At 37.9% G+C, this 63,154-nt stretch overlaps 1 protein-coding gene across 2 annotated transcripts; it reads right to left on the minus strand.

The window, feature by feature from the left end:
- Positions 1-334: 334 nt before the first annotated feature.
- On the minus strand, positions 335-42,237 carry GABRA1 (gamma-aminobutyric acid type A receptor subunit alpha1). 2 transcript variants are annotated; one of them, XM_063348654.1, is made up of 10 exons: positions 41,835-42,237; positions 39,526-39,613; positions 35,626-35,738; positions 26,163-26,230; positions 21,283-21,503; positions 19,586-19,668; positions 14,900-15,043; positions 9,066-9,218; positions 6,179-6,381; positions 335-2,599 (listed from the first exon to the last, which is right to left on the minus strand). In XM_063348654.1, exons 2-10 carry the CDS (start codon positions 39,597-39,599, stop codon positions 2,291-2,293), a joined length of 1,368 nt encoding a protein of 455 aa, XP_063204724.1. In that variant the 5' UTR covers positions 39,600-39,613; positions 41,835-42,237; the 3' UTR covers positions 335-2,290. The 2 variants fall into 2 exon arrangements, with proteins under 2 accessions (XP_063204724.1, XP_063204725.1); XM_063348655.1 differs by having other exon boundaries at positions 41,701-41,837.
- Between the last annotated feature and the right edge of the window lie 20,917 nt (positions 42,238-63,154).

Consider the following 63,154-nt stretch of genomic DNA (forward strand, 5'->3'; position numbering starts at 1 on the left):
AAACTGTCCTCTATAAGAGTGTATCATTATTTTCAAGGAAGACTTACTATTATTACATGGTTTAGCAAAGCATTGTAAAAAAGCTACATAGAGAATACTTTGTCTTTGATAAACTGTGCAATCAAGTTTATACAGTATAATACTATTGGCATAGACTAACTAAGAGGTGATATAATGCAATCATTGCATAGCAAAAAGCAGACTAGTTAAGTAATACTCACATCTAATGTGCAAAATGCAGACCAAAAGGTAGCTATGAATTGCTAGGAAGATAAAATGCCCTAAATGAACACACTAGTTTAACGCCAAAAATAACAAGATAAACAAGTACACAGAAGTTAAAGAGCCATAGTTTATTTTTTTCTATACATATATCTACACATGATGCCAGAAGATGAAACATCCCCTTTTAATAACCTTCAATCAGATAACTTATCAAGTTTAGACAGGACTAAATGTTAGACAATGAAGCATTGTTTAAAAAAAAAAAATATTCTCTAAATAAAACATTGACTATTTCCTTTTGTAGATAGAGAATATCAACTTCTTCATTTATTGAGAAAGAGTTTAGAAAACATTGCCTATGAAATTTGACTCTCAGTAGCTGTTTCTCTGTAGGCTCATGTAACATTGTTTTAAAATTCATTCAATACCATATATTAAGGTTGTTTAATTGATGCTTGCTAATATTCACCAGTCTTCCCATCTCTTTGAAAAATCTTTATCTGAAATTTTATTCTAAGAATCAGCAGTAATGACACTGACTAGAATTTTTTTAAAGGGAGCACGATACCTGCAAAATGGACATCTTGTATTTAAAGCCCTTACGTATTGTTCCTACAAATATATTGCTACAGTAAAAATGAAATGTAGTAAGTTTACTCAATAAAATCTATTTTCCTGTACATTCTTTTATTATGACTTTTTTGTATTTAATGCTACATATATTACATCACTTATTGTAACAGTTATGTATCAGCAAATATAGCAGTAATATACAGATGAACTTCTGTCTTAACAAATATTTCACCATTTTTACCTACCAAATATAATCCCATACTTTAGTATTTATGCATGACCTGAGCAGACCAGTCATTAATCTAATAGTATACATTGGATGGCATTGTCAAATTGCAAGCTACTGTACACTTGACCACTTTACAAATGGAATTAATTCCAAGCACTTCCTGTGTATTTTTTTTTAGGCTTTCCAGTACCACTGATTGTTCTTTTATTATTCAGGCTCTAAATATGTTTTATTGAGCATTTAACAACATATTAAGAGCTAAGAGGTGAATCCTACACAATGTTTTAAGAACACAACTTTAAAAAAGTAAAAAAATGTACAATCTCATGCTGCATATTTACATATATTATTTAAATACTATATTTTGTCTTTCTGCTACCCATAAATCTCAATCTAAAGCTTCTTTTTAATGTATCATTTTATAAAAGAATACATTCAACATATCTAGAGCTTGCAAAAATTGTTGGTTTGTTGTTTAACTCTCTAAAACATAGTGATGAGTAAAAGCTATCTGTAAAAGCATCCAGGGATTGTTTGGATTACACAGGTGATAGAGGGAACTTGGGGTCTGCACTTGATCGTGCAGCTGGTTTTAAGTCTAGTCTAGTGACAACTTAATGCTTAGAACAAGACTGCAGTAAAATGGCAGATTAAAGCATTTCTTACCATTGGATCTTATGTGCTATACAGTGACAAACTGTACCTAGAGTGAGTAGATTTCCTTTTTCTTTAAAGACCATTTAATATTATAAGTCAGGTGGTTTGGAATATAGAAGAGAAAAGGGATTAGGAAAATAACACATCTTATGGGATTCAGCAAATGGAAAGCTTTACATCCTTGAAAATCTTATAAACAGTGGTTGAATAAATGATACGGTATGTGCATCAGGAACGTCATAAAGAATATTTTTCCCATTCCCCACAATCCTTTGAATAAAAATATCTTTTTCACGTACATATACAATACCTTTTGGCAACATTCAGTACTAAGTTATCTACAAATGGTATCCTTTTTTCTTTATTACCCTACAACTCTTTCTTTCCTGTTTCCAGAACCACTTTTCCAAAGTATATAGCTTATATTGTTCTCTCCCTCACACACAGTTTTTTTAAATATACAGATATATATTACCTTTTGTTAAATAAAGAAACCTTTCTTTTCTTTAAGACAGAGGCAATGAAGCAAATGGGAATTACTGTATGTGAAAACGGGAAGCAATTCCCAGAGCAAAAGACAAAACAGAACTATACGAATAAATGAGGTTATTGATGTGGAGTTGGAGCTTTTAACTGGGGCTCCCGGTTTAAATAGGTAGCCCAATAGACTAAGTTAAAGATTCCAAAAAGCAATGGGAAGGCTATTCTTGATAGTCGATCAATTTTACTGACGCTGTTAAAAGTTTTCTTGGGTTCTGCAGGTTTTGTTTCTGGCTTAACTTCTTTGGGCTCGATTGTTGCGCTTTTAGCAATGGTTGCCAGCCCAGGGTCCCTTGCAATATTAGGGGTGTAGCTTGTAGCTGCAGCTGTGTACGTGTTATTTTTCTTAATGAGAGGATCCTTCACTTTCTTTGGCTGAAGAAAGAAGAAAATGTTTATCTTCTCAACAGATAAGATTATGAAAAAGCATCATAAAAATTTTTGCAATTTACTGGATTTATACCACAAATTGTAGTAAGCTGTAAGAAAGAAGTTAGTGTCTGGATACATGACTCATGCAAAATATTTAGGTGAAGACAGAGACAGAATCATCCACCTGCATTACTTGTATTAGTTAAAGCAAATTAGATGATGGATAAACTATAACGAGGACTTATAGCTAGGCTCACTGATTGACAAAATCACCTTTAATGATACTCAATAGTGACAAACTACTAATAAATCCAATATTCGCTTAATCAACTATGCTTCTTGACCAGGACAAAAACTTTAAGACACTGAATTTCTTAATGTAGCTTTCAAATACTAAGACAATGTTATATGATGCATTTTAACACAGTTCATACATAAAAATAAACAATAAAAATATCATGTGACCATGCACTAAATAAGCGGATTATTTAATAAACTGCAAAGCTGCCACTTCCTATTCTATTCACTAATGGTTTATGCCAAAAGCATATGCAATATGGAATAGAAACTTAATGCTCTTCTTTGAATGTTACAATTGGATGATAATGGCTGAAACGTCATTCCACATACAGGGACTTAAATAGCTGTATGATTTTTTACATCTACCTACCTTTATTGCTAAAGCAAGAATGTATTGAAAATCTTTTTGTGGAAAAGAACTTCCTGATTTGAAAGAATATCTAAATTTTTGCCCTGGGTCCTTATGTTTTCTAGTATTCTACTTCTGGGATCTACTTGTAGGAAAAAAAAAATGTGAATTTTGACATCTGGGGTTACCAGTTAGAGTTCAACTGTCCCTGTTGCGGACAGTCCAAACCCTTCCTCCAGCCACAGCCCAAGGATAAACATAGAAAAGAGATGTAGTGGGTCATTAAGGAGGTGTAAAGAAAAGCATCGCTTTGCTCCAAGTTCCTGTGATTATGAGAAAACAACAGATAACAAGGAATTCCCCAGAGCTTAGAAAATCTTTAGGCAGTGTTTGCCACAAAAAAGAATAGGCAAATGTTATCTGTTTTGTCCTTGTAGAAGGAAAAAAAAAAATATGGCTAAAGAGGAAATATCAGCAGAGTGTGATCTATTATGTTATTTCACAAGATATCGAATATAATTCTCTGTTTTCAAAAAGCAACTGTCCCATGGAGGCAATTCTTTTTAAAGCAGTCACAGTACTTTTTAAATCTGTATTTTTAATCTGTATTAATCTACACATGAACTGTAGATTAATAGCTAAATAGACCACCCCATAGAGGGGCTTTGGTAAAAGTTCTTGTTCAAGAGGTGAACATCTCAGGGAGCAGACTGGCTCCTGCAGGATGCTTGGGAATGTGAAGGGAAGCTGCAAATGCATCAGGGCAGAGAGGTTTGTCGACACATAACTTGGAGCCCCATGCGGGAAGGAAATGAAGGCTGAAATGTTAAGTTTCTGCTACTTTAATAAGAAAAGGGATTCACGTAATGACTCTGATGTGGATGCTCTGTATTTCACGACAACAATATTCAGCTTAGCTTGAGGCTAAGAAAGAGCTTCAAATTGTCTTAGAATATTTCTGCTGAATAGGAGGAACAAACAGGCTAAAAAAAATACTCAGAGCAGGAAAAAGATGATGTCAGGAAGATGTTATTTTTTTTTAGTTGTCTGTCCGTTCTTTTCCCCCTGAGCAGGAAGGCTGCTAACACGCTTGCTGGGTACGAAGCCAGACCTATTTCCTTCTCAGCCAGAGACTCCAGTGAGCATCAGTAAATCCAGCAGGCAAAAAACCGCTCCAGAGGAGTCTCAGAGGACACCCTTTCTATAGATTCAAATGTTATGAAGAATCTGATCCACAGAAAGCCCTGACACGAATCAGGGTCTTAGCATTTCAAGTCAAATTCAACTTTGTGAAAAAGTAATATTGTAGCTAATTAGAGCTATAAATTTTATTACCCTGCGATGTTCTCTTCGCCATGAATTTGCCTTGCTTGCCTTTCCTTACGTCTGCAGATAATGCACTCTACCGGGTACCAGTTTGTCTTTGCTGACTTATTCAAAATGACACATAAAGACCCTTACCTGTTGAGGAATGCAAAGCCAGAGGTCTTCCAATATTTTAAACACTTTTTGAATATTGTGTTTACGTTGGTGTGTTTTTTTCTGAAAATGTGACTTTCTTTGAAACAAATGAAATGGCTGAGTATAATAACTATGTTAGAAGGTAGGTTATTATAACAAGGCAATATTTAACGCTTAAGGATTTTGTTTCATTAATACAGCCCATTTTTTACAGTAGATATTGTGAAGATAGGAGCACAACAACGAATCAAAGAAATTATTTTCAGTGAAAGTATCGTCAGTAACTGAAAATTAAATATTCACCAGCAGTATTGCAGTTTGTTACTGAAAGTTTGTTTTGTTAGTTCACTCATTTGTTCTACGGTACTTTTGTATTAGTTGTCGTGGTGTAAATGTCCTAATTTTATTTCTGTTTTCTCACTGACTTACAGCAAAAAAAAATAAATTATTTGTAGGCATACACTCCTGAGTTAAACACATGTATTCGCATACCAATGAGTAATATCTGCTCCTTCAAATATTTATTCTGCTGAATCTCTAGTCTGTGGATGTTCATAATAACCAATTAGGCAAGTTAAAACTCTCTTTCAAGATCTCTCTCAAATAAAAACAACAAACCCCCAACCAAATGAGCTTCCTCACAGAAGTGGCTAATGTGGTAACTCACAGGAAATGGGAAACTTTCTCTTTCATCCCCTAAATGTCCTCAACAAGTTCTTGATGTATCTGTATTTTACAGGTCGGGTCTGATCCCAGACCAAAGGGAGTCAGTGTGATGTGTCTCTACTGCGGTCAGGTACGCATCAGGATTGCACGCTCCCAACACAACTGTCAGTGCTTCCCCAAACCAAATCAATTTATCCTATAGACTAAGAAGTAAAAATAATATTTCTATTTTTTAAAAGATAGAGAAATGATAGGAGGCAAAAGGAAGGAAAGAAAAATTCCTGCGGTGACTTATTTGGTCATGATGACAGAGCAGTCCTCCTGAAGTTCCTGTTGGGGAGCAACATGCTTTGGAAACTGCCAAATACAGCAGCCATAAGATTTTTTTTCTACATTTATACTGAGGCATCCATATTTTCTGTTGCTCAAATGCTAGAAAATTAATTGCTTTTCCTTAAAAATATTACATTTTTATATTCTTTCTACTCAATCTTACAAGTCAAAATCTCAGTCAAATTTTAAATTATTAATAGCATTAAATATCATCCAGTATGTCAGAATTACTCTTTAGGTGCTCAGTGCTAAGTAATTATTATTTATGTTGTTATTATTATTATTTATTATCTGTTGTTATTTATTTATCTGTTCTCATTTATTTATGGTGTGTGCGAGCACATGAGGAAACTCTTTTGGAATAATTGCTTACTATTCTAAATAATAAGAATTTCTAATGGGTTAAAAAAACCCCGTATAGTAACCAAGCATGACACAGTATCACCTGTGGGACAGAAATTAAGGGGTGTTACCTTTTCAGGAACGACACTTTTGCCATCCCATGCATAGCCTCTCTTTGTGAAGTAATTCACTGTTGCAAATTCGATGAGTGCAGAGAACACAAAGGCGTAGCACACCGCTATGAACCAATCCATAGCAGTGGCGTAGGCCACCTTGGGGAGCGAATTCCGTGCACTGATGCTCAGAGTAGTCATTGTCAGGACAGTTGTCACTCCTGCAAAGCAAACAGTTTTAGTATCTTTAGATCAGCGGCCGTATTTTGTGCTTCATTTCTCAACTGTTACAGTAGATAGATGGGAAAGCCGTGTCTTCACCCCTAATTCTTATAAACTTCCCCATTTAAGTTCAGTTGCTAATTAAGGATCTTGGATTTCAAGTTCTGTGGAAGTTGCAGGATCTTCAAAACATCTTTTATACTGTTATTCTTTGGTATTATTATAGTGGAATAATATTTTTAAAGTTGGAATGGAAATATTATTTTGAGTTGTTGATTGGGTACTACTTTATGCTTCCTGTTATTTGGAGAATCATTGTTGCTGTTCCTTATTCATGCCCTGGGAATTGTACTACAGATGTAACAGTTTAACATTTTTAGTCCTTTCTTGCAACAGTTCTAAAATATTTAGATAGAAAACTAGAAAACTTGTTGTTTCCATTCAGCTTATTTGGTATATGTGCCTTCAAATGTATGCTTGAATGCGCTAAGCTTTACGTGATATTAGATTTGTCTGAATGGAGGATTTTACAGATTTCTGTCCCTTTATTCACTGATGCCCTGAAAGTAGCGAAGAATTTGTGTAAGAACAGTGATAATGTAATTTGTGTTTCTGATACCAGAGCTTCTCGCTGCTGAAGAACCTTTTCCCTTAACCGGCCGCAGAGAGCAGGCAGGACTGTATTGAACTCCCTCTGCCTGCAGCTGCTCGAAAAAAATAACTCTGCGAGCGCAGGCCAGACATTTACATCAAATCACATGTCCATAAGTTACCTTGACAACTGCAATGTCATCTACTGAATGTGTCTTGTGAGTTCATCTTCGCTGTTAGTGTTAGTGAAAATGTGCAGTGGTCTAAAATAGGGCAAATAACAAACAGTGTATTTATGTGCTGGTGTAAAGAGCTTGAATTATTAGTGCCTAATGAGGAAGCAGTTTCTCTTCCCTGAGAGACAACCTAATTCTGTCTTTGACTGATTAATAGCAAGTTAAGTTTCTCTTACATAGTAGCAAAACAAGATTTATAGTTTTTATTCTCTGTGGTACTAAGTGAGCTAAAAGATGTAAGTTGTGCTTCTGTGTGTATATACATTCATGCAGGATTTTCTGAAACCTTGTTTCACTGCCATTAAGAAATGAAAAAGCTACATAATGATACATAATGATGGAGTAAACATAATACTGTTTACTAAATAATTGTTTTCTAAAAGGAAAACTTTCAGAATGTGTGTGTTCTTGAGCTGGTGAAGATAGAAGCTTGAACATCATGCAGTATTATATATTATTCGTTGTAAGACTAGGAAATTTTGGTCTCCATCTAGAGACAATGAAGTATAGCATTTCAAACTGATCATCTGACATTTCTTTTTAAATGGCATGTGCAAAAAGAGGTAGAATAGGCACAATTTCAGTAGCTTTGACTACAGAAGCCCATAAAAATCACAGGTTAATTCTCAGTTAAGTTGATGATAAAAATTCAGAACTGATTTTTGATGTTAATCTAAACAGTATTATGTAAATCAAATTTAATTATACTGCAGTCTAAACCATTCTGCTGTAAATGCACATCTGCATATCAACAGAAAGCCTATGCTCGGTTCATGAGGTCTAAAGCTATGCAAGATGTGATTGATTTCTAGAGTCATTGGGAAACTAAAGCACAGCTGTGAAGAGTGCCAGAAAAGGTCAATGTAAATAGCTCTTGTTCAACAAGAGTTTCAGAGTCTGCGTTTCTCAACATCAGGCCTCCTGACTCTCTGGCTTCACGATGTCCAGCGTAAATGGGTAGATTCCCTTTGGCAAAGCAGAAAGGTCCAGGCGTCCTGCCCCTGCACTGCCCTGAGGCAGGAAAACTACTGTAAAAGCCAACTCTGTCGTGTGCTCTTCACCTCCTGCTGCCAAAGGTGTTCAGGTGTCCCATCTGAACGTCAAAAAAAAACTAGGACATGTGGCAGAAACCTCAGGTTCTATTTTCCTTAACTGAAGAGTTGTTACATCTTCTTATTGTTTGTTGTTTGGGGCTTTTTTGTTTGGTGGTGGTGGTGTTTTCGTTTGTTTTTGGTTTTGTTTTTTTCTTTTTAAATTAGGTACTTGACTTAATATCTCCAAAGAAAATGCTACTTTTTGCTTCTAATTTTAAGATAAGCATTTGCAAGCAGTAGTTAAAACACCAGGGACCAACTGAGTAAACTCAGAGTCCTTTAGATTGCCTTCCTACTGCATTCATTGAGTGCATCTATTCACTGCTGTAAGCACAGTGAATTGTCACTAATTTCAACAGGACAGCTTTAGCAGCAGCCAGCAAAAGGGATCAATGAAAAAGATTTTTTTTTTTTTAGGTAAGAATTTTCGAAGGGCCTGCGGATGTCAAGTGACCAACACCCATTGCTTAAAGCCTTTTTGACAATCCCCACTATGAATGTCGTTGCTACTGTCAGAAATGTTTTATTCATATACTTACTGTTTTGGAAAAGTGGACCTGTAATAGATTGCTTAAGATCTCTTCAGGTCTCTTTTTACAATCAGCTACATCTTCGCAATGCAGCATGTTAACTGTTGTGTACTGCGCTGTATCCAGGCTCGTGCTGTTCTCCAATATTGTGTTACACATGACTAATTTTATCATAAAATTTCTTAAACGTATTTGGCCTATGATTGCCAAGCAGTTTGTAGGTCTTGCTTACCAAATACAGTTCTTGCTGGAACGGATTCTCTATTAAGCCAGAAGGACACCTGTGACAGTATCACTGTCATGATGCATGGCAGATAAGTCTGGATGACAAAGTAACCAATCTTTCTCTTCAAATGAAAATGTGTAGTCATAACAACATATTCCCCTAAAAACAAGAAAAACAGGAACATTGAAGATTTTATAATATGCAAATTAGAGGGCTTTATAGAAAGTATTTTTTTCATTATGTTCATCCCCATTGCAAAATAAAAAAATAATAAAAAAAATTGTCCTCAGATCAAATTGGATTAGCTCTGAATAAAACATTTAATAAAGCAGGTTCTGAAGTTCCACTAATAATAAAAACTAGACAGTTCTGGGAAATGCTAATTAAATTTACATCTTTTCATCTCTGCTGAGTAGTAAAAGAAAGTCTGCATTAACTGGTGTCTGTTGTGAAAGGTCTTATTCCATTGAAAGACGGAAATCCACCGTAATATACACGTGTAAACATCGTATAAAGACTAAATCAAGACAGGCATTCAAAAGTGTTTCAGTTGGACCAGGCTTAAGGTGTAATTGTTGATGTTGGTCATGTAAATGTTGATGTAATTTGTTGATGTCAATCAGACTGTTGATTGACAGATTGTGTCTGCATTACCACTGCCTGTGCTTTATGTACTCCAAGGATTAAGTAAGTGCCCCTGTTCTGCAAATTCAGTACTTTACTAAATGATTATTCTCTCCTGAATTAAATGGACAATGCAAGAATAACACAGAATATTTTCATTAGCACTAACTTTTTGGGTGCTACAAAAACATATGAGCTGAGTATTCTAATTGCAATTGAAATGAATCTTAAGTATTTTTATAACTCTACAAAACTTTCCTGCCAGAGCACAGCAAATAATGCCTGGTTTTCAGATCATTATTTTACATCATTGAAAATGGATTTTGAAAAACATTATATTCTCAAAAGATTGGAAAACCTGTTGTTGTGACCTTTTTTGGAGCAGATTGATTCTTTCCATTATGCAATAAACATTGTCTTAGGAAAGAAAGAGGTGGATGTGGAACTGAATGGAAACCTCTGTCTAGATTGGAGATGACACGTGAAATTACTGTTATTCTATTTTAAAATGTAGGCAGTTGGAAAGAGAAATTTGCTCTTGTACAGGAAGAGCTTAAATTGGATTGAAAAACTATGTCTAGACATTGACTGCTTATGCACCGAGCATGTCAAATGCCCTTTTCTTTAATGCAGAGTCTAGGAGAACATTCATGTGAACAATCTTGCTCAATGTGTAACCCTGAGGAAAGCTTATAAATAAGATGTGACAATACTCTTGGTATGTTTCAATATAAAAGACAGTAACAAAGGGGGAAAAGAGAATCAATTATGAATTGAGAGGTAAAGCAAAGGATATACAAGAAAATTTTCTCCAAAAATAGGACTGGAAGAAATAGTATAGTGGGCATTATTACTTGAATTTTGCCCACCTTTCTTTAACTTTTGCTGAAACAACCTTCTTCTCCTCTGTACCAGAGATTATGGTCTTATGAAGGGTGCCAGCCTTGGCTAGAAGAGCCAATAATTTAATTTTATCTACTAAAATATGACGTGGGAAGCTATTTTAATGCAATCAGATATAGAATGCTCACAACTGTGTCTCAGAATTAATTCAGTGATTGTAGATGGCAAGCTAAGAATATAGAGTGAACACACCGCTGTACTCTGAAGCTTTATTTAGCTGCTTAAATTATCAAAGTATTTTTAACCTCTGGAAAATGAGAACAAGATTCAAAGCATAAAGGCAATTAAAAAGACAGGGATTGCTCACAGCTGTTAAGCATTGCAGCAGGTCTGAGCTAGAAGTCAGCTAAAGGTAATGCCATGAGGAGTGAAACAGGCAAAGCATAGGCCTAGAATAACGCCGACAGTTCAGTTACAAGGCAAAACCGTGGTTTTAAGTCTCCAGAGTACCAATGGACTGCAGTCATTTCTTAGAAGATAGATCATCTTTGATGAGATTTATTTAAATACTGGAGGACATGAAAGTACTCCAGTTATTTACTGAATCTTCAGCTTCCCACGTTTTATGGCTTGCTTTAATTGAAAAGCACAGACACATTCACGGCAGCTGCTGACCATTGTCTAACTTCCCAGCAATTCCTCTGTAATTCTGTTTTTAAAGGTTTGTAATTTGGCCATAAAATTCCGTACAAGCTAAAATTTCAAATAGCTCTTGAGAAAAATATTTCCTATATTCATTGTGTCTGATCACTAGGCTTTCACAAATTTGTAACTTATGCATCTTACTTGCTCTTATCTCTTATTCTCTTTTCCAAAGAAGTTAGAAAGAAAGGTATTTGTTTTTAGCTTCCTTAGAATTCCTAGTCTTCTATAAATAACTGTGTTGAGCAGATAAATTTGTTTTTCATTTTATTTATTCCACACAGTATAAATTAGTTTATATGTATTACACAATATGAAGCATTTAAAAGTGGTCACACAACTTCTTCATCTTGTATTAACTTAGTGTTTCAATTGATTGTCCCCATTTGAATACTTCCAGTGCTCTGGAAGAGTTTGTGCCTGTGTTCAGCACTTCCATAGCTGCAATTTTTAACCAGCTTTTAATTATACAGCGTATCACAGTCATTGAGTCGAATGCTGAGGTGCTGTAAGCAATCCTGTGTCCTTAGAAGACAATAGCTGGTAATTCAGTAGAGTTCCACCAAACCTATTACTCAATGTTCTGCAAACTATTTGTAATAAACCCAGTTTATCAGGTCAGCACCTAAAATTTATGTGCATCACATCAGATGTAAGGTTTGAGGTGGGGAATGAGTTTTAGCTATAATAATACTTCTTCTATCACTGTAGGTAGGAAGTAAGGCTTTCCTTGCCATTGATTTTAAACAAAGTATTTCTCATTTACTATTTATGCCATATAGCCCAATAGAAAAACTCTTAGGAACAGCATCCTCTCAGCAGATTTACAGAACATGAGAAAAAAATACACCATTGTGAGTACAAATCTTGATGATCCTCAGTGCAAAGCAGTGTTTTCAAGGTGGCAAAATAATTCTATGTAAATAGAAACTTGCACAAGCCCTTTAAGTATCTGTTAAGGTGCTTACGAGAAAAGGCGATTTTAAACTCTTTCTGAGTCAATATGAGTCAGTGGTTGGAGAGTGAAAGGATGACTCTGCTTAAGCAAAACAGCATCAACAGTAATTATTATTTCATTTACTGAATACTATTTTTAAGCCTGTAGTACCTGCACATTGCCTTCCTAGCATAGATGAATAACTGTGCTATAAAAAAGTTCTAGTCTTTCAAGATTCTCTTGTCACAAAAAAAAAAAAATCGGTATTTTTAGTTATCTTACTCTAGATCCCAGATATAAGGATAGCAGATGGTCTACTAGCAAAGGAAGAAATTAAAGAAAAAAATAAAAGGACTTTATGGATTCACCAGATCATTTGACTGTTTTGAGAATGCTTAGAACAACCCAGTTACACACAAATTCTCGCAGAATACGTGCCTGAAATTCCAGACAATTATAAATATAATCTTAAAATTGCCCAAGATGATGTAGATTCCTCTAGTGATCCACAGAATCAGCTGCACGAGGGCTTCATTTTCTTGCCTAATAGAGGTGCTGAGAACTCTTAAGTGAAGATTATCTTCTTTTGTCTTTTTGTCAGATGAGTCATCATCCACAACCCTGAACACAGGGAGGGATTTCATCCTTCTCAATACATATGACATATCTTAAAACAGAGATGATCAGAGGACAAAGATGTGCTCTGGAGGATTCTGTTGAGACTAGCTGCCCACCTACCTGAATGCGGAGAACAGTGATTAGTAACCACTTCTGATCCCCACCGTTATTTGGGGAAGGCAAAGCATTTGTCTTTCCAAAGCAAATAAAGAAGAATTTTTCCTTAAGACATTGAATTTACAAGCGATAAATGTATTTCTTCCACAACTGTATGTTCTTATTAGGTAGTAACTAAAGAGGATTGCAAGTTTGGTATTAAAGATATTCTTTAATAGGCTTCTCTTTAGTTTTGATAACCATTGTGTTTAGTTCTTTGTAGTGTTTTTCTGCATTTAGACTATAGCATCTTTGTTTCAGCAAATATTAATTACACTATATTTAACTTTATAGATAGGCATGGTAGAGAGTTTCTTAAGGTAGAAAAAGGAGTCAGAATTCAAACCCATGAACTATCATGGGCAAAACAACTTTTTTGTTGTTGTTGTTGTTTGTTCATGGAAATGTATGAAGAATTTTTACACTTCTTGTATTTGCCTTCAGTTCCGTTTAAAAATTTATTATCTGCCTTTCTTAAGAATTTATAGGGTGCTTCTCACATTACTATTTAATTACCCTGAACTATATCTGGTGTTATCTATTTGGTTTAGATATGGTCCCAAGCTTATGAGTCTCTTCTGATTATCCTGCTGCCCTTATGATGCATCCAGCAAGCAGAGAATTGGCGATGGGTGCAAAAGGGCAGGCACAGGCATTGCTGAGGTCTCTCTTGAGTGAGCAGCTTTAGAACAGAAAGAGCAAAGAGCTTGGGATCCTTGCAGTTCCTCACAAATCTTACTGACTTTTCAGCAAAGGGCAGCTGGGCTGAACTACTGTCTCCAAAAGCCAGTGGCAACATTTCTAGCTGTGGCCAAGCCAAGAGTTCTCCCCTTTTCTTTTCACTTGTCTAATGCATGACTCTGTGCTCAATAATGGAAGCAGTGAATCTATGGGACAGCTGCATTGATAGTGTTCTTATGCAAAATCCTTATTACTGACATCATTTATGATTATGTCAACTGAACAAAAACTTTCAAGCAGTAACTTGAATATTGGTCCACCAGAAACTTTCATCTTTGAGAAATTTTCTTGGCTTAGTAGAGCATATGAATATATTTTGGCAAGCTAAATAAAAAATTCAGACATGAATTAGGCTTCACCTTAGATCAACTCACTTTTCCTTAAGTGTTCATTGACTTTATGAATGAGACGTTAGAAAGTCCAGTTTATGCAGGTGTAAGTGTACTTCTCAGTTCAGTCACAACATCGGGTGCGTTCAAAGTAATACAGCTACTACTAAAGCAGTTCTTTTGGTCGTTGGAACAGTCAGTTTGGTCAACATTTTGAGCTCTTGTTCATGCCCAATGCTCAGTTTATTACTGTATTTAGGTGTTTGTGCCCCTTCCAAATTATTTAAAACAAAAAAAAAAAAGAAAAAGGTTTTTAGCCAGTTTCAAGGTTGCAGGTATATAATACTATAAATGTTGGTTATATTTCTGTATATCATTAATAGTTTTGGAGTTAAAGCTGGTGCTAGCATTAAGACACCTAAATTCTGCTTGGATGTTCCAGACAATTTTTAATTTGATGGCATATTTTTTTCACTCTCTAAATTCCTCCTTGAGAAACTATATGCTTGCTTTTAGCAACTTACTTCACTGCCTCCAGGAATATGATCTTTGAGGATTCATATTCTTATACAGTTTTTTTTAAGCTTATATAGTAAACAGATAATACGATAAGGATACCAGGGGTGCTTCTTTATAATGCAAATTTATTTTTTTTCTGGCTACATCTGTCACTATAGGAAGCTTTTTAATTGTTCAAGTATTTTAACCGCCTGTTGAAGTAGGAAAATAATCTCAGGATATGTTGTCTTTTCAGAGTCATGTTTTCCTAATCTGAAGCACATGTATTGCAATTTACCTCTCTCACTCTTTCATCTTTGTATTTTTTCTCCTGCTTTAAGTTATGTTTTGGCAGTTAAATATGACCATTCCCAAAACACTTTTTCACAGACCTGTACTGGACTGAACAATTCCAGAGTCCACAGTTTGTCCGAGCAGATCGTATTGGTTCAATCGAGAGCCGTCTTCAGCCACAACCACTGACCTTGCTGGTTCCCGTGTCCATTCATACACAACCTCTGCTCTGGTATAAGCATCTAATTTAAAAGAAATACATTGCATTTCAGCTTTGCACCTCTATTGCATATGGTTTTATCAGAACAATGTTTTGAGCAGTAATTTGAATATTAAATTCTCTTTAATTATCTGTAGTAACCCACAACTAGCTTACTGGAACTTTTTATCTATGGGAAATATAACTGATTTTATAGGTCTGTCCATACAATGACTAGCTAAAGATTTGCGGTAGGGCTGCATTAAGGTTGGTCCTTAATGGCACGAAAATCTTTTTCTCCCTTACGTCGTTCCTACCTATGTAAAATCCGAGTAACCAGAAGCAATAGTGAGATGTGGAATTTCACAGGCATGCCAGGACTCCAGCTCTTTTTCTAACTTTTAACTACTGTCAAGAAAGAGGAACCTGAGTCTTTTCAATTTGTCGTAGTGTGGTGTTGTCTGGGCCCCTGTAAGAAAGTAAGTCCTTCCAGGGTGGCTTCAGCGATCTCATCATCGGCCTGGCTAGAGCTCTCCATTTGGTGTCCACTGTCCTTGCTGTGTAAGAGGCATAGCAGACATTTCTGAGGCTGCCTAGGTTCGAGTGAGTTTAAATCACAATTAATCTGTTTTTTTTGCTTTGGTTATTTCTGGGAAATGCTCACACTCAAGTTCATATTTATCTGAGTCTTGAACAAAGTGAAAGAAAAACACTCTGGGTTCTTCAAACCCAAACAGTCTAGTATGTTGCAGAAAGAATTCATTAGCATACTACATATGCCATCCAGGTGTTTTGTGCTGTTATTAGTATGTTGTTTATGATATTTCAGGAAGCAAACTATATATAAATATTTTTAATCTTAGTCCCATTGTAAAATTCTTCTGTGATTTTGCGTAGTCTGGAGTCTGACAGCTCTCGCTCTGAGCAGTCAGGGTGGGAGTTAGTTGTCTACGTAGAGGCATCTAGTGTCATTCTTCACACGTAAGAGTGTCCAAGATGTGTATGGGACTCAATGTGTGATCAGAACCTACATAACGCTTGCACCCACCAAAGGCAGCTGGAAGCCAGATGGGACATCTTAGGGCATCTAAAATGACACTAGGCATCTACCTACAGGGTGAGATTTCCTGCTTTTTTTCAGGACTGGCAGGCAGGAAAGGAAAAGGAGGAATCTGATTCACTTGACCTCATTTGGGAGTTAGTAATTTAATCTTATCAATGTAAGAGATAACAGTTAGTAATTGAAGAGGTGGTGTTGGATGGAGTGCTCTGGTAAATTAATTGCATGGCATTTGATCCTGCATTATTGATGCAGAATGGTGCTTTTGTCCTCAGACTTCATATTCCCCAAACACTGTAACATGTAGCTTTCTGGAATCAGTGGTAAATGCAAATTTATGTCTTAATAATTCTGACCTTAAAAATAATGGCCACAGTAAGTTCAAGAATTGCCTTGTTAATCTAGTCATATAAAGAAAGAGTGGCAATAATAATAGTTTTTAAGCATTTTACTTGTTCTAGAGCATGAGAGTAGTTTGGAAGGGAGAGGACTGATTTCCTGAGCTGCTGAGAAGCACTGGATTGGGTTAGAGGGAAGGGAGGACGCTCATCAGTGCTGGAAATGAGCTTGCCCTGCCCTGTAACTGCCAGATTGGGTGCTCTGTTTAGCTTCTGTCCTCAGCTTCCAATTCAGATATTGCATAAGTAGCCACACAGCCTTTTGCTCCTATCACTGCGGCTTTCCAGAGTGTCCTTAGTTTTAAACTGACAATCAGATTTTTGTGGTAAGGGTTAAGGAGAGCATCTGCCTTTCTGATTTTGTTTTGCCAACATATGGCTTTTTGTTGTTCCAGAATCTCCTCAGCATTTGTCACGTTGAATTTACATTGGAATAACCTCTAGCTTAAGCTGCTGTTTTGGCAAATCACTTTAGCTTGGAGCTGGGTCACACATTTATCGGCCCCTACAGTACGGGCATAGTCTGTAGGAGACATGCAACTCCTTCAATACAAGGCTTTTCTGAATCCAGCTCCAACGAGTGATGAGTAGCAGTGAAGGACATGGAAAAACTCTTAACCACTTTAATTCAAAACAAACAGAGCCGGGCAAACACTACCTTGGGGAGCTACTAAGTGTAATGTTGTCATCTGCAGTTAAAGCATGGCTTTCATGAGAATTAAATGTCTTTTTTGGTAAATTGTGCAGTCTGTTAAGGTGATTATAATGAATTGCTTTAGTTGTCTGACATAAATGCCCCAAATGTATTTAAATATGATTCCCACTGAAAAAGTGGCAATTAGATATAAGAACTGTTCTTTTTCTATGTCCAATGGTAAGTCCCATTTTGATATCTTGCTTGGGTCCAGCCATTTGTCCCATGGGAGATATTTGTATCCATTTATATCTCTAACTAAATATTGAGACAAATGTTCTATAATCTGATAATTATGACATATAATGTGATGAGAAGGAGGGGAGAGGTCCAGCTTTAAGGCCCTGTTCTGGACAGTGAATTCCCCATGCCATGTTTGCAGTAAAACTGTGTTACAGAAGGAACTCCTCCCCATGAGGATCCCAGATTAGAAGCTCACCTGTGTTCAGTAGCGGAATGCAAAGTTTCCTTGAGAACTCCTTGATTTTGTCTCATGGCCCTTGCCAGCATTTGGAGTTACTTGTTTTGCTAGGTCCTGTTTAGGACAGCTGGCGTGGTAGCCAGGTGTTCAAAACAAAAAAAATTAATGAAAATAGCCTGCAAAACATGACAGACCATGCCTGCACTCTAAGCTTAGAATGTCAGTTATTGCCTCTCATTTTAGTGTAATAAATGGTCTTTCAATCAGAAATATCACTGATTTTTTTTTTTTGTTCATTTAAGAAAATCATGTATTTTATGACACAAAAGATATGCAGATACACCTGCATGTCTCTTTGCTATCTTGTTTTTACCTTGTGATATGGTTCCGGAGTTGTATTCCAACCCATATTATCTATCCCTTTTCATTCATAATTTCTGCATCTCTTATCATTTAATCGAGGCAAGATCCTTAGTCATCTGGAAGGCCGTGCATTTTGTGAATCAAGAGTACACTAATCTGGGACACAGTGGGCCAAAGGGAACAATTGTTCAGACTAGGGAGTGTCTGGTGTTTAGGCTGTGCACAGATTTGTCTTATCAAGTCTATAAAAAATTCAATTTAGTAGTTCACATTTATTCAAAAACTGGTGATGGTTTAACTTTGGTTTCGCAGGTTTTATGCACGGTTAGCCATTTTCCCACCTCCCAGATCCAGCATGCGCTCCACAAAAATACTTCAAAAGAATTCAGTCCTGTGACCGCTCCCGATCTAACTGGGATCTCAGGTGCACAGATCTGTTATTAATGAAGAACCCACTGCAGCTGTTTGCCCTGTTACTAGCTAGAGTAAGGCTTCCCCCCATCCTCTTCTGTTTCACAGGAGATTGGAAAGATTTATTGGGAGTGCTACAAGAAAGCTTAACATTCAAGGAGTAGACTATTCTTGGACAGTTATAGTCCAAGTTTGTATGAGCTTTTTGTTCTCTAAATCTTATCTAGGAGCCTAGTAGCTCTTTAAAGACAAAAGATCAGTCCTGTCTCATGGTAAACATAGAGCTGTTCAGGCCAAAGTAAATTATCGCTTTGTCTGGTAACATGTGAAGAATGAATCGAGTGTTCTGTTTGTTGGCTTCTAAAATAGATCAAGCAACTAAGTACCCATTATCGGTGAAACGACCCATTTCTACTAGAAAAAAATAGCCATTGAGGAAACAATTTGTACACTGTTACGTCTTCCTTGTTTGTGTTGAACCAACCAGAGTAAACCAGCTCTTCGCTGTTGCGGGGTTTTCTTTGTTTTGTTTGGTTTTTTACTTAAAGAGTTGAAGGGAGCCTATATTTAATTTTTAAAAATATTGTGTTTAGCTAAGTTTCAAAGTATCAGTGTCAGGTTGCTTTTTATTCAAATTAAAGTTTTGGAGGAAATTCTCAACTTACAGAAAGCTTTGTCAGTTATTATATTGATTTCAATTACATTACATTTTGTCCAGTATGTTCTCTGATCTAAGGTTGCAAATGCTACAAATGTAGGAGATTTGAGAGATTTTTCACTTTCAGAAATGTTGCATGATTGCAATATGAGTATTTTATATTCTTAGGCAAAATTTTGTTCTAAGTGTGCCAAGAGTGTGGTAGGGGACTTGTTTTCACCTAAGCCAATTCAGTTATCTGTGGTCTGTATTACTTTTCTCTGAAATTGATTTTGGATCTTAACAAAATAAAGCAACTATAAGATTAACAACACTTTCTATGTGATAACCTACTTTTCTGGATTTTTAGAGCCCTGTCATTTTTCTTTTTTATGGATGTCCAGGCATGACACTGGGAGGATATTTAAGACATGTAGGAGTAGTTCATTATATTAAATATAAATATATATAAGAATAAAAATACAACCCTGCAAAAAAAGTGAAAAATACACAAGATTAAAACCTGGAGGTTTCCTCAGTTGTAAAATACTTTTGCAAAGTGGCCTAAAAAGGGAGAAACCTCAATTTAAAATAAACTTACAGCTTCCAAATTTCAAGGGGCAAGCATGTGCATCCATAGGAAAGTCTTCTAAATGCATTGGACACTCTGCTCTCACAGTCAATCTATAATGGATTAATGAGCAAAAGGACACATTTATTCTAGTTTCATAGAAATAGCAAATAGAGTTCTATTAAGACACATAAAATAAGTATAGTACAATATCTTCTATGTGATTAATTAGCAGCTAGAATGGGACCTGAGTTGTCTGGCTGGGGGTGCTGACAGGCACAGCAGTGTGACTGGCTCTGCCCCTCTGCCATGTTTCGCTGTACAGCAGAGACACGCACAGACTTCTAACTTGGCATGAGGATTAAAATCTATTAGAAACTGAAATTGCTTCATTAAATTGGCCCACTCTGGATGCTCAGACGTTTGCTGGAATAATTTCATTGCAATCAGCTTGGGTGCAAACATGTTTCTCAATAAAATACATTAAATAAACTAGAAACAGTCACATACCACACGTCAGCAAGGAATGAACAATAGTACTTGAATACTAGGTAGAAGATTGCATTAAAGCACTTGTAAAAGTGAGCAAATAGAAATGGTTATGGTCAAAAAAAGAGACATATGTGAACAATGTGCTGCCAAGATAATGTTCTTGTGGATTAAATCCCTAACAGCCAAGCATTTAGGAAGACAAGAAAAATTGACCTGAACTTGTATAACTACCAGCCAAGCAGATTCTGCTGTAGCCTAGGCAGTCCTGAAAGATGTTGCAGAATAAATTGAACATACTTGACAGGCTCCCAAAAGCCCGGAGACTTTGTTTTCTCCAAATACTTGTACTGCTTTTAAAAACATCTTTAGAAGAAAACTCAGTGTTCACCTACGTACTAAGCTATCCATCTTGACTTTGAGTCCGCAGAATCACTTTATACCTTGTTTGATTCCACGGGAGACATAAACAGGGCATGTGTAGCTCTGTGGGGACAACGTACCGTTTTTTCACTGTTTAATTTGCAGTCTTTTAATCCAGAATGTTTCCATGACTGTGTATCGTCGTTATTTCAGAAGGATTTATTTAACTCCTCTGTTGACAACTGGATAGCTAAAGTTCAGTTATCCATGAAGAGAATAATATATTTCCAGTAAGAGTGGTGCCAGCACAAAAGTAGTTTTTTCTCCTAACTTTCCAAATGCTTTAGTTAATTGTTATGGAATAAAAAAATGTCTGTTTTTAAACTGTCATGCTCTGTATGCCCAAGCACAAGAAATATGAAGAATGGGCAATGAATTCTGTGTACATCTGCTAGTTCTTAGAATCTGCTTTCTGTATGATGCAAAGATTAAAGACCCTTGTACACCATCTAGCAGTCTAGAGTATGTTAAACTTTGCGGCTTTGTTATACTTTGCTGATGGAATCCTCGAAAGCAACTCCAAATTAAAGGTTCTATGCAAACTGAGGGATTCCTAATACTATAGGTATCTTTTTAAAATCAAGCATTAAGGCGCATGTAGGGAGTGTAAAGATAGCTCAGCAGGAGGGGAAAAAACAAACAATGCTGCAAATGTCTCAGGTTGTTCCATCGTTCCATGGCCTATTGTGAAAATAATTACTAAGCAGGAACCAAATTATGGTCAAAAAAAGAAACTGTTTCCTGTTTGGAAAATATGATGCTTTAACAAGATAAATTGTCAGTCTAAATGAAGGATATAATATTTCAGGGCTCACCTCATTGTATATAGCAACGTCCCATCCTCTGTAATTCGTAATAGTTTATTTGGCATCGTCATGTTATGAGCCACTGACTTCTTTCCATTGTGGAAAAAGGTATCAGGTGTCCAGATTTTGCTGGCCATCAAATTATTTAACCGGAGAACAGTCATAGGTCCTTTGAATTTTAATCTCTCATCTTTCCAGCTTTGGCGGAAAAATACATCTATAGTGTATTCCTGTATCAATTCAGAAAAAGAGGAAACACATGCCATATGTTGCAATATGAGAATTTGAAAAGTATGATCTTATCGTTCCCTAGAAGCAAGATGACTATTAATGAAATTAGTAATTATCAGAACATTTATTCTCTATATTACTTACGTTGTACCTGAAGCTTGTTATTAAACAGTTACAATACCATTACTATGTTCAACAGAATAAATGTCAGGGAGGATAGTATATCAAAAGTTAGGTAAGAATTTCAGATATAATATAGTGGAAACAAAATAATTCACCCTTTTCTCACTTTTCTTTCACCTTCCATAAACCTGTAATTTGAAGCTGTGGCTGCGTGGCCAGTACGCGTAGCTCAAGAAGAGCATGTCTCTTAGAAAAACACAAGCTGGTGAGACAGGGTCTTACTACTGCCTTTTGTTTTAAGTGTCTCATTAATATAAACACGTAGCCAACCTGCAAAAAGTTCACAGTTCACTAAAATTATGTGTCTGATTTATGAGAAGTAGAATGGCTTATTGAGCCAAATCATTGGACTACAGAGAGCACAAGCCGAGGACAGCTTTGTACCAGGAATCATAGTTTGGTTATGCAAGGGCTGGGCCAATGGGAAAGAGATGCAGTGGCTGACTCAGTGTACGTGGGGAGAATCAAAATAACCAACACTCACTACGAAATGAAAGAATTATTTGTTACAAAGCAACGGGAACAAAGTTAAAAGGCAGAGGGTGAAGTCAGGAAAAATATGTTGAAGTGTTATACATAAAATATAGATTTATGTAGAGTGAAAATGTGAAAAACTGCTGTAGATGCAGTATAGTATAATATTTTCAGAGGGATAAATTCCACTCTGATATGAAAGTTCAGTATGGTTTTATCCTGCTCCTTCTATCATTCATGGCTACGATATTGTGATAAACATAAAAAGTAGCTATCCAAACAGTGTTCAAAATTACCCTGAATGATAATCTTTTGCCTGAGAAAGTGAACCTTCTCTGAGCTCTCCTGACAATGGAGACAGCACATCCTGAAATAAAGGAAATTCCTGTGTGTGAAGGCACACGCAGCTATAAAGAAAGGAGCCGCCCCTAGGAATATGTTGGTAAGAGAAACATTCTGGAACGAGTGTGCAAAATCTGTGGCAGACTCCCTCAGACTTGTGATTTTTCTTTTAACAAATGACAAGGCTCTGTACAACGTAAACAGTTGAGAGCTGTTTGAGCTTGAGTTGTTTATTCCTTGGGCAACTAATAGCCTGTAGAATGGTGATTCTTACTGGTGGCGTGGTTTTTCCTGGTTTTAGGGCTTGAAATGCCTAAATAAATTTCTTGTGGACGTGGAAATGTTGTAGTTCCGTGGGGTGGTGTGTCTTCGGGGTTGTTTGGGGGTTGTTTTGGTGTTTTTTATTTACATCCTAGACCCGTGAATCATTTTGGTGCTTACTTAATTGTATTTCCATTTTTTTAATCACGTGCTCAGTGAGCCGCTGAAGCCTGGATTTGTTCAGCTCCAGTGACAGCAGTTGTGCACTTACTGCCAATTACTTGCTTCAGGATTTTGCTGGGTCGGGGCCTTAGGTTGAACTGTGTGCAAAGTCTTGTCCCAGGTGTGCAGCAGAGTAGGAGAGAAGGAGGTTTAAAATGCAGTAGATAGCATTAAAATACTGGATTTCCTCCATGTTTTACTAGCGCCAAAGAAAATTTCCTCCTACACACATGGGAAAGGTAAAAGACATGCCCAGAAGGTGACATCATTTCAGTGTGCATGTAAGCCATTCCCTTTTTATCTCTTTCAGCTGCAAAGAAGGAGCTGAGTGGGAGGTGGTACAGGTTGAGAGAAGGGAGTCTGGTTCTTCACTTTCTATGAACACAGGGTTCTTATGCTGGAAAAGAATAAGGAGTCTGAGAGATCTGATAAGGTACCTGACAACATAAGACAAAACTCAATTAAAAAGTAGCTGACAAGTATAGACTGGCAGAGACTGAATCTTTCTCTATCGCAGGCTGTTGCACCATATAGGATGAATTCGTTTGGGCTGAGGTTTCTCGACTCCTTAGTTTTCACTACCCGCTCTAACATGTACAATAATTCTCCTCAAATGAATCCTGACAGACAGCTGATCTTTAAGATCAAGTCATCGGATACTCTGATTAGGGCTTTCTTCTGCAGGAGGGTGCCAGGCAGAACAAGGGAACAGAAGGATGTTCTCCAAACCGTGTACTATAAGAGGGGTCTATGTGCAAACATATGTGTGAGTTGAAATTTTGAATAAATTCTCCATAGTGGAGACTCTTCATTCCTTAGTGGGTAGGTAAAGAAAGAAGATTCCTGTCTGCACTTTGGCAATAAGTTGTGTGGTATTGCATATTTATAACACTTTGACTGAAATGTTTTCTAATTTACTCATCTGATATCTCTCCCTGGAGACTGTTTATTCACAGGGTAGACCACACGATGGTCTACATCAGGCAAGGTCTACCTTCACCTTCCTGTGAAGGTAGGTAGTAACATAGAAATTTGTCCCTGAAGAGCTTATAGTACAAAAGGAGCGGGAATGAAGGTTTACTAGGAAAAACAATTCTGTCTTATGAAAAAAAGTTAATTTTAAAATGCTGCTTATTACAGATAATATACTTCAAAATTTTCACAAAAAAGACAGTCATGTGAGAATAGCCACTTATCTATTGATTAGTTCAGTCTACCACCTGAGAGACTGATGAGTCTTTCTGCCTGAAAACCTGCAAAGTTCTTCCAAAAAAAGATGTTTTTATTTTAAAAAGTGCTTTTTTCACATTTAACTTTATTCACAAGTTTAAGAACAAGCCAAGATATTCTCTTTATAGAATAACAGGTTATGTCTGTGCTGCTCTTAAAAGAGCGTATTGAGAGTGGGTAGGAACATCATGTACTTACTCCCTGATATATCAACCTACTATGTATATAACTGCCTCGTTGGATTCCTGCAAACAGATGGTCTAGGTATGCTGATGTCTCACTGTGGCTGTAGTTTCATAACATATGGCGTCAGCTGGAATAGCTCATTGCCAGTTCCCAGCCGTCAGTCCTGGGCTCAGAGAGCAGCGCATCGTTCCCTCAGAGTGCCAGTACAGCTGCTTGTGAGGTCTCCCTGTGACCAAATCCCACAGTCCACTCTACGCTTACTGGAAATCTGCTCACTGGAGCAAATCTGGGGTAGCCCTCACATGATGGTGTCTGCGACCAACCTAGAATATGCATAGAGGACTCTGCATTAAATGGACATTGAAATTTCCCCTCTTCTAATATATAATTTAGAGTAATAAGTAGGCATTGTAATTTCACAAGATTATCACAGAACAAAAAAGCAGAAGTCATTGAATGAACTTTTACCTTCTTCATGGTATACATAGTACTTAGACAATATTGTATATATGTGCTGAGGAAAGAAGTCACCAGTCTAGCTGTTTCCCTGGATTACCCTTCTGTTGTAGATCTTCTCTGCAGAATGACTGGTCAAAAAGTCTGTGCTTTCTCATTTAAATTATCATGGCCTCGGTTGCAATTATAAATTTGACTGTAGTTTTATAAGTGCTATGTTCCAAACAATCAGGAAAATGGTGTCTTTGCATAAAGTTCATTTAGGAAAATAAACTGTCTTGTAAAAGTTACTTTCTCTGTTATTCCATCCCTTAACGTTGTTTTGGGTAGTCAGAAACCTGTAATAACGTAGTGTTTAAGGCCTGTCTACGGTTTTAGTTCAAATTAAGTAACTGTCACTGTTGTGGTAAGAAATGGAACTTGTTTCCTTTCCTGTGATAATTTTTTCTCTTTTTTTCATCTTTCTTTTCGTGAATGTCTGTAGCTAAATGTAGCCAGTTACAAGGCTGAAATGTTTTCTTTTTTTCATTCAAATTGACGAGGATGTTTCCAGCACTCATACTAATGCTGAATTCGGCAGATACTAGTAGTTGCGGACCAGGCTTTCCCTGTCAATAGCAACCTACTTGTGAAGACCTCATTTATATGCAAAATTTGAAGCACCTTATCTGTATTTTTACACCATTTTTAATATCTCTTAAGACCAGGGCTCACAACATCTTCCCTCAGTTTTCTGAACTTCTCCATCCCCTGCAGTTATCTAGCAATTCGATTTTAATATTCATTCCATAAAGAAGTGACACTAATTCTCTCATTAATCTTCTCTTCTCTTTCAGCAGCCAAGATCTAGGAAAGTCACTTCCCATTGATCAGTAGCTTTTAATATAAAAATACAGGTTAGACTGTATGGATGTCACACTGTAGGCATAAGTGTTAATTGCGTTTTAAGATGATGATCTTTCTCGGCAAATTGGATCAGTGATGTGCCAGCAAGGACCTGAGCAATCATTCTCAGAAGAATACAGATCCAAACCCTAATGCATTTCATAATATATTATGTAGCAAATATAAGGTCTGTTAAAACACATTATTAAAGTCACTGAGGCTGCTAATTTCAGGGCACTTAAATGCAGTCACAGCTAGCAGGAATGGCTGCACATAAAAGCTGACACAATTTTAGAATCAAGGCTTTAAAAAAAGCCCAGCCTTAAAAGGAGTAAATAAGTTATTGCATAGATCTTTCATCCTCCAAATTAAAAAGACAAGAAAAAATGAATGCTGTAGAAATATATGCCAACACTTACCATATCATGGTCTGAAACAGGCCCAAAACTGGTGACGAAGATGTCAGTCTTCACTTCAGTTACACGCTCTGATGAAGCAGGAAATTAGGACAGTGAGTGCCTATCAACAGTCTTCATTAGATCTAACCACTACCAATTCTTACAATAAATAGAAATATTATTGGCCTTGATTAGCCATTCTAAAATTGGTCTACAATACAGTCCTGATAATTTATTGCTTCTAGATGTAATTTCACAGTCAATATTGTCAGCAACAGTTTTTTTATTACAGTGTTTCCACAGAACTTTTTGAGACGTGGCTTGTGATGCCACAGTACAGCAGCCATAGTTCCACTCCTGTGTAAATCGTTTCACTCTTTGACAAATAAATCTTCTTGTCTGACAATATAAACAGTGCTGAATATTTTACACAGTACTCAGAAGTCTTATTGGGTACTCAGTGTTTCTGGGCAAGCTAAATGAAGGTCTCTAATAATTAACCCTGGCCTTATGAATTATATATTATTATATTCAGACACAGGAAAAGAGAAGGAAGAGAGAGAGAGAGAATACATTACGGTGTATAAAAACATAAAGATATTTTATTGGCATGAGTTAGAAATGGCTGTATTACCCTTAACTGCAATAAATAAAAAGGAGTTAAAACTTTTCCAAATAGATATCGGCTAAACTTCTCTACTACAATTTTTGACTTCTGTATAAATGTTGTAGTTTGTAAATGTTTTGGGTTTCTTTTTAAATGGATGCAGGCACTAACGTTAGATTTCCCTTAAACTACCAAATTTGTTTTACAGGCCTCAATGATAGATTAGTATAAATAATAATTCAGAAATCTATAATGTGTACTTAACACAGATTACATGTATACGTTACACCATAAAGGTCGACTTCTCTGTGATTTTGGGGATGTACATTTGCTCCGTGGCACAACGCCCTTGGCCACTTCAGAAGAATCTAATGATTTTAGAGGTCACAAATGCTGAGTCTGAGACACCTAAAATGGTGCTGATCTCCAGAAAGAGATGAACATCTGGCTTTTGCAGATCTACTGTTTAAAGGCACTTTGAGAAACGCACCAGCTTAACCTCCCCCCTTCTTCTCCTCCCTCTCTAGACACACACGCAGAGTATCAGTCACTTCTGAACATACTGGTATTTTCTAGGCCACGCAACACAAAATATTCACCCAGGATGGCATATATCAAAATAAGTCTGTTGATTTAAATATGGCTGCAGGGAGTAACACCGCCTGGAGGCATAAATCCAAACAGTGCTGAGTGGAGCTAAGCCCATCAGCTTTCAGAATTTACAGTGGCGTAAGTCTGAATACATTTGCTATAGTGCTGTACAAGCCAACGTGGGGGTTTTGGTAGAAATTTCAAATATGGAAGGAGTGATACATTTCTCAAATAACTGTTATTTAAATAATATAAAATAATTACATTTAAAAAATAATTTAATACAACCCTGATTTCAAAAGACTTTGGACTGTTTAAATATGATTTGCTCCATCTGATGAGAAAGTTCTGACAGAAGAAGAGTGAAATAAGGAATCAAGGTTAAGCAGCCAATAACAATATACACTTCTGTATCCAATGCAAAAGTTCTAATGAGAATCAGTGTTCTACAATGCACATGCAGGTTTTTCACTTTCATTCAAAAAAGCCTACAACTTCTAAGTATACATAAATGTAAGCAGTTTAAAATAAATGTTTAATATATATACAATAAAATATCTCATTTTGTGAGACAGCAATAATCAAGATGTAACATTAGATCTGATTCTGCTGTCACTCTAGTAATGCACTGAATGACACTTGTATTCTGTTAGCAAATTAATGCAAAAATTAGGTGGTAGCAAAAGTAATCTCCAGGACTCATTAAAAAAGTTAAAGCATGAAATTTCCAATGTATTATTCATAACCATATAAACTAAAATACCATGATGTGGCTGAATTGCCTAATAATACTCTTTTTGTATCTGTGTCTGAGACATGTACAAACTACAGTGACTATTGACAAAAGCATTGGAGAGGTGAAATTTCCTCCTTGGCTGTCCAGTGAAATTAATGGGTGGCCTTATCATTGTTTACGAGCTTTTCTACTGACTTAAAGAAATTTAAATATTCTCTTGACATCTGATTGGCTCTGGAGTTAAAGTAGTTCACAGTGAGAATTTAACCTTCTATTACTGGAAGAAGCATATGGTTGTCCAGAAGTTACTTGGCTTGGAAAAAAAGTATTCTCTGCTTCAGCTCATCATTTTCACTAAATTTCGAGAGGCTGTGGTCTTGTATAAAACAGCTGGCAGAAAAAGAAGATGGAGATTTCACAAGCTCCAGTAAAACATTGCTGAATGGATTCTTTAAGTTCCAGCTACTGTATCACCTTTTCTTAAGACTCAGAAACTATCACCGTCATTAAACCTATTAGCCTTTTACGTATTGAAAGGTGAAGCTCAAATGGCTCCCTTGAAGATCTTTCATCCTCACTCCCCATCTCTCCATCTCCATTCCACTGAGGCACTTCCACTGGTGTCATTAGGAGATAGAAGATGCTAGAAGCTCTTCAGGCACAATGCTTTCAGCCCTTAGTGGTATAAACTCAGAGTCCCAGCTCTGAGAGAGACTATTTAATATGATATAGGTAACTCGTTTATCTTGCACAAACACAGAATATACTCTTTGACTTAGCAGCATATCATGTAATGGTATCTTGAATTCTAGTTTTGGGAGACATATGGTCATAGTAGAGAGGCTGAGGCTTAAGGAAATCACTTTGAGGACACAAAATGGGAACTAAAGGCTTTGGCAGTAAAATGGAAGATTTCCAAGGCATCAGAAAAAAGAGTGATGCCTTTCATTTCTATATAAGGTTGAAAATAATTTAAGTGGCATGTCATAAGTAATAACAGAAAATTCAGATTGTGAACTCATAAGAGACTGTGTTACCTTCATAGTGATTACAGTTTTGCAGAGCATCTAATCCTAAGTCTCTTCAAATCCAGATAAAACCACCGTGCACACCACCAAATGATTTCTTTTTTCTTTGATATGTACCTTATTTTCAAGAGCAATGAAAAAATGTGTATGAACACACACAGAAAAAAATTAGCCCCTCCAAAGCCATATGGAAGTTTTGAATTTTTTGTTTACTGTTTTACTAATTAGATGATTCAGCTGTGCTTTGTTAAGAGCTTCAGAAGTTGTGAGTCACTCCTGCACAGGACATGTGTTTACTCATACAGTTGGGATATATATTTAGAATCAAGGTTAACCATGTTCAGCTTGCAGCTTGATTGCCATGGGAAGGCTTAAACTGTGCTTCAAATGCTCAGAATGCATTTTTCAGGAACCTCAAATCCTGAGCTATATTCAAAACCTTCACAATATCCCTAAGAATTAGAGACAATTCTAAGTCATTGAACAAAACAAGCTCAGGTCAGGAGCTGATTGGACTGCTGAGGATAAATCCATCAGTTGTAAAGACATGTTAGCCGTGTCTCTTGACTATAACCTCTATCTCATGAACCAGAACTAAATAATATAGGGATATCTGTAGCGTATGTAACAATTCCAGTAAAAAAACCCAAGGAAGTTACTAATGACTTACGAGTTTTACCATGAGGCAACCAGAGGGTCCAAGTAGTCACTGATCAGCAAAAGAGCAACTGAGTAGCACACCTAGGCACTCTGGAACACTCGGCCTCAGGCAACCGATCTGCGTATAGCTATGGAGGCACCAGTCAACGTGAACTACTGTAATTTCACTGTTTACAGCTACTTGTTTCGCTAATGATGCTAGACTAACGTAAACTCTCAAAATTAATAACAATAAATATTTTGATTTAAACTCCCAGGGAGCTCATTAGTGCTAGAATTGTGATTGGATTACAAAATGAGAACAAAATAACAAATACAGATTTATTTAAACAGCAGGAAATAAGCCTATTTATCATAGGAAACTATACATTAACTATTTCCCTTTCTGACCTATTGGAGCACAAGGCTTATTTGAATTGCACATTTTGGTGGTTTAAGTTAATTCCATCTTTTTTCGTAATGCGCTTGTTCCTCCTTCATGTCTTGTGTAAGAGTGCGCTGTAATTAGTAAAACATAGATGACTTTTCCTATGGTTTTGAATGAGAGGAATTTAGATGCATATATAGCATACGCTATTGTTACTAAAAAAGGCATGTCGACTAATCACCCTGGCTGCATCCTATGAAATATTTTGATTGAAGAACCACAACAAATACACTCATAAGAAATTTGTGCTGCTGCTTTTGTAAAAGTAGAGACCAAAAGGGAGACGGGTGAGAGCGAGCTGCCCTGTGATTGCCCAGCTGCAGTCTGTGCTGCTGGGAAGGGTTTACTGAGAGCTGGGCAGTGTCATGGCAGCTCTCCCCATGCCAAGTAACAGCTCAAAGCTGCTCATATCCTCCCTACCTCCCTACTGTTGCATTAAATCAATTTTCCTGGGGTCTCCTATGGCTTTTCACAGTTGTCTTTACATCAATGTGGTGCCTACTGAGTGGAAAAAAGCCCAAAATCAGCTCTTTCAGTTTTTATAGAGTTTCTAGTCCTTCTTCACTTCCAGAATTACATGTAGGGGTCCAGTATAGGACTTTCTTTTCATTTAGAGTAGAAACTTTTAGGTTTAACTAAATTTTTATTACACATGCAGACCAAACCCATATTTTCCCTAAACTTTAAGTTAGCTCAGATATGAGTTCAAATCTAAAAATTTCCATTGGGACCTCAATCACCAAGAGGTAAGTTTATCATATATTTATAGATAATGTTCTCATAAAACTGAATTTTAAAACCTAATTAACATCATACTGTCAGGTTTATTTTCCATCACTGTAAATATAAGCACTCTGTGGAAGTAATGAATTGCCTGAGATGGACCGAGGTTCCACTTAAGGACAGTCACACTCAATTTCGATAAACATCACACAGGAGAGATCAACAAATCGCTTTCACTGATAGCATAAAACAAGTATAATTCTGTCTAATACTGCAGTAATGTTGATAATCTACTTGGGATGATCTAATGAGCATCTGACCCAACTATAAAAGCAAATTTCACTTAGGAAGATTCTGGTCTGCCTAATCAAACTCGTTCTTAGTTCTGTATTAAACAACCTTTCTACTACAAAATCCCTCTCAGAGGGATATACCACATTTAAAATTATTCTAAGTAGAGAGGTCACAGACCATATGATATCCTATAGTTTTAGAGACAGGATGTGCGCACTGCAAAGGTGATAGTTTTAAGAAATCTGTAGCTGCACCTGATTTCATGCTAATGAATCTCAGCACCAGGTACAACCAACCTGCCCTATGCAAGCCCGCCTTCTCTCCACTGTGGCACTCCGAATCTGCCATGGTGGCATCCCAGGGCTCATCTCTCTTCCCCACACGAAGACAACCCAGAACAAAACGCACTGGCATATCCGTTTATCTGAGGAACTTGCTTTTTCCATCCCTTTTCGTTGCTTTTCAATTCTTTTAAACTCCCATTGTAGACATAGCGGTTTACTTGAGAGGTCACCAAGCATTGAAGTGAATTTTCCTCCTTATTTGAGTCCTTCCCACCGCTCTCTTATACCTTATTTTGTTCAGGATTGTGTATTTGAAAAGAGAACAGCGTCTTTATTATTTAGCCTATTTTTGATCACCTGTAGTTCTAGGATCCAGATAGTTCCCACAGAAAATTATGCTGTTACCTAAATGACTTTGCTGTTTATTTTTTCCCTTAGTATCTAACGTCATTTCCTCTTTTTCAGCTTCAATATGTTACTCTCTGCAATTCCTTCTCCTTGCGTTTTGTAAATTATTATCCTCTCATAGAGTTAATAGGTGTCCTCTAGTGTGATTCAGAACGTTTTTACATTCATTTTGAAGGTTCTATTTTCCAGGCATAAATAACTGTAAATGTAGTTATTTGTCCATGTTTATGGATGGGTACAACAGATGCTATTTCCTAGCAATGTCTGACTAAGTGACTGTGCCCACACATGAAGGAGACAAACATCTAAATAACATAATTTATATCAATAATTATTGATAAGAGGTGCAAATGTGCCAATGCATAATACAGTGCTGCGTGTTTCTTTTAAAGAAAAATCAGTAATTTTAGCCACAGTGACATTTTTTAAATACCGAGCATATTCAATCACTGTAATTTTTCCCTATGGGTGACATATTCCATTTTTTTATATTCTTGTTAATGAGAAATAATTCCTTCTTTGTTTAATGGCAAAATGCCCTGAGCTGCTCACTTAATTTCAGATATGGTCGTATTGGGTGATCTGATGAATAATTTTCATTCCCATACTCTTTATGCAGCATACATGTTTTTTAGTTTTCCTTTTGAAGTGATACCTCAAAAGATCTAAAAAAAGGAAAGGGAGGACTTATATTAATCTAGCACTGATACCGTGCATGCTGAAAGAGTGATTCAAACTACAGCACCTCTAAATTCTTCACTATCTTAATGCTCCACGTTTTAACCTGGCTTTCTAATTAATATATAGTATAGCTCCAACAGCATATCTTTGTAATGAGATCTCTCCAAGAGCTTGTTCCGGGCTTCATGGTGCCTCATCTGCCTCACCAGGATATTTCTACCAAACAATGAAACTGTTCATCACACACTAATAGGAATTTTGCAAACTTGGGATAGAGGAATATCATGGTGTTTATTTCAAAAAGGAGGAAATTCCTCCTGTAAGTGAGTAGAGCAAGATCAAGATCAAACCTCTTTCACAATTCATTACAATTTTTCATTAAACATACCTTTTTGTCACTGAATTCTTCATTCATATACATAAACACAGCGGAAGGAGAAACAAATAAACTGACGGAAGAAAGTCCATAATCTGCCTTTTCTTCCATAGGTGAGAAAGAGCACTTCTCTTTTCTGCTTGTGTTCATGCACACAATTTTCTTTTCTGTAGGTGTATATATTTGAAAAACTGCACTACAGAAGGAGAGGTCATACAGGGACAAGCAGAGGGTTTTCTGCAATATGCCCCTTTCGGTAGAAGAAACGCTACCACACAATGTTTTTGCTTCATCTGCTGTTTCTTAGAAGGCATAGAAAGAACAGGACAGACAGATGTGGATAATTGGAAGAGTGCTATAGTGTAATCGGTTGTACAGATTTACATTGTGCCTAACAGCATAAAATTTATCAACATAACATATATGTATGAGGGTCTCTGGTCTCTTAAATTCTCTGGTGGCTACATCACAGCTAATATGGAATGAATGACTTTTAGACCTAATTATATACGTATATAAATGCTGTTGGTAGCTTTCTTACCTTTCCCTTTAGAGTAGATAAAAACTGTGTTCTGTATGAAATATCTAGTAAGAAGCCATCACTGATGTTGGGAAGAAAAATGAAACCACTGCTCTTCCATAAACATTTTAAAATTTCCATCAATAGATGATGCAATAACGGAAAGCTATTGAACTTCCAACTCCAAAACCTGTGCTGTATTTGACATGTTGCTTTAGATTTCTCATTGGATTGGACATTTTCATATATGGAACATTTCAGAATATATTTCCCATTATACAAAGTGTCAAAATTGAGTCATCTTGAGGTTCTTAGCTCATATTTAGCAAGAAGGTTCTGCAGAGGTGAATTTCAAAATTCCTGAGCAAAGCCTTTATTATAAATTGGTACCAGAATTTAAAACATTGGCCTAGAAGTTTGTCCCTGGTTTTTGAAATCTATACTTTTAATTGATCATGATGCAAATAGCTGTTAAAGTTTATGAAGAGACTCATTTCCTCCTATAGAAGCAGTTACATTAAAAAATCTTTCTGTCAGGAGTAAATTTTAACTGGACTAGGTGATCCTTTCATGACGTACGCAGGCCTGTTCTCCCACTACACCCTTGTAATCTGGCTTCAGAAACATTATATATAAACACATATACGGAAGAACCTATACCGATGCGCTTAGTTCTCTAAATTGCAATGTGGAGAATGAGAGCAAATCCTTTCCCTTGTTTCCCATTGTTTGCTCTTCTAGTAACTGTTAAACAAATCATAATAGCTACAAAACTCATGTAAGAAGTCATCGTGTGCTCAGACTTTTCTTGTAAACATGTACCAGACTCTACTTGTTTTACAGTGTTTCATGTATTTATTGCCTTCTGTGCTATGTGTATATACTGTATGTAGTAGCAGACTGAATTGTACAGTTGCATTAATGAAAGGTTAAGGAGCATTTGTTTCTACACTAGTCCAAGGGTTTACAAATAAGCAGGCAAAACTACAGGTAGATAAAAGTAAAAAGTGATTCTTATTTTGTTGTGTATTATCTGAAATTGCATACAAAAATTTACAGACCAACCCATTTTTAAATGTGTTAATCAATAATTTCTGGACAGAATTTTATCTTTAGCCATTCCTTGAAGTCGGTGAAGTCGAACCATTGAAGAAGCTGGCTCACAATTCAAGAACTGTTGTAAGATGATAGCCTCAGACCACAGAATAAGCTTACTCGTAATTACTTTCCATTTTATCCGCAGGAGATGGTATAAGAATTCTTAGTGTAATACCTCGTTCTTCTTATAATGCAGTTCCTCTGAGAGCTATTATACGAAAACAGGTTGAGCTACATTTTGTGGGGTGGGTTTCTTTGTTTTATTTTACCTGAAGAGTCCAAAAGAAAAAAGAAAAAAAAAGACATCTGACAGAAGTAAAACCAACCTTTCCATGCACTGGAAAGAACAGATTTGTGCTTGTATATTTAGAACTTTCATGTTTGTGAACAGTGAGCTTTTAGGACCCAATTTTGGGGTTGTGTCACAGTAGAAGAAGTCAAAGAGTGAACGTAGGGATGCTGATAAAGATTAGGCTTTGTGACAACGTTTTTATAAAGATGTAATTGCTCTGTGTTTTTATTCCTTTTTATGGATTCAGCACCAAGAGCAGAAGAAAGACGTTTTAGCAAGCTGTGAAGCACAATGTTACAGAAACAAATTGTGACATACCTAAGTAGAAAAAAAAACATCTTACAAACTTCTGTGAGACTTTTATGACTGAGGTTGATTAATGCTTTTGCTTTTAAAACCAAATCCTCTTACGAAGGTAGTCATAGATAGATGTGCTGTTTAGGCCTGATTCATAAACTTGTCATTTCTCAGGTCACAGGTCATATTTTACTATTCTTTATACATTTAAAGTTTTAATATGTATCCAGAGGTCTTCTTGAATTGTGAACCATTTTCTTCTTCTTTTGGGTATAAGTGTGAGAAAACCAAGTATGTGAAAGACAGAAAAGGCATGGCATTTTTTAAAAATGGACATTACATATCAGCAGTATTTTATGTGTATCTAGAAACAGAATTAAAACAAGTATATAATGGAAAAATAACATTGGTTTAACTGATTTCTATCTAATAGGTAACCTTGAAAATGATAATACAACACACCTCCCAGTCCTGGTCTCAAGCGGTTATCATAACCATCCAGCAGACGATCCAATATTCTGGTAAATACTGTGGTGTTGTCTTTAAGTTCATCTTGTGATGAGGTTTGTCCATAGCTGAAATACAGAGCAGTTAACACTGAAAAACAGTAATCCACCAATAACCTTACAAAAATAATTCTAAAATCTGTTTAATCTTCCTTATACTGGTTTACAGTCACAAAATCTCCTCCATAAAACAAGACTGTAGTGCTTTATAGGGTTCTTTTACTTAAACATTTTCTTCTTTAAATTGTACATTTTTTGTAAAATTGTAGAAAAGCAGTGCCTCTCTATAAACAGTGAACAAATAGAACGTCAGTTCCTTAGTGTTTATCTCATTATTCATTAATGGTTATAATATTCTAGTATGTGTTCCTCAGTAAAAGGCTCATTTGTCAGCAAAAGATAATGTGTTTAATTCTTAATAGTTATAAAGGGTTTGCACACAAAGAAAGATACAATAATTTAGAACACCGACACTTAAGTACTGAAATGAAATGCTAAAACATAGATTAAAAAATACAGAGATGTCTTCCATATGAATATAGAAGTAAATCAAGTGAGTGTGCATTTTCATAGGTCAACATATAATTTTGCTTTATTTTATTTCCGATTTTCCTTTAGCAGTTAGATTTCGAGGAATATCTCCAACTTTTCCTTACAAATGTGTAATGAAACTATCTGTTGATATGGAAATCTCTCAGGTCTATAAAGCTTCACTTTCAGATCCCTAAGTATATCTCTAACTTAGCCAAAGGTCCTGAAATTTTGCTTGAACAAGGATAAAATTAAGCTCTTTGAACCGTTACCAAAATCTTACTTCCATCAACACAGATCAGAATGAAATCCTTGGGCTTAGTGGTTTCTGTCAGCTGTAGGTGACATCAGAATCAACCTTTTTCTTAAATCTGAAATCTTTACCAAATGCCCTGTCATAGATGATTCCCTTAATCATAGCTTACAGTTGTCTTAAAGCCAAACCCAGTATCCTTTTCTCATTCATTGCTGGGAAGACTTCCATTATAAACATGTGTAGTCATCATGACTAAAAGCAAAACCACTGCTTTCCAAAACCTTGTTTTGTTGCACGTGTTGCTGCTGAACTGAGTGAACAGTGCAGTGCCAAAAACTTTTGTTAGGATCAGGTCTAGTCACAAAAGTGATCCTTCCATTGGGCAGCTCGTTATCCCTATGGCTCCAGCGATACGCAGGGCTCTGCTCTCCCAGTTGTTCCTGCTCTAAGCAGCAAAGACCATCTTACAAGGAATACACTGTTACATGCAACGATCGGGTTCTATTAAAATGCCTATGAAATTGTTTTCTGTAAGCTGCAGCAGTCAAACATCCTCTCTGTATCCCACACGTATATTACACTTGCATCAAATTTGGAGAGAAGGAGGAAAGATACCCTGAATATAGGTACTCTGGAAATGCTTCCAGGCTACTTTGCAGTACAGGTTTGAGTAAGTATCACTACAAATTTAAATGACTACAAATTTAAAACGGACACTCATAGAAGTTTTACTGACTTTTTTTTTAATTTCAATAGGGTGTGACTTTGTAGGGAACAATTTGCAGGGGGTTTTAATGCATATAAATCACTGCTTCTAATAAAAATGACAAAATCTCTAACAGTTTTTAAAAATACGAAGAATTTTCCTCTAGCCATATCATATAATTTCACTAAATAAAAAAATAGGTTGATTTATATTTATTTTTCATACCTACAGATGCATTTTAAGGCACAGGCATTAATTTTTTTTTCTTGTATGCTTCCCATATGTTATCAAATAACAAGTTTGCCTGCTGCCTCCAGTGAGCATTGTCTTTCAAAGGATCATTCTTCACGCACCTTACGTAGAATTGCAACACAGGACTTTTCATTGGATTAAATTTTATATTAACACTCATTGCCAGTAAACAATCTACTGTACATACATATCTCAAGGATAGCAGAAGGTCATCAGGATTAAGGTGGCAGAAGGATATAAAAATGCTTCAGAAATTTTAGTGGTAAATAAATGAGTATGTTTGCAGAAGAGGCATCAGAAAGATGGACTAGTGGCAGTGCAGTCGAAAGGATGCAGTACAATACACCGCTTCCATGCTGGGTGTCGCGTTTGTCAGCACCCTTACCTGTTCTTCCCACCATTTTGTCAGAGGTAAAAAGCACCGTTAGGGATGGTTTTGATTAACATATGGTCACAACAGGAAGAATGTGAACATTTGTGTACATATAAAGTATCCTGTAACTCCAGAGGGGCTGTGATTTTTCATTCAAAACACACATATTAAAATAGTCTTAATGCTGGCTTTTTATGACAAGAAGAATGATATGGAGAGACTGTGTCTTTCTGTGTCTGTGTCACAGACACTATCTAATTCATCAACTGTTTTTTATCATAAAGGAATAACAGCACTCTGGAAGAAAGGCAAGGGAAGTTACTATGACAAAGTGGCTTTAGAAACAGATATATTTCATGTAAGGTGTGTACATTTTGAGGAAAAAGTGACTGTACACGGTTGTGTTTTCATATTAAACCACAGTATAATAAAAAACTGTGCACTAACTCCATCTACAGGTCATTATAATAGTGACACCATATAATTTTTAAACACTAGCCCAATGCATTTTAATTCTCACTTTAAGAATGCACATGCATACATTATAGATATAATAAATATATGTACACATATATATGTACACATATCTATCTAATAAACATGTTTTCACAAAATCCTGTAGCTAGGCCAGATGAAGTAATTAATGAATACTTCAAATCTTACCTTTCTTAATATAATATCAAAATAAAGGTATTTCTTCTAAAATGTCATGTTTACTCAAAACAGCAATTGTAACGTGAATCACTTGCTTTTATTCTTTTTTTTTTTGAGCGAGAGGAAACACTTGTGCAGATGAACGTTTGCCCACTCCGCTCTATTTAAAATCTTCAAGGTAGCCAGAGGATAAGTTTATCTAGAGCTGCGAATGCTCGAGGAGACACTATGGAGATCAAGGCACAAATACTAGGGATTTAGGGATCACTATTGACAATCCAAAATTTCTACTGCTTTTTGGTCTTTAGGTAGCATTATTGACAGGACATTAATATTTTTAAAATACAGAAATAGATCTGCGAGTTGTCTTAAACACCTTTACTGAATTTTGAATTGCAGAGAGTACTTCAAGTATACTCCAAACTGCTTTACAGTCTTTAGTTAACCTACTAGTTGTTAGATGAGGTGGTGTATGATTACAAATCGTTCTTAATGCTGGTTTTAGATTTCAACATACGTTCCGTAAACATTCCGTGCAGCGTGGTCTTTCAAACATAAACTGTTACAGGGTTTGAGCCTACAAATTCTTCTTTGTCCAAGCAGTCTCCCTTCACCGGGAAGGTCCGCTTCGGGTTTGCGAGAACAGCTACTAAGTTAGGATACAATCCTGACCAACCAAGAAGTTAAAACTTTGCCTCTGCTTGCAGGGACAATAAAGTTACTAAATAGCACGTAAATGAGATTTAAAAAATCTTAATTACACTTTTTTTTTCCTCTCTAAAGAAACTTGTATTTCTGAGCAGTCGTTATATAAGAGTAGAGGTGGATTGCACAGTTTTGTTTCAATTTGTTTCAGAAAGCCTTTGCTTTTTTTTTTTCACAATATTAAAAAACAGATGTTATGCAAACCATTTGTAGTTTTCTTTCAGTCTTTCCTTAGTTAGATTTAGCTGGGATTGGAACAGGGATTAACTTCCCCCAATACACTTAGTAGTAGTGCAGTCCATGCAGTATTTGTCTTATGCTGCTATATCAAATTAAAGATTTCTAAAATATGTTCGTGTATTAAAAAGTGTCTCCCCACCTTCTTTCAGTCAGTGCATTCAGAAGGAGGCCCCAGGCCCAGAGGCAGTCACAAAGCACCAGGAATCTCTTCATGGTCGGCTCTGGAACTAGAAGGAAAATAACCATCAACATCCCCTACATTAAAACAGGTACTGTGGACAAAAATGTTTGATTTTGGAAACTTTTGCAGAATAATTCATGTCAGACAATGACCTTACAATACTATAGTCCATGTCATTCAGAAGACGGCAGCGTGGCCTTGGCTGTTCTCCTGTTTACCTTCTTCTTTTAGACACAGAGACTTGGGGTGGGATTTATTTTAGGGTAGGGGTGTATTCTTGTTTGCATGAGTTAAAGCTCCAGTCCTCAAACTCTGTCGCAGTTCATACTCAGTTTCCCCCTGTGTTGAAAACGTGACAAGGCACCTCCATAACGTTTCCAGATAACCAAGTGTAATTGTTTTTAGCTAGACCTGAACCAGGCTGAGTCCTTCCAAACCTCTTGGAAGGTGTCAGTGCGTGGTAGCGTGACTGAGGAGAGTGGTGCTTCCCTCACAGCCACTGCTTTGCTTTGTTGTGATGGAAGCAACTTTCTTCTACAGATACCACTATTCTCCTCTTCTCTGAAATAGTAGCATCCGAGAAGGAGTAAAATGATCAGATTCTGTGATCTGCTGCTATATATGCACACTAATATTTTTGTTGGGCTAAAGGGCACAATTCATAATCAAACCATGTGCTGACGACCTACACACCATCTCCTAAATCTCTACCAGTCTCTGATTGCTGCTAGGAAATCTTTTTGCATTAGGAGCCTTTTCCTCCTCTCCAAATGTCTCCTGCCCTCTCTCCAGACTTCACTGAGTTACTCTCAGTTTACCTTTGAGTAAAAAGTAACACAACTCAGGAGGTTTCTTTCGCTTTCTAATAAACCATAAAATACAAAGTTAGCCGATATTTGTGGAATCAGTGTTCCAGATTCACCTGATTGCTCAGGAGATGCTGCAGGTCCCTTTACATATATATACACACACACACTGTGTGCTGGAATCCAGTCGATTTTTAGCATTCATTACATTAAATAAGGGCAACAAAATATGAAGCCTGTGTTTTTCCCAGGAGTGAATTGGAGTTTTTTTCAATGCCTAAGAAAATGAAGCACTGTCCATGGAAATGTTGTTGTACCTTTAAATAAAGCTACCCCAATTCACTGTACACTCTCAGGGACAATTTAAATCAATGAAATATCATTACAAAGCGGCATGTAAGCAATGAGATACAATTAATGCGTTTATAGGCAAATGATCGGCAGATAAGCATTGAGTGGGGCTGAGCTAATCTAACTGGATAGGAAAGAGCTGGATGTGGCAGAAAAGCGTGGATAAAGAGCTTCAGGGACGAGACTGCATCTTAACTTGCCCTGTGATCAGCCCCCTTACAAAGGGAAAGGCAACATCTGTGGCTTCAAAAATCGCCTTCTCCCGGTCCAGCCAACTTCTGCCTTTGCAAAAGGCTCCTCAGGATAAAGAACGTAAAGTGAATTATTCTGAACTATCTTGATCTGTTGAGCTCCACGCCTGTTCCCCCTCGAACACCACCCCCCGGTTCAATAAACCTATACAGGTACTATAAATCCTGGAGAAGGAAAGTTTCTTGCAGCTGGAGAAAGCAAATGTTAACAAGGACTTTCAAGGAGCGTTAAACACCAGCAGCCCCCAGCCCCGGCCTCCCCCAGCCCGCACCGCCTGTGAAACCAGCTCTGGTTTTCCCATTCAAAATGGGAGAAAGAGCCACGCTTCTGAGAGAATTTCAGCAGCTCTCATTGAAAAAAAAAAAAAAAAAAGGAAGAAAAAAAAGGGGGAGGAAGGGAAGGGGGCATTTAGATGCATTTTTGACCCCCGGTGAGAGATTTCCCCATCTCTGAGGCGCAAATCGAGACTTGTTTTCCTCCCGGCATTTCAACTTTGTATTTCCCCCTCACCCCGAGAAAGCCACCCCTCCCACCGCCTCCCTCGGAGGGGGAAAAAAAAAAAAAAGAAAGAGCGCCCCAAAACCAGAAAACCTTTTCCAAACGACTGGTGGAAATCAGTCCAGGCTAAAAAATAAATAAATAAGATAAATTAAAAAGCCCATCGATCGCTGCGGATTTTTTCAAGCTGGAGGGATAGGAAAAAATCACCCCGACCCGGCGGTACCTGCGGAGAGAGGGGAGAGGAGCCGCCTGCGCGCCTGGACGCGGTGCCCGCAGCCGGGAGCGCCCGGAGGGGTGCGGGTGTGCGGGTGCGTGCGGGTGTGTGCGCGCGCGGGGGGAGCCGACGGCCGCCCTTACCGGGAGCCCCTCGGGCGCGGGTCCGCGGCGGCGCTGACCGGCTCTGCCGGGGGTGCCCTCCCGCCCGCGCGGCGCGGAGGCTGCGCGGCTCCGGCTCCGCCGCTCACTCCGCCTCAGCCATCGCCGGCGCCGCCGCTGCTCCGCTCCTCCGCGCTCGGCACCCAAATTTCTCTTCCCAATATTCCAACCGCCGCTATACAACAAAAGCTTTCTCTTTACCAAGACAGTAGTAATACGTCCCAGGGTAAACCGGATGTGAAATAGGCTGTGACTTCATGCCAGAGAGATTTTATTTTAGAAAGGAAGGTGGTACCAAGCTCTCATCTAGAGACCAATCCGCCCATTTTTTATATGCAGCACAATTTAACTTCCAGTGCTCTCGCCCTAATCCCTTTCTCTCTGTCTGCAGACTCAAATCCTTCTACAATCTGCAGCATTATTATTATTTGGGGGGAGGCTGCACGGCGGGGGGGGAGGCTGCGCTGAGAATCTTTAGACACTTGCAGTTTACAAAACAGTCTATTTTAAGGGTTGTGCATTAAAAATATAACTGTTCTGCGTTAGCGTTCAACCTTTGATCAAATATTTAATCGCGGCATAAATATGAATGAAGCCTCGCTAGGAATGTAGAGGATGCAGCACTACGCGTGTCTGCCTATAGACTGTATATACCTATAGAGACCAGGCGGTAGCCTATGGATGTAGCCAGACGGGGACAGAGATGCTGTGCAAACCCAATTAAACCCAGGTAACATGCATTTTGGGAGAGACCCGTGGGAACCAGCTCCGGGACCTGCTGGTTCTCCCACACTTTCACACACCTTTTCTCGGTGGGTGTCACGTTTGCCCGTCGCGGCCCGGGGGCTCTGCCGAGGGCAGTGCTCAGGGGCTGCCACCCGCCCTGCCCCACTCTCCCACGGGGCCGCCGGGGACCTGGCAGCGGCACGGCCCCCCGGGGGAAATGGAAATTTAGTCGGGGACTAAAGCCGGGGCAGCCCCCCCCGCGCCCCGCCGGAGCCCGCGGCAGGAGGGGCGCTCCCGGCAGCCCCCCCCCGGGACGTGCCTGGTGGCCCGGTCCTGGCCCACCTGTGGTCACCGAGAGGGACGGTTCTGCTTGAAGTTAACGTCAGTTTGAACCCCCTCAGTGACCGTGCTCTGCTCAGGTGTGGGCAAACTGGGCGAGCTCGGCGGGTGCCGATACTTCTGCGGAGAAGCAAGGAGAAAGTTGGATGATCAGGTCCGGGGAGGTGTCGCATACGCCGGGAGAGCGTCACGCAGCTGCTCACCTGCCACCACAGGTTACCGTGGCTTTCACCAGCTCCAAGCCTTCTGCAGAAATGTCAGGCACTGCCAACTGCCACAGACACAGCACGGTCAGCTGTCTGAGCTCTGTTTAGTGTAAAGATAAAATGAACTCCTCAGTCAACAGTATCTGTTACTTATAAAGCACTACCAGCATCCATGGGGTGGAAATAACCCTTATATGCACCTTCTGGATTTCAAATGCTGTCTACTTTCCCTCTTCCCCTCTCATTGCCATCGCTGATTGAATTTCTGTTCCCTCCTATGATGCTGTTCCAAGGGAGGTCAAAATCCATGTATTGTGTCAGAGAGAACCTGAACTGGTATCCTATGTTACAGTTAAACTGTTGCAAGCTTTATCCAGATTTTTAAATAAAATATTGCACATTCTACACATCCTCACGAAATGCATGATTTGTTTGTCTTTGTAACAGCATGAGAAAGATTTGATGTGACCCAACAAACCAATGACATTCATAGCTAAGGCTGGCAATAATTTCCAAGGTGTCAGTCATTTTGGATAAGTGCCTGACTTACAACAGTCTAAATGCTGCAATGATTTCCCTACGCACAAGGAAAATAGAAGTTTTGTTTATCAAAGTCCCCTGGTGCACCAAGTGCACCCAGTCGTTATGATCAGCGTTAAATAGCCACAGGTTACTTTAAAGACTTGCAGTGGACTTTTTGCTTAGTTTCCTGACATTTCCAATGTTGTTCATCTCATTTTGATTCAAGGTTGTTAGCAGTGCACAGAAAAGTGGGGAACAGAAAAGCCTACTGACTTCCCAAGGGAATTATAAGTAGTGAATTTTCAAATCACTAGCGCATAGATGCACTCTTAGTGGCTGGAGGTATTTTCCAAATATGCAATGTTTCCACATTCATTTGCTCTTGGCTAACATAATTTACTATGTTTCTATTCTTGCACTGAAGCATGAGAGAGTTTTGCTTAAGCAACAAGTAAGCTGTGGTACGCAGCTGAGTTTACAAAAACAGCACAAGGGATTTTTATTGAAGTACATGGACATCGTGTGGCTGTAAAACCACTGAGATTCCTTGCCCTGTCACTAGGGAATTGTATTATCTACAACGACCTTAAACTATTTTTTCTAGATGAATAATATATGTTTGCGAAAACAAATAAATGTTCAACATAGCTCCAGTATTTCATTTCCCCCTTCATTTCTCATGAACAAAGAAATTGGAAGTACATTTGCTGTGTGTGTGTCTGTGATAGGTAGGTAGACAGACAGATGGGCTGAAAAGCGAATGATTGAATAGCTAGAGGTTCATGTACCTCTGTGCAGTAAAATCTGAGCAAGTGGCCAGTTGAAGTAGTTTCAGAGGTAATGAAGCATAACCTTGCACCTATATTTTTCTTCTTGACTTATTTGAATTAGTATATAAGCAATGAAAACTGTTTTTATTTTAGTAAAGTGTCAAGGGTTACATGATATGGTCTTTGCCTCCATGAACACAATTGGCACATGCCAAAGGATGATACGTTTTTCTGAGTTCTCCCTGGGTGAAAATATTGACCTAAAATAGGAAGTTGCTCGTTCTCTCTCTAATTCTCATCTGCTCAGAAAGTAGGACAAAACTATTTTTCCTCCATGGCTGAGATTCCTGTCCATCAGTGCTCACACGTAACCCAGATTTTCCCTTTTCTTTTCAAGGGCTGTTATCACAGTTATCATGTCATTCCATAGTAAATGCTAAAAATATTTGGACGTAATGAAACAAATAGTCCATTTTATGATAGATTGTGCTAACAAAATAACTGTCTTTTAAGGAAAAAACCCCAACTATAAAAGAAAACATCTAGTCTGTTGAAGACAAATACAATCCGTTGTTACCAACATAAATGCTCTTTCGAAGAACAAGTGCTAAATGGGACATACATGTCTTGCAATTCTTACTTTTTCCATTTCCCATCCAAATTCCACTGACATAATACTACTAAGGGTAGTGCATTTTTCAAGTAAGTCCATCTGTGGGTTTCAGGCACCTAACTTAAGAGGATATCTTTGAAAATCTTAAGCTATATATAGGAATGCGTATATTACCAGTAAGTCTTAGGGTCATATGATTTCTTTCATGAATGAATTGTTCAAATGAGAAAGGGAAGATGCGTTTGAACTTACTGTCTCCAAGTAACTCAATATTTGGTGATGTGCATCTCTCTGCATGGTTTTACAGTCACATTTGGAAACTGAAGATGTCAAGAAGACCTAAGTTTTTTTCAAGCCAGCTTTATGACTCCATAAAGTTTTCAAAAAGGGGCTGTCTCATTCATCTTACATGGTAGTGCAGAGCTAAATCCTTTAAAAACAATATTATTAAATCTAAACAGTCAGCCAAAATGAACTTGGCACAGCTGCTATGTGCAACGCTTTGAACCTCATTGTTAGTGCAAGTGATTAGTGGCAGTGAAGTTAAACCAATTGAATTCTATTTTGGTAAAATAAATTTATTAAATAATGGATTAAATTTGACATAGAGAAAGATTTTTAAAGTCATTAGAACTATTTTTGCTTTTCAATTTCTAGTAAACACTTTTTGAAATCTGGCCTATTCCGTCGGTGCCTGCATCCTCTCTCTGAATACACTTAACACATACACAGAGAATTTATATAAGCCACCAGGGAAGAAATTTTTTTGTGCGTTGTGTTTTTTATCCTGTTGTTCTTTGTGTGTAGGAAATATACATATGTTTTCTTTTAGTTTAGGAGTGTATATAAAACAACCGAAATTCCACAGCAGAATGCTTTGACACAGTGTGTCCTGAATAGCCAGGGGATTTGAATCAAGCAAATGAAACTCAGAGATTTACTGGCATACAGCAGACCAGATAAAGAATTAAAACAGAAAGACCATCTGCTCCAAAGCTTTGAACTCTGTTATTTACAAGTCCTGCTCGTGTGATTAAATAGAAATATTTTGTTAAATATATGATTTGAATTTGATTTCTAATTTAACGTGTTTCAAAAATATATTGAAGAATAGCTCTTGACCCTTCGGTACACATAGTGAAATTCAGTTGCTAGCTCTTTTTTTTTCCGTTTAATTTAGAGCCACAGTCAAGAAAGCAGGACATTTAATTGTCAGCTACTGTTTTGATAAAAGGCAAGTGATGATAACAAAAAAAAGTTCACTCTTATTATGGCTCTTTCATTTTACAGTAAGGTTCTATTCATTGCCTCTTTCCGCTTCAAAAAATTAGTAGAAGGAGAACTTCCAGGGAAACACAAATGAGAATCTTCATGAAAACAAGTTGCACTATTTTCAAAGAGTCAATCTGAGATACAATGCCCATTAAAGGTATATGAATGTTCTTTCTAGGTCTGTGTTGAAAATTGAAAGTGGCACTTCTTTGAACCCATTATCTATTAAAAATGGAATAAAGATGTAAAATAGCTGATGCCCAGAAACTTAGAGATGATGACTGTCTCTTGAATTTGAAAGTCTCCAAATACAATATTTCAAACAGAAAACCCAATTACTTACAAGTTTCTCAGACTTTCTAATCCACAGAGACAACAATTTATTATGCCTTGCCACGCTGTTGCCAAACATCCTCTCAAAATTCAATCCGTAAAGCCAGAAACGGAGGATTCTCTCCTAGATAATAATAGGATTTCTTGTCCGATGTCAGAAAGGAAGTATGGAATAATAATCTGTTTTCTAAAAAAAACCACTGTGGAATTAATGAAAACCACCAAAAAGAACAAAGGTCACAATTGGGAGCTTGTGGGGATTACAAGAGCCTGGTAAATCCAGTGGTGATCATTGACGAGATCTTTTTCAGGAGGCTTTTCCGGCAGCAGCTGGGTTTATCTGTCATGGAATACAAACACCATATGTGTTTATCTCCTATGTAATAAGTCACTGCTGCTGATGAGGTGAAGTCTTGACTAGAAATCTACAACCTCCTGGAGCTGTCGTAGCACCTTTAGTATAAATTCAACACACCTTCTACAACTAGGAAGCTCTCTCCACACGTGTCTCCACTCTTGTCATCCTGGTGTGGATGGCATTCACTTACCCTTCAGAAATAAGAAAATAATTTTGTACCTCACTGTCCTTCTTGCTCTGCATTTGGAAGCACAGATTTGTTTGGGACTCAGACCTTAAAATTGTGACTTGTGGTTTGATATAGTTAATGACAGTTCATATTCCTATGGACCAATGAGGTAACCTGTAATTTCATGTTTTCTTAAGCAGCGGTATTGATCCATAATGATGTTTTTTCCTAAAATCAGATAGGATAAAAATCTATGTATGCAGCAGTTCTAGATTATTCAAAGTTCCTGAAAGCTGATACTTTTTTTCCTTTTAATTATCTACCAATACCGTGTTTAGTGCATGAGTAAGCCCTTGTTACTTATTATTTGTGGATAAAGGAAATAAATGACTATGAAAAGAAAGTGAGCAAAGTACAATAAATGTTTCAGAGATAAGAAACAATAAAATACACTTAAAAAATAAAGAAAAAAATCAGTACAGAGTACTGTAAATAAAGAAAAACATCAGTACAGAGAAATTCAGTACACTGTTGTCCTGCTGTAAATATTTGCCTTTGATTGAACTAAAAGATGTAGAGTCAGCCTGAATTCAGAGAGATGCTTAAAATGTGTTTAAACCCATCCCTATCCAGCCAGACACTTAAGAATCCACTTAATGCCACGGGTCATAAATATTCTTAAACTTAAATGTGTCACACTGGGCTGAATTTTGTTGCTTTGCTACTTTGGAAGCCAAATACCCTGCTGACTCCTTAGGTGACCTTAGACACATTTAATTTCTCTCCCTGTCTTGGTGCCTTTATCTAGCGTGAGAACATTGCAACCTGTGAAGTTCAATTAGCCAAAATTCCTGTAGATTTCAGTGCGTGCAGTGCTCAGCTGAAGCTTTCTTGCAAATACTGTTTAGAAACCTCGGAAAAATTAGTAAAGCAAAGGCAAGGCACACATTAGCTTGTCAGGTGCTGCGTCCCACTGTCATTTAGAAGCACACAATGTCGATTCACCCATCCCTCCTACTCCGCTGTCTTCCTCTCTTCTTAGAGATGGTGACAAGGAGGCTCTTCAGGTGGTTTTATCTTCCAGTTGGACACACCGTGTGCTTCCTGCCTGCTGATGTCATTGCACGGAGATGTGCTCACTCGGCCGCAGCACACCGTCAGAGCACTCTTGCACGCGCTGTCCCGTTCTAGAGTTTGAAGTCTGCTGTAGGAACAGCAGAGTAAACATTTAAGTGATATTCAGATTTTCAGATTTAATTTTTGTGTGGCTGCTTAGTGCTAAAAATCCAAGTGTAGTCAAGCATAGCAAATACAGGTGAGGACTACACTGGGACAATCATTAACAGAGCAATGTGGTCGTGGTATGATTTTACATTTAGCTTTTACGCTCATCTCTTTTAGGGTCCTTATCCAAAAGATACTAACAGAACTCTTCTGCATTTTCCTTCCATTTTAAAATTATTTATGTCTGGTTTTATACCTACTGAAAATTACTCAGGGAAAACGTGTGCAACACAGACAAACTGCTGTGCTGGGACAGTTGGAGGTCCAGTTGCCAGTGGCAGACGTTCACAGGCAGTATAAGAGCAGGGTGGGTCGATACAGGCAGTATAAGAGCAGGGTGGGTTGATGCAAGCTTCCCTCTGGCTCAAGGCTCCTGGTTTCTATGTGTTTGGCTTGTGAGGTGGGTTCTTCCTGATTTCTTATGTGGTTTATGGTGCTTGTTTTTACTGTTATAGATTAAAACCTGATTTATATGTTTTTGGATTTCCTTGCAGAGCCCCTGGTGTTAGTCAGGCAGAATTGAAATGTTGATGTTGGCTAGAGAGCTGCTTGATGAACTTTTAATTTGTTCTTGCTCGTTGTAACATACCGATTCAACTGCATTTCCTGTTTTCATGTCTTTCATTCGTGGAAATATACCTCACAATTGTTATATTGATATGCCAAGCTTTGCAACATGAAGTCCGCGTTTAAAATAGTTTGCATTATGTGGTTATATTATATTAGGAAATTATTGTTTTCATTCAAAAACAGCTGACATAATTATTGGGCTATAAAGGCAAAACCCCAAGCAATTAAAAATCAATATTTCCTGGACATTATCAATGAATGTAAATATTAGTTAGAATTGAAATTATTGTAATCTGAATCTGTGCTTTATTCTAAGGGAGAGCTGTAACAATACTATTTCTGAAGGTCTGTGATAATCCAAGATATGGTCCAAGTGATATTTTAGAATGTAGCCAATAATTTTAGATGTTGAATAGCACAAACAGTTTCGTAGGTGTAAGGATTGGCTCCCCAGCACGTGTAAACTGGCGCAGCTGTGCTGAGTTCAGCTGGGTTGTTGCAGCAGCTGTGGATGTGGTGCCTGCCCACTGCCCTGTTTAAACCTACTAAGGAATTGCTATAAAGAGCTCGGCTTGCTCGGGTGATATGTGAAAAGGCAGTCAGCTTCATATGAAGCCATATTTAGCATTCATAGTCTTTACTTGCCGCTTTCATAAAAATGTTAATGTTTACCTAATCTTTGTAGCATGGATATTGGTGTGCACTTTTACTTCTTTTGAGAATCCATGTACCAATATTAGTTTGTTTTTGTTTTAGAACTCAAACTGTTACGAAAATCATGAAATGTGCCCACATAGAAAGAGTGCCTCTTTAGTCAGTAGTGGCTCTGTAAAAAGGAGCATTGGGTCTTTTCTCTTTTTTACTGCTGCCAATGAAAAGCAAAGCAACTGAGATTAGAGCAATATTCAGGCTAACTGCCCCTGGTGTGACTGGGAGGGAAACTACTTTCTAACTCGTGTTAGTTCTGCCGTGGGGAGAACAGCTCTGCATTTTTGAGAGTAATTCAGTGATATGGTTGTGGAACCACCTTCTGCGTTACCACTGGCTACCCTTACTGAAGGGAATGAGAGTACACAGGCTCTGAACAAAGAAATGTTATTGTTAGCAATATTTCATGGACCGACAAGAAGGTTGTCTGGTAGGAAGTGTGGGTTAGATGAGTGGACAGTGAGGTGGATTGAGAACTGGCTAAATGGCAGAGCTCAGAGGGTTGTGATCAACAGTGTGGAGTCCAGTTGGAGGCCTGTAACTAGCGGTGTTCCCCAGGTGTCAATACTGACTCTGGTCTTGTTCGATACATTCATCAACGACCTGGATGAGGGGACAGAGCGCACCCTCAGCAAGTTCGCTGATGACACAAAGTTGCGGGGGTGGCTGACACACCAGAAGGCTGTGCCGCCATACAGAGAGACCTGGACAGGCTGGAGAGTTGGGCAGAGAGGAACCTTATGAAATTCAATAAGGGCAAGTGTAGGGTGTTGCACCTGGGGAGGAACAACCCCATGCACCAGGACAGGTTGGGGGCTGACCTGCTGGAGAGCAGCTCTGTGGAAAGAGACCTGGGAGTCCTGGTGGACAACAGGATGACCATGAGCCAGCAATGTGCCCTTGTGGCCAGGAAGGCTGATGGCATCCTGGTGCGCGTTAAAAAGAGTGTGGCCAGCAGGTCGAGGGAGGTCATCCTCCCCCTCTACTCTGCCCTGCTGAGGCTGCATCTGGGGTACTGTGTCCAGTTCTGAGTTCTCCGGTTCAAGAAGGACAGGGAACTGCTGGAGAGAGTCCAGTGGAGGGCTACAAAGATGATCTAGGGACTAGAGCACATCTCTGATGAGGAAAGGCTGAGAGACGTGGGACTGTTTAGCCTGGAGAAGAGAAAACTGAGAGGGGATCTCATCAATGCTTATAAATATCTAAAGGCCAGATGTCAAGAGGATGGGGCCAGGCTCTTCTCAGTGGTGTCCAGTGACAGGGGGCAACAGACACAAGCTGGAACACACGAAGTTTCATCTCAACATAAGGAAAAACTTCTTTACTTTGGGGGTGGCAGAGCACTGGAACAGGCTGCCCAGAGAGGTGGTGGAATCTCCTCTGGAGATACTCAAAACCTGCCTGGACGTGTTCCTGTCCAGCCTGCTCTAGGTGAACCTGCTTTGGCAGATGAGTTGGACTAGATGATCTCCGAAGGTCCCTTCCAACCCTACCATTCCTTGGTTCTGTGACAGTCTCATTTTGTGGTAAGGTAGCAAGTAGAGTCAGCTGTTCATTTTGAAAGTAAAACTCTGCTCTGCAGGTCATTAAAGACAGGGCTCATCTAACTTGTCTTCAGCTGTGACTAATTAATTAGATCCCTAAATTCTCATGTAGGATGTTGGATATTGCTGTAAGGGTTCCCCTGCCTGAAAATCCATTGACAGAACTTCAATGGTGAGATAATTTCTTTCTGACTGTGTAAATAATCACTAAAAAAATCAACTACTACAAGAAAAAAAATGAGAAGGCCAGTTATTTGTATTTTAATTTATAGATTTCAATTTTTATATAACAAGCACTAGCCATTTAAATACTAACCGTGACTGAGCTTCTTTAAATAATTCAAGCAGGAAAAAAGAACATAGCCGACTCCTGAGCAAACTAATTGTCTACATGTACAAGCTGTTGTCAGAGTAGAACTTATTCTTGAAAATAACCTGACAATGACACTGTTATTAAGTAGAACATTTCATTAAAATGTTTCTTGACCTCAACCAGGTTTGATATGGCTAGCTGCTACAGACAGGCATGCCTCTTCATCTCTTGGGCGTGAGTAGGTGCCTACATTTGAAACTTAGTCAAAGCAAATGTTTAGTGAAAAACAGCTTTGGATTGACACAAAACTCAAGTTGGCATTTCCATGCGTAATATGACAGAAAGAGTTTTAAATATAAAGTTTCTTCCACTGTACCTCCTAGAATATTTATTGTATGCATATACTTAGATATAATTTTATTTACTTGTGCAAAGTCAGTGTGAAATAGCATACGCCTAAAGCTCAAGATTAGAAGCTTAGTTTTAAGTCGTCTTTAGTGAAGAAACACAGGTTATACAGTTTCACAACTGTTCGCCTGTTTTATTTCTTTTTTAAGTTTTGATTTATTCAAAATATTATACAAAAATAGAAAAAGAATTTACACTAAATATAATTACTGTTATATAGCGAACAATACTGCTCCCAACAATGAACAAAAAAAAATGCTGGTTGGAAGAATCTGTGTGCTAAAATAAGATTGTAACTTAGAGTACCATTCACCCAAATAGATTTTACAGAGTTATAAAAAGAAACAGGTTTTGCAATTAAGCTGAATAAATGCAATTATTTCATTATACCAAGCTAACACCTTTCGAGCAACTTTTATGACAGAAAAGCTATTTAAAGGACCGCTGCAATGAAGAATGGCTGACAATATGGAGCAGTACAGAAGGGACCTCATTAGTTTTTTACAGGAGGAAGAAATTGGAAAGCTAAAGCTTTCAGAGGGCAAGAGTCAGCCAATGTAACAGGGAAGTCCTTATAAGAATTGTGTCTGTTCACCTCTTACATAGCAAACATTACGGTGGAAATTTAAGTGAAAGGTGTCTTAAGGTACTGTGGAGAGATGTGAAATACGTTTGCAAAGTGTCCTATCCTTACAGAATTATCTGCTAGTGGATTTAACATAAAAACAGAAAGATGCAGCCCGAGCTGTCCTGATAATAAGCAATAAGCAAATACTTACTTAGTATAAGACATTCTTGTTTGATAGTAATGATGGTATCATGGTTAGAATTAAATATCAACATCAGATGCTTTTATGTCACTCATTCAGTAGAAATAACTTGGAAGGTTTTTTTATGTATTAATTTGGAAGCTGTGCTTTACAGTAGGTAGTGAAGCTATTAAGCAGTAGTAAGGATCCAGAACTGAACAGGTATTTCAGATAACTGTATTTAATTTTCATTAAAAATTAGCAAAAGAAGCCAACAGAAAATGACCACAGAATTAAATTTATGTTGAAGCTCTTTAAATTTGCGGGGGAGTATGCTGGATTCTTCCATTGTTACAACCATATAAGAGAGTTTGTTCAGCAGAGTGATGGGGGACAGGCAACTAATAGGAATGCAAATAGGCAAAATCCATTCAACATTTATTAACACAGGTTTACTGCCATAAGGGAAGAATTTTTAAGCCAATGAAAACTGTAATTTTTAAAAGATTCTGAAGGGTGAATTGTCTTTCTATCTCTGACCTTCAAGTATAGTATTCGCGTGTATTCTCTATTCCATGAAAATTCTAACATACTTTTTAGTGTAGCATACAACAGTCCCTATTCCCAGCAGGGGAATGAAGGGGGCTTTTATGCACTACCATCTCTAGCAGGATGTTTTATTTCAGTTTTTCTCGCCTCACCAACAGGCAGCACCCACAGGACTTGGTCCCAGCATGGCTGTGCAGAGGGGTTTGTGCTTCAGCAAAGGAGCAGCACTCTATACCCTTGAGCTCGTCATAACAATTGTGATAACAACTTGTAACAGCTGAGAGTGTGCATACGTTCACATTTAAGTTTAAAGCATACAACCATGAGACCAAACTTGCCAAGATAAAGAAATTTTGTAATAGGAAGTGTACCAAGAAAAAGAAAGTCAAGGCTTGCACAGAAAAGAATAAGCAGAGGTATAGCACCACAGCAGGAGAACCAAGGTGAAACATAGTCTTGATGTAGCGATTGCCCTTTGAAAATATGGGTAGCTGTGAACTACATTCTAACACGCTGGTCCTTATACACAGTTGTTAGACCTTTGGGTAACACATGCTTCTGAACTAAGCTAAGATGAGAATAGATCTAACTGGCAAAACATCTTACGGATCTTGCTGTAACAAAGCATGGAGAATTGAAAGTCAAAGCCACGAAACACTGTCAAATTTGTATTAAAAAAAGCTTGCAGCAATGTTAACGGGTCTGGTCTTGAACTTTGCATCCATCGTTTTTGTGAGCCATGTTTCTTAAATTCCTCTACAGAAATTGCTTTCTAAAAGAGCGTTAACATTATGGAATTTTAATACATGCATTATATTCTCAACTCCTAGTCTTAATATCCCAGCACCATTCTTCAACTATTAATACATTTTGTTAAATAGCTTCTTATATAGGGCTAGAGAGGTAGTAACTGTATGGCATGGATGAATTATGGAAGAAATTGAATATTCCAAACATTTGTTTGTATTATGACACTTTTAATCAACTCAGAATTTGCAATTGCTTGCTTAGAATAGAAACTACTCAAAAATCATCAAGTTAATCAAGGTTTCCGAAATTCTGTGCCATATCGTGAAAATCTATGTTTAGCTATTGCAAAGGATCAAGATTTTATCCTTGGTCTGGTTTTGATGGCATAACTATAGTTGCATTTATATCTTATATCCTAGGTTATTAAGGATCTCCCTAAAACAAAGCTCAGGGAGCTCAGTAAGTTCTATTGATCTTGGATGCTCATTAGGCAGAGAATGGGTATGTTCTTGTTCTTAATGAATGCAGTTATAAGCGTCATTCCTGTCTCTTGGCATATTTCTACAGTCTTGTGTCAAATTTCAGAGGAGTTAATATATAGATTTGCTTGGGATATTGGCACTTGTCTTGCTCCCAATTCAAATCCCCTTCCAAGAATCTGCAGAAGACTAGTACAAGGCATGAGTAGACAGATAACTAACCTTCCCAGGAAAAATGTGTCTTTTAGGAGCAGCTTTGCAAGTCTTACGATTTTTTTTTTTTTTTTTTTTAAAAACCACATGCACTCAAAATACCCTATTTTTTCTTGAGTCCAGAATTTCAAATCATAGAATAGTTTGCGTTGGAGGGGACCTGTAAAGGTCATCTGGTCCGCCCCGCTGTAATGAGTGGGGACATCTTCAACTAGATCAGGTTGCTCAGAGCCCCATCCAACCTGACCTGGAATGTTTCCAGGGATGGGGCATCGACCATCTCTCTGGGCAACCTGTGCCAGTGTTTCACCACCCTGATTGTAAAAAATTTCTTCTTTATATGTAGTCTGAATCTACCCTCTTTTAGTTTAAAACCATTACCCCGTGTCATAACAGGTCCTGCTAAAAAATTTGTCCCCATCTTTTTTATAAGCCCCCTTCAAGTACTGGAAGGCTGCAGTGAGGTGTCCCTGACGCCTTTTCTTGAAACTGAACAACCCCAACTCCCTCAGCCTGTCTTCATAGGAGAGGCGCTCCAGCCCTCTCATCATCTTTGTGGCCTCCTCTGGACTTGCTCCAACAGGTCCATGTCCTTCTTATGTTGGGGGCCCCAGAGCTGGACGCAGTACTCCAGGTGGGATCTCGCCAGAGCGGAGTAGAGGGGAGGAATCGCCTCCCTTGACTTACTGGCTACGTTGAGTCCTCCTTTTGATGCAGCCCAGGATGCAGTTGCCTTTCTGCGCTGCAAGCACGCGTTGCTGGCTCATGTCCAGCTTTTCATCCTAGCCCTAACAAAACAAGCACCAGCATTAAATTAATCCTTACTTTTTCCAGAAAAAAATAAAGTAGGTTCTATATAATCTATATGTTTTCTTTCTAAAACAAGAAAAAACTTTTTTTTCTAAAAACCCCTTCTTTTTATTCTTCATGTCAGTACCAGAAGATAGGCTGACATTCACATCCTGTCTAGTGAGATCCAGCTAATAAAGCCAGTTATGCAGAATTAAAGCACAGGAAATGACAAAACCCATGAAACTTAATTTCTGTTACTTTCCCTTGCATATTTATATTTAGAGAACAACCAAACTTTTTTTTATCTCAGATTTTCTTGCCATGGTTTTTCATGTGACTGCTGTATTTCTCCCAAGTTTAAGGAAAAAACCCTTCATGTATAGTACGGTAGTATTGACTGTCAATACTTTTGATTTGTATGTCAAGATATAAAACTTGTATGGATTGGCAAGCTTCTTCAGGGTGTTATTTTTCATCAACTCAATGAACAAGAACTATATTCTGAAGATAATACCCATAAGATTTCAATAGAAAGCGAATAATGTCAGCTCTCTGCCCTTGATAAAATACAAGGACCTGACATCAGTTTGATCTTATTCCTTGACAAGACTGGCTTGTTGCCTCCAGAAAAGCTGAAAAAGTCTCTGTAAAGCTTAACCTTGTGGTATCTGTATGCGTAATTATATGCGCAGGAGTTCTTGTTTCTGATAGGATGCTCAGAGTCAGATTAATCTAAAAGTGTGTGTGCTATCAAAGGAAAACTGAGCAATTCTTGCAACAATTTTTTGCAGCTGGAGAACGTTATTGTGGTAAGGAAACTTCTCTCACCCATGCTCTTCACTATCAGCATTCTGTATACATACTTACATACATGAAACACATACATACATATATGAAATATAACTGAGAGTCAAATGGCTGAGAAGCTGCCACAAAGGTTGGTTGCAGCTGACATTTGATGATGGTGGTTTAGAATTATCACAGCTCCCTCTTCCCATGGGCTGTGAGCATGGTGCAGTTTTGAAGCAGAGGATAGCCTACACCAGGCTCCGCACTCGCAGGGCCAGGCAGCACAGCAGTTTCACACTGTGGTTAAATCTGAAGTGCGAGCATATCCTTAGTATTAACGCTCTTGGGGATGCAAAAGCTGTAATGGTGAAGAAGCGCTACGTAACTACATGCGAGTCCTCTGCCCGAGGGCTTCCCAATCTTGTAACCAGAGGGATGTAAGGGGAGGACATGTTTCCCCCCAGGCAGCTCGCTGGCTTACCCCCAGGGCCGTGTTTCTTGTTTGAAATTTGGCAGCGTTGGGCAGATCCCAAGATTCTTTGGGTAAGGTTAAAGATGTAGTTCCAGGTTTAACTTCAGTATTGTGTTTCTAATACTTACTTCTATATCTAACTTTGAGCAGTGCATTAATACAAGGCCTTTGCGAAAAACAATTTTCTCTATAGGGTTCTTCTCTTTAGCTGACATGCTTAGACATATTCACAGGAAAACTGGGTTTTCCGGCCATATGGTAAGACTCAGATAAATAAAAAAAATTACAATGCCTAAAGATAAGGTCCAAATCTCATAAGTTTTCTGGCAGTAGATGCCTCTAGCAGTATGCTAGAGGCATACCAGCCTTATTTCAGAGAGATGCCACTAAGGCAACTTAAAATACAGTGTCATGACTCTCTGGGTCTTGAAAACTTTCCAACCAATTATGCCACCAACACAACTGAAACCAAGAGAAAAAAATGTTCACTGATATTAAAGGCAGACAGATTTGGCTGATTTATTTTTAAACTGCTTAAAATAATGAAGTCAGCCAAGATCATGTGTGAGGGCACTGTAATGTAATTGAATCCATTTTGGGGAGCAGGTATTGATAACAAAGGTGCTGGAAAAAGAATTTCATACTCGAAAGGACATCTACTTAAAAATGAACTTTTCATTTTCAAGTCATGTTAGACCTTCTAATGAAGAGTACTTGTGTACACTGGCTAAGTATACTGCAGAAATGGTAGTGGGTCTCGGTGTGGTTGTGTAAACCGAATACCAAAAGTTGTTTATGGTCATGCTTTAAACAGACTATCAAGATTGTTTCTTTATTTAGACTATATGTCATGTTAGACATGGCAAACTCAAATAGAATTTGAATGCGTATTTTGGATTGAGTAAACCTTTAAATGTCTCAGAGGTTTTCCATTATTGTTAAGCTTATATTAACCTAATAAAAAGGCAATCTTGCATGTATAGTTTATCCTTATAGAGTATAAGTCCTGATCTTTTTTGAAACTTATAATTGAATGTTTTTTTACATAAACATTTCTTTGCATCACAAGAGTATAACAATGTTAAGTAGAAAAATACACTCTAAGACAGTCAAACCCACATATTTGCTAATATATCCTCCTTGTAGGAAAAATCAATCGAGTTAGAGTTTGCTTTTGAGAGGTTTTAACAAAACTTGGCATTTAGTTTAACACAATTCTCTATTATCTCTGAATTACCTTAATTAACCTTTTCTCAGAATTAGTAAAATGTCATTACATTTTTTGTTAACTACCCAACTCTTTATGTAATATTCCTCATGTTACAAATTATGAGTGGAGATTCGGCCATCAAAGTGATTTCTGGCGCTCTCTGTCTCTTACAAGGACATGCAGGTTTGTTAGCAGGGCATTTACTCCAGGGATGGTGACAAAATAGATTCACTGGAGTCCCTGGTAAGAGTTCGTGGGTTGTAGTAGAAATAATGCACGTTAAAAGTGTGCTAATCACAATGCGGAACGGTCAAAGAAGAAAATACTTTCTTCTTGTATTTTTACTTAAATTTGACTATGGAACAACCTTCTGAAAATACAGTAAAATGCAAGTAAGTATTCTCAGAACTGATCTGTTCTGCTAGCAGAATAATATTATTCAAAATAAAAGAAACAGGCTTGCAGATATTAGTGTCGTTGGTCTAATCACACAATTAAAGATGCTGAATTGCATATGTATTTTTCAGGATGAGATGCAAATGACATAATAAATAGATTGAAATCGGGCTGTCTATAATTAAAACAAAACAGAAGTCTTTAAGTGCCTCCCAATTTTAGTCAATGGCCAGGTAGAAGTGTTCAATTTGGATATGAAATGCTTATTGCTTGATTCTGTGATTATAGAGTACGATAATTAAAGGCTGATGAATGATTTATTAGTTCTCTTAAAATACATACCATCACTTCAGTTTAGCTTCTACTCCTGTTCACTTGCTGAGCTAACTATAGATTTGAAGGTTTGGGGGCCTTGCCAGAGATTGTATTGTCTATATTTATAACACTTTAAAAAAGATATCAGGTGGTATTTTAAAAGGTAGTTTTTATTAAGCTTCTATTCTTTTCTCTGCTAGTCTCATTCCTCTCTTGTGCTCAGCATAATCAAATATAAGCACCTATGAGTAGTGAAGTAGGAGACACCTACAGTGTCTCGATGTTTTCCATCTGCTCCCCCTGTAACTCCGTGCAGCCCAGCGTGCCCTGGAGGGGGGCAAACCCCTCTCCTGCTCCTGTGTCCCCTGGTGGCCCAGTTGAGCTCATTTCTGTGCAGTCAGCGGGGCGATAGCCATCCTCTGGGGCTTATGAAGCCCACGCACCTGCCTCAAGATTGAGCTGGGGCCAGAAGTGGGGATGAGACTGAAGCCTTTCCTCACTAATTTTCAATATAGCCATAGTCTTCTGGGGCCTTTGGCCTGAAGCATGTAACTTCTTTAAAGTATATAAATAGTTGCAGTGAACTCAGAGGAGCTGACGCTTAAGTATTTTACTCAACTGAAGCATCAACCTGGATGTTCTCTCTCTTTGATTGTCTTCTGTTGTTTCTGTTCATGTAATATATATTTTTAATTAGTTAGATCCTCTGTGCAATGTGAAAGATAAATGGACAATATAAAATGCATAGGAATTGTGTAAAGGTTTTTGAATATTTCAAATTGTAGTTAAGATCTAACGGTATATAATCCATACTGTATGAGAAAGTGAGAAATGGTTATTTCTGCTGGGGTGAAATTCTAGTAGCTCAAATCCAATTGTGTCATTAAAAGAATTTGTAGATTCTGTTGTGCCATTGTGCGTAAAAGAAATGATATTCAGAATAGTCTCAGTCAGTATCTGTTCTCTGAAGTAGATGTGGACTTGCAGGATGTGTGGACGCGTATGTGTATGTATGTATACTTAGCAATATATATGCATATATGTTGGTCTCATTTTATATCTTTGATTAATTCAGAGTATGAATTCAAGGCAAATTAATAACTAATCTGTAGCTATGAATACTGGATAATAAAAATAATTTGTATAAATCTGCGATATTCAATATTCACAGCTACAGGCCGGAGTAGTTTGTTTAACCGCAAGGAAAGCCTTGGCTGCAGAGCCTTTGGGACTAATTGTAAAGAAAGCCTCTTCTCAGCACAACGAAGGGGAGCCACGGTAATAACCTTTGAGACGTTAGTAAAGTGAGCTCTGTTTTTGTACCCCTCCAGAAACCATAGCTCATAGAGAAATATGAAAGGATTTGGTGAATTATTTTGGCATGTTAACACTGCTAATTGTCAGGTAAAAACTAAATGACAGAGCCAATAGATCTCCTCCCGCTATTTCTTCCCAGTAAAATGTAGCATCCACCAGGAATCCTGAAAGCTAACCTACAATGTCATGTGTGACCATCAGATCACTGCTGTCTTCTGTACTGATTTTGAAATAATGGCATGTATCTGTTTGCCAGGACTTACCTTTGCCCGTTTGCAGTGGAGGGAGCTAGTTGTGCAGCCGTGCTCTGCCGGCGCCTCAGCAAAGAGCAGGCACGGGGCAGCCGCCTTCGCCTCTAATAAGATCTTCCCTCCATAAAAAGATGGAGGGGCTGGATGCAAACTCACAGGAGTTAATGGAGAGGGTCTAAAAATGTCCTGGCTCGGAATACATTCCACAGGGAAAGGAATAACAGGGAATCTATTTTGCTGAGCACTGCTTTATTTTAAGCATATCTTAAGGAGAAGGCAAAGCCACTTAGCGGACAAACTTGCACGGAGTGCCCTTGCTGGAAATGTTTATGCTTTTTCATAAAGGGATGCTGTGCATGCTAATATGCCGGTGCAGTGCTCAGCTGGTGGAGCTGGGTAAAGCAAAAGAGTAAAGACCTTGCGGGGAGGTTGTCCTCCTTCGGGAGCATCGCCTTTGAAAATACCTGCCATTTTGGGCAGCCAGATACATTCTGAAAGCAAAAGATTTTCTCTTCAGAAGTCTTTCCATAAGCCCCAGGGAAAAGTTATTTCTAGCAGGGATGATTAAGCAGTATCCAGAAAGGGGTGCGCTCCATCAGAGACAGGGAAATCAATCCTGCCTTCAATTTGGTGGTGGTATTTTAACAAAGGGCTTGTAAGAGCCCCTGAGAGAGCCCTCTGGCAGAGGCAGCGTTCATGAGCAGTGTCTGTATGAGCTGGACCAGCGGATACTCGTGCAGCTAATGCCGGCTCACACCAGTACAGGAAATTTCTGTTTCTCTCACTGTTAGGAAGGTATTTAAATTCACTTGGCAGTCTAAGCACATGAATTCTTTTTGAAAGAGGTTTACTGCTGAAGGTTATGCTGTGCTTTTGTTAAGTCATAGAGTTTTAAGTGTTAAAGAGTTCTGATTAGTAAAACTACAAGTAATTTCTACTGACCATTGACCACTAGAAAATGCAAATTCTTTTTAGACAGGAATAGCTTACAGCAATTCTGTTAAACTGTTCTGCGGGGACGGGGGGGAAATACTGCAGCTCCTTGATTTCTTTACTACATATCAAATAATTCCTACCTCACCTGCTCTTTTCTACTTTGTGTTAGAATGGGAGCAAACCCTTTAATCTCCCATCTCAAATATTTCTGCATGGAATGAGAGAGAATAAAGGAAACAAGGAATGGAATTACGGCAAATATTTTCCTATGAGTATTGTTTTAAGATGGAAGCCATTTTGAGAAGCAAGAGTATATGTTTGTACAGTGTTTATAATTAATTTCATCCATTTCTGAACAGTATTCATCCTGTACAGTAACAGCGTAATCTCCATTGAATTACATAAAGCAAGGGAAACAACAGTCTCCACATTAGCCTCTGGAAAGCAAGTGTTATTATTAAAATACATTTGAGTTTTATTTGAGAGTTATGAATTTTTGGGAAGAGCAGTTCTGTTTGCTCTAAAAGGATATGAAAGCAAAGAAGGAAGATGGAATCTTGAATTGGAAAATTAGTCATCTCTAAGAATAAAACTTTCTTTTGAAAATGGGAATGTTAATTATTAATCACCTCCAGACACTGTCTCATGGAGTTTCTACGAGTTTTTCTTTATTTGATTATATACATTTTTGACTGATTAACCAATTTTTTTTTATTCTTCTCAGTCATAAATAGAGAGAGACACCTGCTGATTAAAGTGGAATTTATCAAGTGTAGGACAGTCTCTTTTGACAAAGCAGTTTAAAGAGAAATAACAGGAACTGATGCATTTGCAGATGTTCAAAACCTAGTTCAGAGGAATTCTTTTTCCTCAGTCTCTTATGTGCGCATTTATTGAGGACTGAAAATTTCCAGGCAGAGTTAGATTTATTTTTTCAGTTTTCCTGGTTTGGTTAAATCAACTAAAGATAAATAAAGGGAACATTTTTACACTCCATTCCAAGCTGTTTGAGGGTCTCCTAGTTTTCTATTTGATAACATTGTCCTGCCCAGCAAGCAAATACCCTTCCTTTCAGCCAAAAGTGACAGCACTGATTTTTTTCATAGCTGCAATAAGCACCACAGTGGGCTAGGTATGACCGTGTGAGCTGTCTCCAGATAACTAAAGGTAGTGCTGGAGGAATGCTGATGAAAATGGACTTGCTCAGCTCTCTTTCCTTTGCATACCAAACTTCTACGCCTTATGCTCTAAGTCTGGCTCACGACTAAAGCAGTAGGGTTGTCAAATACTGAAAATATTAAGTGCAGTGATCTACGGGCTGGTGCTTGATTAGTCTGAGAATTTTTCAGTAGGAACTGAATAGAGCCCATATGGCAGACAACCTGCATGGTTTTGTTTCTATTTCTTTTTAAATTTTCACATATAATATGATTTAGTCCAGGCAGGAGAGGGGAGATTTCTTCAGGTCTGTTGTTAATTCAGTAGCTGATGGCCAAGGAAGCACGCTTGTACAAAAGGAAAAGATAGAATATTGCTTCTGGAAGCAATCCCCCTCCATTATCCTGTGCCTTGAGTTTGTGAAATTCTGTGTGGTTGTTAGGATTGTGGGTTTATTCCACTATGATTTTGAGGGTCGACTGGCTGGCCCTGTCATTGCCAGAAAGGATCACTGTTAAGAGATTTGGTGAAAGCTTTAACTGTTACTTGGCTTCTAACAGCTATTGGGACCATGTCAGTCAGGGTTCCCTCATACAGTGTGGAAGCTGGAGCGAGGTCTGACAGTACACTGTCCCATACCTACCTTATGGATTTGGAAATCATAAGGAAAGGATTCTCACTAGAGAGAGATTCATAGATAAGAATAGCTTTTAACTGGAAAACGTCTTTACTTAACTGGACATAGCATTTTGGCTTTTTATTGTGCTATGAGACTAAGGTCAGATAAATTG

This window comes from Chroicocephalus ridibundus, chromosome 11 (genome assembly GCF_963924245.1).
Source record: "Chroicocephalus ridibundus chromosome 11, bChrRid1.1, whole genome shotgun sequence".
NCBI classification, from domain to species: domain Eukaryota; kingdom Metazoa; phylum Chordata; class Aves; order Charadriiformes; family Laridae; genus Chroicocephalus; species Chroicocephalus ridibundus.

Bases quoted from the DNA above. Each gene is read 5' to 3' on its own strand.
- GABRA1 (XM_063348654.1), bottom strand. From the start codon at position 39,599: ATGAAGAGATTCCTGGTGCTTTGTGACTGCCTCTGGGCCTGGGGCCTC. The intron at 21,504-26,162 runs GTAAGTGTTGGC...GAATTGATACAG, and splicing joins CTGTTTCAGACCATGATATG to GAATACACTATAGATGTATT. The intron at 6,382-9,065 runs GTAAGCAAGACC...TTTGCTTTGCAG, and splicing joins TCCAGCAAGAACTGTATTTG to GAGTGACAACTGTCCTGACA.